This window comes from Hibiscus syriacus, unplaced genomic scaffold, assembly GCF_006381635.1.
Source record: "Hibiscus syriacus cultivar Baekdansim isolate YM2019G1 unplaced genomic scaffold, ASM638163v2 tig00000738_pilon, whole genome shotgun sequence".
In the NCBI taxonomy this organism is placed as follows: Eukaryota; Viridiplantae; Streptophyta; class Magnoliopsida; order Malvales; family Malvaceae; genus Hibiscus; species Hibiscus syriacus.
The window spans coordinates 1,650,845-1,701,760 of record NW_024061816.1 but is presented as its reverse complement, the minus strand read 5'-3'; the positions used below and the strand labels follow the sequence as shown (position 1 = coordinate 1,701,760).

Genomic DNA, 50,916 nt, shown 5'->3' with positions numbered 1-50,916 from the left:
ACCAGTTTCGTTTGCTGAAAACCAGTGGGGAAGGGAATATGAAAGAGAAAAGAGAGAGAAACGATAAAAGAAGGGATTGAAGAGAGGTTGTAATGAGTGTCATGTGAGTGAGTGAAGGATAGGAAAAGGTGCGCAGATTAGAAGACAAGGAAATGCTAAAAATACACAAGCAGATGAAAGTGGAAATGAGAACGACAAACTGAGAGGCCAATATATAACTGTTCCCTGGGTCCCATGGATGTGGATTAATGACATGTTTTTTTAAATTTTATTTAGTTTTTATAGAAATACCGAAAATAAATAAATACTTCCAATGATTATTTCAAAATTCAATTTTTAATTTTTAGAAATAATTTTAAACATATTTTTTTAAATTATCTTTGATTGGTTATAGATATGTGCACTTTTTTCGATATGTTCTAAGATCATTAAACATATTAGGGATTATTTAAACTCATTTTTAATATATTATAATATCTAAACTTTTAGTTTTTTAAAAATATATCTAACAATTTAATTTTTTATTTCATTTTAGTACCCACCGTTAAAAAATTAACGCGTTTAATATCTAAAATATCAGTTTTTGTATATTTTAGTACATAAACATTCAATTTTTTTTTTAATTTAACATTAAATTTTGAACAAAAAACTAATTAAACAAAAAAATTGTTTAATGGTGTATACTAAAAAAAAAAAAAAATTTTAAGTTGGTTTTGAAAATATTTAACGTTCATTCTTACATTCTTATTTTTAATATTTAACGTTCATTCTTACATTCTTATTTTTTTTCAATTTTTACTTTTATTAATTTGATGGATCAATCAAGAAAAATAAATGATCTAAAAATTAAAGGGGAAAGCGCCTTGAAATGATAAAAGTTGAATATTAGCTCAATTTGATGAGGATATCTATATATAATATTGAGTGGTAAATTCAATTTAAATAAATAATATTATGAAATTATTTCAAATAAATAAATTTAAATTATATTTGAGTCGTGTTTTCTTCACGCGCTCCCTCAATAAATACGACATTAATGATACGAAAGAAATTCCTTTTTTTTTCTTTTCTAATTTCTAATTTTTAGTTTATTGAAGAACGAAACAAAGATGAGAACGGAGAGGACAAAAGCTACCGTGCGTGCGACCGATGACAGGTCACGTGAGGACAAACGGAGTCCGTCAATCTCTTTCCCTGAGATGATGTCTCTGAAATGACAATTTGCCCTATTCTAGACTTCGAAACCACGGGAATGCCACACGTACTTGGGATAGATACCGTTTCGTTCTGTAGCTTTTGTCGTTTTCGAGATTCATGATCGCGTTGGCCACTAGGGTAGACGCCCATCCCCATTTACTTGAATTATATGTAAATCTCGAGAAAGTGCAATCAAATTGAGTTCATGTTTATTAAAAGGGACAAAATAACATTCAGTCCCCTGAAACTGAAGTTATTATAATTTCATCCTTAGTTTCTTTATCCAGCTAATTACTGAATTTGAAATTCGACATTCTGGTATATGACTTTGATAATATCATATTATTAAAATTGAAATTTATATATAATGATTAATATAGGCAATATATTAGAAATTAAATTAAAAACATTTTAAATTTAAGGATTAAAGATTACTTTATTTCTTTACAAATTAATTTATCACCATTGACCCTAAACATCATCCTAGTCACTGCTCACTTATAGTGAGAGATTTAAATTATTTTTAAAGTCATCATATATAAAATAAATATAAATAAAATTTTAGGATAGACATCTCAATAAAATATAATTATTAAAAATTTGAATTTTAGGTTATATAATTTTTCATCCTAAGCAACATTTACATTGAATGAAATGTATGGGAATTTAAATATCATCACATGTTTCAATTATGTTTTTCAAGAAAATTAAGGTAATATCCCTTATAATTGAAGGTTGGTATCCAAAAATCATTCGAATGTGACCTTTTTTCAGTTATTCATAAAGAACGATATACATTTTCTAAATATGATTGAGCTATATTTTTTATTTTTAAAATAAAATTAAATTTTTAAATAACATTTACTCTATTAATTAATTTTATATTCATACTTACTGGGTGAATATTTAAAATCAAATTATATTTATATTTTTAAAAATCGAGATAATATAATTTTATAAGATACTAGTTTTGGGCATTATCTTACTTTAACTTTTTTTTCCATACATAATCACTCTCAATCCAATTATTTACTCTGATTTAAATACAAACTCTTAAGTTATCTTTTAAAAAAAATAATAATTTATAAATGATATTATATAAACGCAAAATAACTAATAAAGACTTTAAGGTCATATTTGCTTATGTAGTAAACTCAATTTATTATTTTTGTCCCTATCTTATTTTCGTATCAATTTAGCCCCTCGAAATTATTTAAATGCATCATTATATACATCACCCCTAACTTAAAACCCTAAATTAAGATTTATGATTTAGAGTTTATGTTTTAGAGGTTATGAGGTTAGGATTTAGGATTTACAATTTAAGGTTTTAGTTACGGTATGGTATAAACGATGCAATTGAACAACTTTGAAGACTAGATTGATATGAAAAACGATATGAGTGAAAATGACAAATCAAGTATACAACAATGAGAAAGATGAACCTTAACCTTCTTAAAACACATACAATATTTTTTTTAAATATCATCAAGTTTGCAAATAATATTAACATCAAATTCGTATATGTATCTTTTTTTAATAGTATTGAATAATCACAAGATAATATCTGTTTAGAATTTTTTACATTAACAACATATACATCTTACAGTTATAATTATTCAAATTCAAACCTTTTAAAAAATAATAGTCGCTTTTAATATTAAAATCACTCGATAGATTTTATATTTAAATTTTTAAAATTAAAATCGAAATATTTATTAAGACATAATTTTTTAACAAACAAGATATCATTTTAGTTTCATAAGGAGAGAAGAGGCACATCAGTCACCCAGAATAGAATTTCCATGATTTCCACGTTTGGAAAAACCGGAACCGTCCATCTTGTGATGATCAACAAATACATATTATTTTATGAGAAAAGAAACAAAGCCGTGAGGAAGAGTCAGGGAATACGTGTCCTTATCCACCGTTCATTTAAGGTATAATGCCAAAAATAACTCATAATGTTCATCAAACAGTTATTTTATCTTACATTCTACTTTTTAAGCATTTGACCCTTTAAATTTATTAGTTAACACACTATTAATGATCTAAGTAGGAGTCTTTTTAACTTAAAATAAAATATTGAGGGTTAAATTGTCTCAGAAAAAAAATAAGAGACAAAATAATTATTTTATCAAATAGTAAGGACTTTTTAAACCTAAAATAAAAATTAAGGATCAAAATATTCTAAAAAAAAAATAAATTATGATTACACCTTCATTTAATATACATCTTTCAGAGAAGAAAAAAAGTTGCCCTCGTCCTTTTGCATGAACAAAGTACGTACGTTTGACAACTTATGAGCAGGCTACCTCTCTTTTACAGCTTGCCACCATACCCAAACTTTATAATTCGGGATAAGTATCTTCGAAATAAATAATTTACATTTGATATTTTGATAGCTAAAATTTAAAAATGTATAAATATTTATTAAATTATTATAAAAACAATTACTGTAATATTATAATTGTAGAGATTTGACGGATATACAGAACATTTTGTAATAATTGAATAAAATTTAATGAATGCTCTATATTAACTCATGTCATAAAATTAAATTTCAAATAAATTAAATAAAACAAATGAACCTCCTATTGGAAGGAAAATGGGCGACTCCTTTCATTGTTAGGTGCAAATCATAAATGAATGGCCACAATGGCAGGTATTAAATGGGATGTTTTGAATTTAATCCAAGAAGTTGACGTTAGATTTACTCATAAATTTGGTGTGTGTTTAGTTTAAATCAAATTGAGTTTTGAATTATATTTCTTTGAAATAACAATTTAATCTAGGATATCATTATTTTACTAAATATTTTCTTTAATAACTTTGATTAATAAATATAGAAAATTTTATCATGATTGTCAGTTCTAACGAATAATCGATATACGTCAAGAGGGGGTGAATTGATATTTTTTAAAATTTCGTGAAAGCAATAGAAAAAACAGAAAAATATATACAGCAGTTTAGAGTGATTCGACTTTATCAACCAAAGTCTATATTCAAAACCTTAGCATTCACAATAAGGATTTCTCGAATCCACTAAATTTACTTACCTTTAAGGACAAATTATAACCTTGAATACACATATAGGCTTATACGTAAAACCTTGAATCCACTAAATTTTGATGTTTGTAGATCGATTCAATATGGTTCTTGTTGATCTTGGGATGATTTAATCTTTAATTTTTACATTCTCTATTAATTCTAGCCGTTTGGAGTTGTTGGAGATCATTATAGCTGTTAAAAAACAATATTTAATGCATAATGGATCAATCTTTTGGTGAAAGGGATTAATCATTTTTCAAATAATTCTAACATTGCAAGAAAGGGATCAATCCTTTAGGTGAATGGATTGATCCTTTTTCCTCGAGGGATCGATCAAAAACTTTTTGTAATCCAAAGGAGCGATCATTTTTCAAGGGGATCAATCATTTGGTCAAAGGGACTGATCCATTTTCTTAGGAGATCAATCCTTTGAACCAAAAAACCTTGAAAACTCCGCTTTAAAGGGTGAAAACGAACGAGTATGTTTTTGAAAGGTTTGAATAAGTTGGAAAACATTTAAAACATATTTTCAAGTTATTTTTACTTTGAATTATTTTTTGAGAAATTTTAACAAATTCAATTAAGTCCAAAATAATTTTACAATTTATTTGTTATATTAAAATGTTAATTCAACAATGATCAAGGATAAACACAAGATAGGGCGGGTGAATTTTTTATTCTCTGACTTTCACCTAAAAATTAGAGGTTTTTACCTAAATCGGATTCGTCTTGGGTAGTCGTGGTTTTTCACCCATCCTAAAATTAGAGAAGAAAACTCGTCTTGACCTAAACAAATTTTTACTCTTTTCTACGAACTACCACCTGCAACCAACAATGATTTTGAGAATTAAAGAATGATATAACAAAAATGAAAGATGAATCGAAGGGAAACAAACAACAGACATACTCAAACAAAGAAAATTTTAAAACAATTTCTAGGGGTGAAACAAATGATAACAACACAAAATTTTAAATTGAACGAAAACAAGTAGGGACAGAACAAGTAACATCCTCAATACCGGTTAGGACCAAATTGTAAAATTTCAAAATTTGGTGATTAAAGTAGAATAGTTGAATAGTTCAATGATTTATTTGGAAATATTTCCTGAAAGTTTTTAGTAATTATTAAAGGAATTAAAGGACAAAAATGGTTATTTGACAAGGAAGATATTTTTCCCCTTGATAAAATGAATTATGTGGAGTTGGGGGAGTTATCTACAAACTTTCTTCTTATTCTTGCTTCCTTTTCTCTTCATCGTGAACCCCCAAAGGCAAAGGTGAGTTTCTTTGTTAGTTAATTATTTTTTGATTTATGGTTGAGTTTTGATCATTAGATGATAATTAAGCTTAAGGAAAGCTTAATTGTTCTAAAACAACAAGATGAAAGGTATAGGAGAGATTAAAGATTTTGAGTTCTTATGAAATCTTCGAATAGAGTTCATAATAGGAATTGAAAGTTAAATTTGACTTGTCATCAACTTAATTAAGAGATTTATAAAGTTAGAAAGGATTTATAACAAAGTTGAAAGTTTAGTATCTTAATTTTTAAGAATCATGAGATATGGAAGATAAAGATGGTTTATATGGATATAAGTTGGTTTATGTAAAGGTATTTGAGTTTAATGGCATGATAGGAGCTTAAAATGGAAGATTTGGATGAGTATTGGTGAATTTTCGGGTTTTAAAAGTAAATTATGGGTTTTAACAGATTATGCAGGGGGTACCTATACTACCCTAGAAAAATAAAAATTGAGCTTTTCTGGTCTAAGATATTAATGATCGAATCATGATATTTGGAATACTAATTTGGATATTATATGTATGATTGTATAGATATCAAGCATAAGCAAATTCAAGAAAGACTGCAAAGTTAGGATCAACACAAAGAGATAAATAGAAGTGAATTTGGAATAAAATGTCAAGGTGAGTGCAAATTTAATTTGTACTTATATTATCGAATAAATATTGGCTTGCGATGAGCCAGTGACAGAGTTACTATGGAAGAAGTGACTCCTAAATGTTATTTAATTTATAACACATGCATAAGTTACATGTGTTTACATGATTTATATGTACGAATGAGTATATGTTAACATGTCATTGTGTATGTTATATGATTTGTATAGATATGTTAACCCCCTACGGGATAGTGATTAAATTGTAAAACTTCAGAATTTGGTGACTAAAGCAGAATAATTGAATAGTATTGTAATTGGTATAGGTTAAATTGCAAGGAAGAAGAAATAGAAGGATAAAATGGTCATTTGTATGGGAAATAATTAAAGAATATATATATATATTAGTTCCACGTGGAAGAGAAGAAAGAAAAACAAGGTTCCAGAGTTCCTTATTCTCTTCTTTTCTCTCAAACGTGAAGACTCATAGCAAATGTGAGATTTTTCATAAGCTGATTGTTAGTTAAAATTTAAGTTAGGGTTTGATCATTAAATGATACTAAGCTTAAGGAAAGATTAGATTATCTTAAAATAATAAGATGAGGGGTACATGAAGAATTAAAGAAAGGAAGTAGAAAGGAATCTTGATTAGAGTTCATAATAAGAATTAGAAGTGGGATTTGACTTGTCATTAAGCTAATTAAGGAATAGGAAGTGTTAGAATCAGATTTAAACATGTGGGAATTTGAGTGAGATTTTTAAATTCTATGTGGAAGAATGAATTTTGAAGTTTAAGAGATATTGAATGTGTTTAATTAGTTTAAATAGGTGTATGAGAGTTAAGGATATAAAAGAGGGGAAATATAAAGTTGAGAAGATTATGAAGAGATTTGCGTGCTAAAATAACATTTTTGGGCTATGTGCATCGATGCACATTCAATGTGTATCGATGCATCAAGGGTAAAACCCAGAAATTATTCAATGTGCATCGATGCACCTGAAGTGTATCGATGCAATCCTTTCAAATAAAAACATTGAATGTCACTAGTGTATCGATGCACAAGTGGTGCATCGATGCACCCCCTAAATACAAACATCGAATGGGATTTATGCACCGATGCATAGATAGTGCATCGATGCACCCGTCAAGGGATGCATCGATACATGGTGTAGTGCATCGATGCATACCTTCATTAAAAGATAAAAATCTTTCTTTTTAGCCTAAGGAGTGATAGTTTCGAATATATCATTAATAACTGATAGTATCAATGTATTACTATGTAGAGTTAGAACGTAATCTCGTTCCGGACCAATTGAAGGATTAGAATCGAGTCAAAGCAAGGCTAAGGTGAGTACATATTATAGTATGATACAATGGAATAATACTTGTGATAAGTCTAATTCCTATGTTGATTTTCATATCACAATAGTTATGAACATGCATACATGATAATTTATGATACATGCTAAAGTATATGTTCATATGATTTGATAATGATATATGTGAATAGATTCAAATCATATGACATGGGAAGTGATATGAGTTATGTGATCACAAAGAGAAATGACATGAATACATGAACACATGAAACATGAATAATGCACATGGTATACGATATGAGAGCTATAGGTATAGTTGGCATGCCAAGAGTCGAGGGTTCTACGTCTTTCGGGACATATATGTATCCTTTGGAACATTTACAGGGTCTTTTGAGACAGATTTGATCCACTGGAATATATATATGGTTCTTAAGGAGTGGTCATTCGGGACAAATATAGTACATAGGTCCTTCGGGACAAAATTTCATAGCCCTTAGTGGGATCCCATACGAGCTGTGGTGATAGCAATAGTGCACAACCTCAATGTACTCGAATACCTTGAGTTCTCAAAAATGTACATGGCCTATAAAAGGTTATTAAAGGTAATTGCATTGTTATAGTTATATGCTATATATTATTGTTTACATTGAATTGCATATGACATGATTGAATAATAGATTGCATGTTTATATTCATACGTAATGCATTTTTATTATATTTATATGTCTCACTAAGTCTATAACTTAGCGTGTAAGCGATTTACACGTAGGTACCAAGGATCAGGAAGAGCGGAAATAGGGTGGCAAGAACAATAACACTGCTAGAAGATCGGATTAGAAGTAACTGTTAAGTAGTATTTGTCGTGTAATATGTTGGCATTAAGTAAAGTCAGTTATGAATGCTCTGATCGATTTTGGTGTTTTGGTCATTTTATGTAAATAAACTGCTTTGGTGTAAATGAAAGTTTTAAATGTTTCTTAATTTTGTCAAGAGTCAAAGTTGAAAAGTTAATGTGACACCTCAGACTCGTATTCAGGTCGGATACGGGTTGGGGGTGTTACAAATGTTAGTGTGATAAGTCATATGAAACAATACAAATGATCTATATGATGGTAAAAGAATATGAAATAAGTTATGTGATAAAGGTATAATGAATGAAAGGAACAAGTGAATATAAGTTGACCCAGTATAATTTATACTATATAGTATAAGTGAGTACACGAGAAAGGTTATGAAATTCTATGAGAACAATATTTAAGTTAAGAGACATAGACATAAGTGATTATATGAATATGTAAGATAATTATATGGAAAAATATGTGAATGAGATATGATATATGTGTAAATGGAAATTTTATACTGATGAAAGTTTAAATTTTTATGAGTTTTATACATGTTTTCCGAAGTTACTGTAGCAGTATATCGGTACCCTGTATCAGGGTATCGATACCCCTATAGCATTCTGAAAATTTTAACATTCAGTATTGTTCACGGTACTGTTATTACTATTCACGGTATTGTTCATTATTTTCATACCGTATAGTACTATTTATAAAACGTATATTTTGTTAAATTTGTTATAAGAACATCATTCAACATAAAATGTGTAATAATATGAATATGATAAAGTGAATTCATGAGAACAATAGGAACTAAGTAAACATGTGTAAGGTTATATAAATAATAGAAATATGAATGAGACAAGTACATAGTAGCTTGATCAATTAAGAGAATTAGTGTTGTAGACACTCATTTTTTCGTTTGGATTTTTTATATAGTATAATATTTAATTTTTTTCTTTTGAAAGTGTTTTTTAAATATATATATATATATATATATATATATAGTTTTTAAGAATATTTTTAAAAATATTAATAATATTTTTGAAAATATTTTGAAAATATATATAATATATAGTTTAAAAAACATTTTGAAAACATATATATTATATATTTTTGGAAATATATATATAGTTTTTGAAAATATTTTTAAAATATATATAATATATGGTTTTTAAAAATATTTTGAAAAATATATATAATATATAGTTTTAAAACATTTTGAAAACTATATATATGATTTTGAAACATTTTTAGAATATATATATATATATATATATAATTTTAAAATATTATTTGAAAACATATATTATATGATTTTAAAATATTTTTTTAAACATATATATAGTATAATATTTAAAAATGTTCTTTTTTTTATTTTTATTTTATTTTTATTTTATTATTCATTTATTGTTATTTTTATTTATTTTTATTCATTTCTTTTTCTTTTTGTTTCAGGGTCCACTATCCGAGTCCAATAGCAGTCCAACAGTTGGGGCCTGAACTAGCCCAGCAAAGTTAGAGTTTTCATATTCAGTTAACACAGGCGTCGCAAAACCAGGAGTTAAACGGTCAACAGTGCCAACGACCGCTGAAATCCCCGGACTGACCCATCCCGGGATGACCGACCACAATGGCCACGAGCGCCCTTATTTTGGAACCAACAGGCCACCGGGGGGTATAAATAGCCACCAAGCCACTTCCAAAGGAGGCAGAGGGTCGAACACAGAGAAACAATACCAAATAGTACACTATCGATAGAGAACCTCAACAATTATCAACAGAACGCAGTAAAACAAGAACATCGATCATCATCGAGCCACAAACAAAATACACATCACGATCGAGTAAAAGATCAAAGCACAAAAACCAAGCAGTGAGGACAGAGCCGAACACCACAAGCGCAAACCACAAGCACGACAACAGAACCAATCAACAACCGCAACAGAAAAATGCCAAGCAATCAAAGACGGACTAAAAGGTAAAAAACCCGAACATATTCCTGTAGATCTAAGCCGATTTGGTGATGGGTTGAAGAATCAGGTTGTGGTTCGGGGTTCACGTGGTCGAGAGGGTCCTTTTAGGCTATTTGGATTTTTTTTTCGGCGGCCAGAGCGGCGGTCAACGACGGAGGTGGCGACCGGCTTCCTACCGGCGGATGTCTCTCTAGAGAGAGGCGAGAGAGAGATATCTGTAGAGAGAGAGTGCAAGTGGTGAAAATGAAGAAGGTTGGGGCCATTTTGACCTTCACAATGCGTATATAGGGGAACGAAACTACTCCGTTTTAAGCCCCATACCCGTGTTTTCCATCTATAAAGGGAGTAAACACATTTTGGTCCCTCGGGTTTGTAAGGTTTTGATTTTAAACTGTTAATTCAGTTTTTAGTTCTGTTGTTCTTTTAAATTCGTCCCTTATTTCATTTTTTTGTTAATTTCGTCCCTTCCGTTCTTCTATGTTATTTATTATTATTATTATTATTTCACTGTTTTAATTTGTTTTTTTTATTGTATTCTATTACCCTTTTTAATTTTTTATTATTTATTATTTGTTTTTTACTAACCTTTTTATTATTCTTATTCTTATTATTTTATTTAATTATTATTTAATTATTTTCTATTTCCTTTGTTTTAACTTTTGTTTATATTTCCCATTTATTTTTTTTTTTTTTTTTTTTTTTTTTGTTTTTTACTAACCTTTTTATTATTATTCTTATTCTTATTATTTATTTAATTATTTTATATTTCCTTTGTTTTAACTTTTGTTTATATTTTCCATTTCTTTTTATTATATCAATGTGTATATATATTTTTCCTTTTCTTCGTATTTATTGTTATTTTACCATCTAACATTTTTTGACATTTTCAATGGTAATTTCAACTGATCAAAGGTAAGCAATTCGAATCGGATTTTAAATTTTATTTTTAATTTTTAATTTTCGCATTCAAAGACAACCGACAAATTAATTTGTACCAAAAGGGTGGTTCAAGGGTGCTAATCCTTCTTTGACCGTAATCGACTCCCGAACCCGACACGTTTCTGGTACAACGCAGATCAGGTAAGATGGTGTCCGACCCACCTAAATTCGTTTTAAAGTGGCCGGTGGTGACTCTAATCACATTATTTCAAGTTGAAGCCCAATTTCGGGCCTACCCGAAAACGGTTCCGACAAGTGCATTAGAGTTATACGATTTATGGAGAATTGAAGAAAACTAGATAAGATTAAAATATAGAATGAACTGAGAATAATATAACACTTAGGGAACTTGAATATAAAATGATGATATGTACATATAAAATATGATATATGTTTATAAATATGACATAGGTTATGTGTTATATGAACATATGAGAACAAGAGATAAAATAAGTGACTTTGTGATAGAAGCTATATGATCCCGAATGATGTAAATATGAATAATTTAAGTAATATGTAACTATGAGTATTGGAGTATAATTTAAGCTATATGACTATGTGATTATATGAAAAGGAATATAGGTATATGTGAATTATATGGAAATGAACTTCGTGACTGGATGTGATCTTATGAAAATTTATAATGAATTATGTGAAAGAACTATGAGATTATGTGTATATGTGATTATGAGAAGAAGAAAATGAACAGATGAATGCATGACTTTGAGAAGTCATAATAATAAGATATAAGCTATGCAAAAGTGATCTACGTGACTATAAGTATATGTGATCCAAGTTTTGTGATATAAGCTACGTGATATGTGAAAGTGAACTATGTGTTATGTGAAATGATTAGTATAAAGATAATGCACATGTTATGTGTCATGAGATCTAGAGGCATAGTTGGCATGCCAAGAGTCGAGGGTCTACGCGGTCCTACGGGACAATTCTACGTGGTCCTTCGGAACATATATGTAATTCCATGGAACATGTATGTGGTACTTCGGTACACTTATTTGGTCCACTGTATTATGTATATGGTTCTTAAGGAGTGATCCTTTGGGACATATGTGATATGTGGTCCTTCGGGACATAGTGGTCCTTCGGGACAAATATTCAGTGCCCCTAATGGGAATTTATACGAGTTGTGGTGACAGTATTTGTGCACAATCTCAATGTACTCACATACATTAAGTTCTCAACAGTGTACATGGGCTAATCAAGCAATAATATAAATATATTATATATGATATGTGTATGTTTGACATGTTATGAGGAATGGATTACAAGGATTATATGATGCTATGCATGATAGAATATAAGTTGTTTTGTGTGTATTGTTTAATTAAGAATGACTAAAAGATATAAATGATAATGGAATGAGGTAAAGATGGAAAGGATGAGTTATGTATATGAATATATTGAATTATATGAAATGATATATGGTTTTGCACGATATGATAGTATTAATTGTACATGCATTGTTATATGTAAGAGTTTAAATTATATGTTTTATATGTCTCACTAAGTCAACGACTTAGCGTGTGAATGTTTCACACGTAGGTTTTGCTGAGCTTATGGAACGATGAAGAGCAAGACAAGTCAGTTTCTCCTTACTGAAGGTCAGATCAGAAGAAAAATGAATAGTATGTACTTTATAATATTGATTGTATTGATTGTAATTTATATAAGTATAGTTGTGTGTGTTAATAAAAGTTTTAAAAGTTTTCACTATTTTGTACAATAACTGTTTTGAAATGTCAATGTGACACATCGGATTCGTATTCGGGTCGAGTACGGGTTGGGGGTGTTACAAACAAAGTCAGGATTAAATATTGGGAGTGACAAGGTATTTAATTTCAAAATAATAAGGTTTTTTTATATATTTAACCTACAAATTTAGAGGAAGTCTAATTGTTCATAAATTTAAACTGATAAGTACCTAAAATGCTATTAAACCAAAAATTTTAGGAGAGAAAAGAGTCTTTCCCACTCCCCATATAAATCCGTCCGGAGAAAGAGGATGAGAGACTTAATCAGCATAGAAGGCTATTGAATTATATGGGAGAAGCAAATTCTAAAATCCTAAATTAATATATATAAAGTCATATATGTAATTATCATAAGGTATATAGGTGTGAATATATCCTACATTAAATCTTATAAAATCGAATTAAATCGAAATTCGTCGATTTTTATTTTTTTATCATCTATCATCACAGGTTGTTTTGAATCGCCATTGATGTTGTTGGTTGCTTAACAATATTTGTCAAAATTTACGTAATTAAAATTAGGTAGGCTTTCTATTTCTTTTTTGTCAATACTCCATTTTTCTTATTTAACTCAAAATAATTTGTTCTCCCAAATTTCTCTATCTAGGTCGATCTCCATAGATTATTTCTCACATGTCCTTATCTCATAATTTAACAATGCTCTTTTTTTTTTTTGAAATTATAATTTTATTTTTATTTACATGTTTAAGATTTAACATTGATAATCAGAAACATTATCATGTTATATTACTATATTATGATGCTAATTGATAGTAGGTCATGACATTTAATATATGATTTTCACTTAAACATGAATTCAAATATGTTATGAAAATGTACATTTAATATTACCGGCTGCAATAATATTAAATAATAAATCAAATAAATTATGTTATGTTATTGTGGCATGTGCTTGCAATTAAACCCTGGTTTAAGTCACTGTTTGACTTACTTTATAATTCAATTAAACAATTCATAATTGATCTGAATATTTGTGTTAATTTATTTAATTATTTTTTTAGCGAAACAGTGGATGGCTCTGACACTTTGCTCCATGTTTTATTTTATCCACTGGTTCAGCTTTTTGGTACAAAGAATGAAAGATGACATGTATGTTAGAGCATGAAAAGCTGTTTTCTTTGTGAAATTTCTATGAGCTTTCTTAGATGAAGCTTTGCTGTTTTTTTGGTTCTAATATATTCATATGGGAGTGGTTCAAGTAATGCTCTGTGTGCATTCGATTGTGCTGATCACATGGTTACTTTGGGTTTTGCTTGATATAATTGTATTTTAAGTTTTTTTTTTAAATTGAATATTTATTAATTAAAGTTTTTGTCCTTTTAATTTAAGAAAAAATATTTAGTAAATTTCTATTATTTTATTGTAAAATAAATCAATTCATTTAAATAAGGATAGAGTTAAAGATTAAAGATAAAAAAATATGATAGGTCACACACCAATTTTTTATTTTATAAGAAGCAATCATATATGATAAATATTGATATTTTACAAATTTATTTTATTATAAAATATTTTAAGAATACCATTTTAAATAATATGATAAGTTTTGATATTTTATAAATTTATTTAATTATAAAATATTTTAAAAATATCATTTAAAAATATAACACAAGACATACACATCTTTTAGGATGGACTTATCGATCTTACAACGTACGAGATTCATGATAAAATACACTTTCGTTTTCATTAAATTTGTGTAAAATTCATTTCTCTATATATTATATGTAAACATATGTTAACTATTTTTATTTAATTTTAATTTAAGTTATATATAATTTTGAGATATTTTTTTCTTTTTTCTATGACACCCATAAAATAATAGCACGACAATAACGATTTAATGATTTATAAATATTAAATTAAATTGAAATTTAATATTAAGTTGTACAAAATTAAAAACTTATACATTTTATCATACATTGTACTAAAATTCCTGTATATTTTGACCGATATTTTTTGGTGTTAAAATATTATTGTAAAAAGAAGAGAGAATGTGCTACACCTACAATGGAAACATCATTAAGTGGCGAGTCACGAATATTTTAGGTGAATTATATACCGAGTAAACTATGTATTAGTTATTTATTTATTTTTATAATTATATTTTAATTAATTAATATTTTTTAAAAAAATTATACATAATATTACGTTTTGATCATCTGTTCTTAAAAATTAACGATAATATTAATATGTAACTATAATATACTATTACATCATCATTAAGAAAAGAATAAAAAAACTACCAAGACATAAGTTCTATATTTTACATTGAAAATGGAATAAAAATATAATATTAATTATATATTTTTTAAAAGAATAGTTTAAAAATAAATAAGTAATTTAACACGTAGTTTATCTTTATATATAATTGAATGTATTGCCCCATTGTCCTTGAAATTATGATAAAACAAAATGCTTTGCACCAAATAATAACCATAACAAAATATTTAAGAAAATACAAAAACATAAATTATTGGAAAAATGAGTCATGAAGCAAGGAAAAAACAAAACAGCAAGCATCTCTGGCCTACTGTCATTGTCCATGAGCTTCACTGTCAAAGGGAAGCAGACTTGGGATTAAAAAAAAGGGTAAAGTATAGTAATGGTCACTGAATATTTATGAAGCTTGCATTTAGGTCACCAACTTTTAAAACCTGCAATACAGTCCCCCAACATTTATTCCGTTTGCAATATGGTCCCCCAACTTAAACTACTGTTAAAAAATTAAGGTAAATTATATAAACGGTCATTGAACTTTTCAGGCACTTGAATTTTGGTCTCCCAACTTTTAAAACTTGCAAATAGTCCTCAATTTTATTATAAACCCCAATTTCCAAAGTAATTCAATTTCATTCTAAACCATTGATTCTACTAAATCATAAATGATCACTGTATAAGAAAATTCAGGTGAATCATAAATGATCGCACTGTAAAGCACTGAAGGGTTAGGTACTCAAATCTGATAAAAAAATAGCATGCAAGAACATAGTAGTACTTAAATCATAATGCTCCAAATGAGTGTTCCGAATTTCATATAGTCAAAAGTTGAAGAAATGAGCATACTTTATGGGAAGTTGAAATACCGAATAGAGTGCTTACATTTTGCTATTCGGGATGTTTAATCAATACATATTGTTATTCAAAATTGATATAAACAGTTAAATAAACCTCAAATTTATATTGAAATAAATATTGTCAAATAGTAAATTCATGTTCAAAATTTCAAAACATCTTAATTTTATTCTAAACCCTAAATTCTAAAATAATTCAATTACATTCTAAACCTTAAATTGAAGTATTTTAGAATTTGGGGTTTAAAATTTAATTGAATTATTTTAGAATTTAGAGTTTAGAATGAAATTGAATTACTTTGGAAATTGGGGTTTAGAATGAAATTGATGGTTGTTTTGCAAGTTTTAAAAGTTGGGAGACCTAAATTCAAGTGTCTGAAAAGTTCAATGACCGTTTATATTATTTACCCTAATTTTCTAATAGCAGTTTAAGTTGGGGGACCATATTGCAAACGGAATAAATGTTGGGAGACTATATTGCAAGTTTTAAAAGTTGAGGGACCTAAATGCAAGCTTCAGAAATGTTTAGTGACCATTACTATACTTTACCCTAAAAAAATATTATTTAGTTATTATAATTAGGCAGTAGTTTGGCTGATTTAGCCAATAAAGATAACGAATTTTTTATTTAGTTTATTGAGACAAATCAAAATTTATTTTAGGATATATGATATTTTATAGTATTATTGAAACTCATTATATCGAGGTGAAGAGTTCGAATAAATATAATTTTTTTATTAAAATCTATCACATTGAGGTTAAAATTAAAATAAAAATATTTTTTATTGAAACTCTTCACCTCAACGTGACAAATTCTTCTCACTGAAGAAAAAATTATAGATCCCAAAATAAATATTTACTTGCTGATGAGATAAATAAAAAACCCAATAGTTACACAATTGGTTCTTGGAAGCATTGGTGTTGGGTCAAAAACTAGGAACTATTATTGGATTTTTGTGGATTAGCTTCTTTCTCCTAGGCATGTATGGATAAAGACAATGGAGATGCGAGGAAAATGAAATAAAGTACTATTAAAATTAAGGGTAAATTCACTTTAGTATTGAAACTACCACTTATGTTCTGTTTTAGTTATCTGACTACTTTTTATTTCAAAATTATACTTGAATATTATGTTTTAGTTTTATTTTTATCACCCGTCGTTAAAAAATCAACATATATGTTAACGTGACATATTTTTTAAAAAAATCAATGATGATGTTGTATTATCTTATGATGACATATCAATATCATTATTAATTTTTTTAACGGTAGATGACAAAAATGAAACTAAAACGTAATAAATATGGTGATTTTGAGTTAAAAAATAATAGTGACCAAAACAGAAAAAGTAATAGTTGAGATACTAAATATGTAATTTAACCTAAAAATAAATTGATTTTTAAACACTCTTACTTGTCCAAGTTGCCATCATTCAACTCTTCTGATCTCTTTGTTTTTCTTTGTGAATGGACCAAATTTCACCACATCATTCTTCCTTTCCCCCCTCCCTTTCGCTCCAGATATCTCTTGGCTTCTTTTACATCTATTTTTTGGGTTTGAATTTCATGATTAATATTTATATTTCATATAAATTATATATTTTATATATTTTATTTTACTTATAAAAAATTATGTGACATGATTAATATTTAATTTTTTTTATATATTTTTTCAACAAATTCTAATTCTAATCTTAATCTTACGTAGAGGAGAGGGAATGAAGAACTCTAAGAGAAAGAAAAAGTACTCCTAGTAAATCTAAAATCCATGACCTAAAAGAATACACAGAAATAAAGATCAGCAGCTCGATCAACTGAATAAATATATTTACTCATTTTTCATATAACATAATAATACTACTTAAAGTGTATATAATATATCAATCATATCATTACGTCAATCTAATTCCCTCTTACCACTTAGGTCACTTGATGTGTTCATCATACTTATCGTTTTTTAAATAGTATGGTGTGATTATAAGGTAATATATATTCAGAATTTTATTAACCAATTAACAACGTACAAACCTCGCAGATTTATTAGAGGAGAACAACAATCTCTTTTATCATTAAACGATGCTATTGATAAGAAAACAGTTTCTTCATCATTTTTCCATCTAGCTATCTGGCCAATTGGCAATCCTATGTCTTGTGATACCAAATTATTCTATAACATGAGATAACTGAATTTGTTGTTGGGTAGACCAGTTTGTTGACAAGTTGTTAGACCGTTTTAACAACCCATTTGCCCACTGGATTAAACAAACTTGAATGAGATTGTCAATTTGTTGATTGATTCTCTTGGGAAGTTTTTAGCTTAGCCTACATTTGTTAAAACCTTTTCCTCTTTCCATCTTCTGTAAATTGTTTCTGTTTTTGACGGTTTTCCTTATGTTGAACTAAGAACATGCATGCTTAGCATTTGTGTTGAATCTGAAGATATTGGTCTCCGTTCAATACTCTCAAACCTCTTGTGTTCACGTTACTGGCCATTCTCAAATGATTCCTATTGCAGAACATTCAAAAAAGTATAATTTTAGACAATTTAAACTAAATTTGGAACGCAAATTATGACGTAGGCTCTCCCACTTTGGGGAGACCTTAGGCCAGCACCCCTCCTAAATGCAATGGAGGTCACTAACCTAGGCCATGGACCTTGTTGGTCGCCCATTGACCCCGTCTAGGTAAGTATGTTGCAATGTAACTATGCGTCTTTTATTTATTAGTCCCAGCTTGTGGTTATACCTCTTTCTTACTTGATGAGATTAGTGCTTCATCATGATTCTCCATTTCCCTGGTGAATGGTGAGGCTGAATGAAGCTGCTAAGCTGATCTACAAAGAATATATGAAACTCTTAAACATATTAGAATCTGTTTCCTTGCGTCTTTATCTCGTTGATAAAAAATGGTTGTATATCGACATGGACTCTCTTTTGAATGATCATATGAACTAAGTTAGATATCAGACATCGACTCTATTTGGAATGATCAGATTAGAATTTCATTGCCAAAAGATGCCACGGAAGTAAGCTATTTTTTATCTTTAATGGATTTTTATTAGGTTTAGTTTAAGAAACCATTTGCTAACATAGAGAATCTTGTTTGGTTTGACATCAACAGTTGATTGGTAAAACATCATTAGTAATCTAAACAAAATTGTGGATGGATGTGTGGCTCAAATTGCAGCAAAGTTACAAGAACAATTTATTAAATCTTTATATTTGCTTAATTGGTTCTTAATCTTATCTTGCTTACTAATCCTCCCATGATTGTGCTATGAGTCAGTACTAAGCTATTCAGAGCTTAATGCCTGATGACATGAACAAAAGGGACTATATTGATGTTATTGAACTTCTGATATAAACTGAACAGAAACGTTATTTTTTTCTTCTCTTTTTTACTTTCTGTTCAGAATGTGGTAAATCCAAAGAACAACAATGAATGCTTTAATAGCAAGCAGCCATGCTTCTTGGTTTGCTTGAAAAGAGATTAATCATCCCTTTCAGGGAAATTAATGTGGTCAATTTTCTCTGTTTTTTATCTCATTTTCTTAAAGATTGTTTAGACATTCCTCTTGGAAATCAACTACTCATTTATCCAGTAATGCCGGTCTTTGATGGATTTCCTCTACTCTAATCTGCAGATACTCTTGATTTCGAAAAAATATTTTATAGGTGGAATGCACCAAACCGAGTAATTTGACAATTTTTGTTGGGTTCAGGGTTCAGCATGACAATGCAACATGACCCATGAATGGAGTAATCAAATATCACCCCTGAGGTAGTTTTCGTTTCGCTCTCTTCAGTCTTCTGCAACATGCTTGAATAACAAAGTAATACAAATGAACAATTTGGATAACATAGACTTTATTCTGTCCGAAACATATACATTTTACTCTGATTTTGTTCCTAGGAAATGCATACGCAAGCCGCCACTGCCACATATTATGACATAGGCCCTCCCACTTTGGGGAGACCTTAGGCGAGCACCCCAATTAAGTGCAATAAAGGTCACTAACCTAGACCATAGACCATAGACCTTATTGATCATGACCCCATTCAGGTAAATATGTTGCAATATGACTAGGTGTCTCTCATTTATTAGCTCGAGCTTATGGTTTTTACTCGATATGAGATTAGTGCTTCATCATGATTCTCCACTTCTCCAGTGACACTATATATGAAACTCCTAAATAAATTTACAAAGAATATATGAAAGTCCTAAACATATTAGAATATTTTTCCTTTCTTCTTTAGTTCATTGATAAAAAATGATTGTAAATTGACATGGACTCTCTTGCAATGACGATTGCTGTCATATGAACTAAGTTAGATATCAGACATCAATTCTCTTTTGAATGATCATATTAGACTTTCATTGTCAAAGATGCCACTAAAGTAAACTATTTTTTCATCTTCTTTATTGGATTTTTATTTGTGTAGATGAAATACGTCATGCGTAAATTGAATTGCAGTAAAATTGGAGTCAATGGAACTCTATTCCAGTTTCTAGGACAGTTATATGATCAGAAACCATGTCACATAAACTTTCGAGATGTATTATTTGTAGATAATTCAAATCTCTAAACCTTATTCCAATCATGTATGTGATCAAAAATCATGTCACAGAAGCTTATGAGATGTAACGTTTGCAAAAAAAAATCAAAACCCTAAACTCTATTTCAGTTTCGAGAACAGGTGTAAGATCAGAACTCATGGCGCGTAAACTATTAATATGATATTTGTAAATAATTCAAATCTTAAATCCTATTTCAGACAGGTATTTGAGCATAGACAATTGTAGATAATTCTAACCTTAATCCTATTAAAACGAGATAAACTAAAAAATTTAACTAAAATATTGGAAGGAGCCGATCAAACGCAGACCCTCAGTACCACAAATTATGTCGTAGGCTCTTCCACTTTGGGGAGACCTTAGACAAGCACCCCTCCTAAGTGCAATGGAGGTCACTAACCTAGGCCATGGACATTGCTGATCGTCCATTGACCCCGTCCAGTAAGTATGTTGTATCGAAGCTAGTTGCCTTTTATTTATTAAGCCCCGCTTGTGCTCCCTTCTCTTGCTTGATCATAAATAGTTCTGTATATGAATTTTTCCTGCTGATCGGTGAGACTGAATGAAGCCACACGAATTCACAAAGAATATATATAAAACTCTAAATAGATTAGAATCTCTTTCCTTGTTTCTTTTCAGGCAATGGACTGGAAAAGCCGATTTGACATAACGAAAGCATCGAGGTAAAAGAATCCAAAATATACAGGAATTTTACCGGAGAAACTATTGGAATATCAACAAAAGCAATTATTGTATGATCCAAATGCTAGAAATTCACTTCCTGAGAAGTTATCGTTTGACAAGTGCAGCAGCAGTAGTATGTATATATTTGAGATGGATTTTGGCACTGGCCTTGAAAATTTGTTTCATGCGAGCATGAGTATCATTATTGAAGTAGTATTGATTTCTGGCAATTCCCCAGAAAAGTTGTTTCTCGACAACACAAAGGACAGATAAATTTCGATATTGAAACAACTGAGGTGGAAAAGAACCTGAGAGCTTGTTATCTGATAGAATAATAATTCCATGATTTCTTTCAACTGCTAACCACTGTGAGAAATCTCCTTTGAGATCATTCTCACTCAAGTCCCAGGAAATAAGATTGATTGAAGATCCAGCTTGGAATCTCTCCTCTAACAATGCAAGATCTCAATGATAACGAAGATAACTTACACTTCGGTTCGATTGTGAGATTGTTGTTCCAATGCTAATCTGTTTCCTTCAAGGTGCAACTTCTTCAACTCCTTGAGGCCAAATAGCAATTTTGGTATCTCACCAGACAGCATATCGACGATGGGATTTCGCCCACTCGAACAATTCATGCTCAAGTCTAATGTTGTTATATTCACCAAGTTCCCAATGTCAACTGGAATCTCCATGGAAATTTCTTTGTTCTGCGGGATTAAAACTCCAAGCTTTGTTAGCTGCAATATTGAAGCTCAACGGCTTCAAACTTGTAAGACCAACAACATCATTAGGTAATCCCCCATCAATCATATTACCACTGATATCAAGATGCACCAGTTCACTCAAATTTCCCAGTCCAATCCCTGAAAGTTCACCTTGTATGGAATTGTAGGAAATGTCCAGCGACATCAAGATCTTAATCCGAAAATCAATGTCAAAACAGTTGGTCTTTGTTGGTGTGGGAAAAACACTGGATAGATTCAGACCAATCACTTTTTGTGAAGATGAACTGGAACTACATTCCACCAGAGCCCACTGACAACGTTTTGAACTGGAATTCCATGTCTCTAAGCCACCAAGAAACAAATCTGTGGGAGTTGTGTCTCTCATTGAGCTGCGAACTAGTATATCCTTGAACTCCACGAGAGCTTCTCGTTGATCATGAAGGCATTGGAAAGGAACAAATGAAGCTGAGACTTTGAACAAAAACTACAAGTATGATTTAGAAAGAATGCTTAAATTTTCCATCTTTTTAGCTTTTTGATGTTTTCTTCACCTAAATCTGCTTCTGATTGATTTCTGGTTCAGACATGGTAGTCAAAGGATGAGTCTTTGTTTAATGCAAAATATTGATGGGAAAGTGAATAGAAAATGCATATTTCCAGTAGGAAGGAATAATTTATAGTCATAGAGTGATGATGATTCCTTAAAAAGTATCAGAAATTCCATTTCAAGATTTCGGAAACGTTGGTTCATGAGCTGCTAGACTCATCCATGAAAAGGGTGGGAAGATTGTTTCTATAAGTGAGGTAACATGAGCCATAAAGAACAGAAAATAATCCATATTCTCGGTCTACTCAACCATGTAAAAGAAAACAAGGGTATTAATGGATTCCATGGCGGGGATTCTTTAGACCCCGAGTTGATTCTGGTTGAAGACTGCTACATACTCATCCCGACCGGCACTTGGCAGAATCATCAACAGGTTTCACCCTTTGTTTTACAGTTTCGTTGCTGAAAATAAGTTTGATGTTTGAAACCAAATGGGTCATTTTGATCATAATGATAGGAAAACGAACATGAGATTTATGCTAATCAGAGCTGCTAATCAGCCTATTAACCCAAAAGTCAGTTGCAAAGCAGAATGATAGACCAGTAGTAAAGTAACAATTGAAACTAAACTTAGACAGGGGCCGCGCGAACGCAGGCCACCGCTACCACAAATTATGACGTAGGCTCTCCCACTATAGGGAGACCTTAGGCAAGCGCCCCTCCCAAGTGCAATGAAAGTCACTAGCCTAGGCCATGGACCTTGTTGATCAACCATTGACCCCGTCCAGGTAAGTATGTTGCAATGTAGCTAGGTGCGTCTTATTTATAAGGCCGAGCTTGTGGTTCTTCCTCTTTCTTGTTAGATATGGGATTAGTGTTTCATCATAAGGAGGCTGAATGAAACTCCTAGACAGGTTTACAGAGAATATATGAAACTCCTAAATAAATCAGAATCTGTTTCCTTGCTTCTTTATCTCATTGATCAAAAATGGATGTAAATCAGACATGGACTTGGTGAGGGTTTTATATGTGAGACACAATCACCAACCTGAAAATCCCAGGAGTTATCCGTGAGAGTTTCAAGAAGCTTTTATTGTTTCTCTGCTCAGATAAGATTAAGCCCTTTTCAACATTTTTTCTTCAAAGATTATATGTTGAAAAGCTTAATATTTTGTGTTGTAAGTTGAGAAAGAAATGGAGGAGAAGATGAAGTTCACTGCAAAAGATGTCGCCGAAGTAGGCTGCTTTTCATCTTCATCATTGCACTGAGGAACCAGTTGAAAGTGCAGTTCTATCGGAAGGAAAACTGTTGTAACATTTACAATGTTTATTAGTCATATATGCATATATATGGTTTAAGAGACTATTATATGCTAGTGTATATGATTCAGTCAATACAAGATTCTAAGGAACTGATGGCAGGTTCAATAAACAAGTGTTCAGGCACAGATCTTACACAAATCCATTTAAACTAACCAAAGAAAACGTCCCTGGTGAACAGAGAGGCTGTAAATGAAGATTACAAATAACAGATTAAGCTCCAAAGAGATTATATTTCTTATTCCTTCTTTCTTTTATCCCACTGATTAAAATTGGATTAAAATTGCAGATGTGGACTCTCTTTCGAATGGTTATAAACCAAGTAGAATGTCAGAGTTTGCAAAAGCTTTCCTCAATTTGTGCTTGGGGGGGGGGGGGGAAGTGTGCCCATCTTTTAACATCTATGCTGGAAAGTTAATATCTCCATGGCTACCAAGAAAGGATCCATTGCATTCCAGTTCATCCATGTTGTTTCCAATACAATCTTGCTTTTGCAGTGAGGCAATTCTATGACCATAGCAACAATCAAGCATAGCTTGGCTTGAACATGGATGGTTAAGACTCCGAGCAATTTTCCATCTTTAAACATCATCCATATAGTTTCAATTCTCTCTTTGTTTTTGCAGTGAACCAATTCATTGTCTTGGCAACAACTAAGCACGGTTAGGCTTGAACAATGATGGTTAGATAATGTTTGAGACTTTGGGCGACTTTCTTCGGCGTTAAGCACTTATTCAAATTGCTTCAATCCCCTCTTTCTTTTTGCAGTGAGTTAGTTCAATGTCCATGGAAACAGCCAAGCATCGCGTGGTTGAACTTGGATGGGTTGAGAATGTTGAGACTTTGAGTCGATCATCACCATAGACAAATATGATTCTATAGACAAGTGATGACCCTGGCGTTGATGTATCATTGACATAAACATAAAAGGAAATTTATGATCAGAAACCATATCACATTTGTAAATAATTCAGACCTAAACCATGTTTCAGCCAGATATATGAGCAGAAACCATTGTACAAAATTCCAACAATAATCCTATTATTAACTAGACAACCTAAACAGTTTAACTAAAAAATTGGGAGGGGGCCGCGCGAACGCAGGCCCCCACTGCCACAAATTATGATGTAGGCTCTCCCACTTTGGGGAGACCTTAGGCGAGCACCCCTCCTAAGTGCAATGGAGGTCACTAACCTAGGCCATGGACCTCATTGATCGCCCATTGACCCCATCCAGGTAAGTATGATGCAACAAAGTTAGTTGCCTCTTATTTATCAAGCCCCGCTCGTGCTCCCTTCTCTTTCTTGATTAATGTGGGATTAATGCTTTATCATAAATAGTCCTGCATATGAACTTATCCCTGTTGAGACTGACTGAAGCCGCGGCGGATTTACAAAGAATATGCAAAACTCTAAATAGATTATAATCTCCTTCCTTGTTTCTTTATCTAACTGATTGAAAATGGCTTTAAATCATACATGGACTCGGTTTCGAATGGTCATGAACAAGGAGTCTTCAAAAGCTTTCCTCGTGGCTGCCAAGAACGGATCTATGCTAAAATGTTAGTATCTTCCATGGATGCCAAGAATGGATCCATTTCATACATATTGTTTTCAATATTCTCTTGCTTTTTCAGTGACCCAATCCAACTTGCAGGGAAACAACCAAGCATAACTTGGCTTCAACATGGATGATTAGAAAATTTTCAGAATTTGGGCAATTTGTTTTTGCTATAAACGTTCATCCAAATTACTTGCTTTTGCAGTGAGACAGTTCATTGGCCATGGCAATAACTTGGATGATTTGAGAATGTTGATAAGGCATAATCACCAATCTAAATTTCCCAGGAATTATCTGTAGAGTTTCAAGAAGCTTTTTTTCTTTCTCAGCTCAGATAAGATTAATCCCTTTTCAACATTGAAGATTTCATAAAGCGTTTAAGGGAATTTGATGTTTCGAGCATCCCTGTAAGATTATACAAGCTTTGAGGAATTTCACCCTCGAGGTTGTTGCAATTTGTTGGAGAGGGCTAGGATTCGGAGACTGCTAGACGCACAGATCAATGAATATTGATCCATAAATGGAATTGTTCCCAAGATCAAGTACTTGACCAATGGAATTGTCCTAAGATCAAGTACTTGAAGAGAGGACAATTGAGAGAAGAAATCTGGGAATTCACCACTGATATTGTTGTCATGAAGATAAAGGTGTTCAAGAATTCACAAATTGCTATTTGCAATGGACGGAAAGCATCGAGGTGAAGAATCAAAATCCGCAGGAACTTTACCGGAGAAATTATTGGAAGAAATATCAACAAAAGTAATTAAGATTTTGATACAAATGCTGGAAATTCACTGCCTGAGAAGCTATTGTTTGACAAGTGCAGCAGCAACAAGCTGTACATGTTTGAGATGGATTTTGGCACCGGCCCTGAAAAATTGTTTCCTGGGAGCATGAGTATCATTATTGAACTAGTATTGATTTCTGGCAATTCCCCAGAAAAGTTGTTTCTCGACAACGCAAAGGATCGATGGATTTCGATATTGAAACAACTGAGGTGGCAAAGAACCTGAGAGCTCGTTATCTGATAAAATAATAGTTCCAAGATTTCGGAAAGTACGATGTGTGTCTATAAATAATGACGTGACTTTTGAGATGTATTATTTGTAGATTTTTTTGTACTTTGAAATAAATTTGGCAAAGGATAAATAATTATGAATTCAGAGCATCATATGATTCAACAAACAGCTGCCATAACTTTCTGAGGTTCTCAAATTGTATTAATTTCCTTCTCTTTCCCCCTCCCAACCTTTACATTCACATCTGAGAAGATTTTATAGTAGAAAGAACAAACCCCACCAATAGTGAATACCAAAAGTACCTCAACAGCTTCAGATTTTGAGCATTCTCTGTTCATCTCAGACCGTCACAATGTACACTCCAGAATTAGCAGACCGTCCGCCCGTAACAGATCGATGCAATGTAGAGATTTTTTGCCCATTTTTCCTGCAACAAGCAATCACCGGGGTATTAAAAAATATAAACTCCTCGAATCAAGAGGTCGAACTTCTATAATAAAGAGAATAGACAGAGCTGCACTTGGTGGTTAGCACTCATTGCTAATGCTAGAAAAAACTAACCAGCATGGCCACAGGTTTTAAAAAAAGATCAAGGGGACAAAAATCAGCTTATACACACCTTAACATGGGTGCTAGGAAAGGTCGATGTGCGAAGAGTTTCCTGGGTTTCATCCATCGTTTTTCGTTTTGGAACACTTGGTATGAAGGCAGCTTGGTCTACGGTTGCAGCCATTGATGTTATCCGGTAACCACTCTCCCAACGCCGATGTATTCCTTCGCTTGGATACAGAAAGTCGAGTTCCACAACCTGGATCATTGACAAACATAAAATGAAGTTATAAACAGCTAGCTACTCTTGTAAACGGAGAGCAATAGAAAAACAGAAAAACGTAAGTGAAGAGCAAATGGAAGGAATACCTGATCAGAGAATCCAGCATTTTTCGACATAACCACACCCCACCGATTCCCGGAAGTTGTCATCGATGTTACATGAAAGCCTTCTTTCCACTTCTTATTTATCCATTTGAAGGGAAAAGATTCACTTACTTTGTACGACTGTTGAGTGTAAGGAGTTCCTATAAAGACATTTTGACAACGGCTCCGTAATTAGGTGATCAGTATAATTTATATTCTGTAGATAGAAACTGAGGAATGAAGGTCGCAAACTTGACGCTCTGCTAAAGGTTTAATTAAAGAAAACAAGCCTTAATTCAACACTTTCTTTTCTCCACACAAGTTCTTAACGATGCAAATCTGTAGACGGGCATGCAAACCTATCATATCTGTCCTTGAATGACTACGATTAATCTCATGATGCTATAGATGTACATGCCTGCAGCATCTTGGCAACAGGTCCAGGGATATGCACCTAATTTGCAAGTGTCTTGAACCTCCAAGTTAATTGTAATATTATAATATATGAATTTAATCATGCAAACTATGTTCTCAGAAAACTCGATGGCATAGGTATATATATATATTAGGAAATTACCAACCTTTCGACATAACAACCAAGGAACTCCCATTATTTGCTCCAGCTATTGAAGTAATATAGTAGTTCTTTTCCCACTGCTCCATAATCCAATCCTGATGAAATTCAAATTGATATTAAAGTCAGTCGAAACACATGTAAACCGACAGGTAAAACGAGAGGAATTATTGTTTTGGAATGATAACCTTGTGCAGAAAGACTGTTGACAATTCATAAACCTGGGAAGAGAAACCTGTTCCCGCATCCATGATCAGGGCCCAGAGATTGGCTGCTGAAGCCACACAACTAATAAACAATCCATCTTCGTTTCCCTTCTCCACGTGCTGACGCAACCTCGAATCTGCTACATTGTAGTGATATCTACAAGATTGATAAACAGTTTCAGAATGAAGATGAACAAACTTTATGTAAACAAATTTCAAACCTTGTGGCTGAACATCTCTTGTTTTTCACACAAATAAGCATGCACCATAAAAACATAAAAAGAGGCAATCCAGTTTGAATGGACCACATTCAACTTTTAACAACCAGTCACTATGAGTAAAAGTATCTTTTATCATTCACTTTTAACTTTTGCAAACAATGAAAGTATTCTCCAAATATGCTACGACGTTATTGCGAAGATGAAAACATTAAAAAATGCTGAGATTAACTCAATACCCGAATAACTTACAGCAAATGCAAACCGTGCATACCACTAAATATAACCACAAACATGGAGAGGGGATATTGTAGAAATGAATATTACATTTAACAAGAAAACGCAACTTTACCTCTGCTTCATAGGACGTCGTGCATTGTAAACAGAAATCCACTGAGTAGCAGGACTACCGAGTCGTACTTTTTTCTTAGGTTGCTCATCCTCTTCCAAGTTAATAACTAGCCTTCCCCGCTTTTGCCCAACCTATTTATACAAAAGGAAACAGAATAAGATTGTTTATTTGATCATCTATACAATCCAATTTAATTGAAGGAAAAAAACAAACAAACAAACATCTACCTTAAGGGCTCCATCAATTCTAATGGGTCTCAGTGCTATGCATGGTTCAATTAGGCTTTCAAAGAAGGATATGAGCTTGGCATAACTGGGCTCCTCATCGAACTTTAAATTTATAACAGCTTCAAGAAACTGCTTAAATGGGGCTGGACAAAAGCAACACATCAACTCCGGAGATGTGCCCATCTTTTTCTTGCAAACCATAAAACTCTTGTTATCCCCCTACGTGGTTCCAGAAAAAGAAGAATAATTCAGGAAGGAAATAAAATCAGATTATGTACATCATTAATTAAAATGACAATAAGAACCTGATAACCCTGCCACGGTAACCGCCCTTTTATCAGAAATATCAATGTGTATGCCAAGGACTCAAGGTCATCCCTTCGACTTCCGGTCCGTCCTAAATGAGCATGCACACTAGCATACCTAACTGTTCCCCTGATAGAACAAATATTCAAAGATGTTAACACAAAGCATAAGCGGTAATTAGTGACATTTAAAAACCAAGTTTACACACCTGAATACATCAGGCCTCTGATCATAATCAACATGTTTATCAGAGTGTGAATCTTTCCAACTAGAGGCTGATTCAAGAACATGTGAGTCAAGCAGCAATCAGTACCGAATCATTAATAGCATTTATTACATTCAGTAAGACACGACAAAATAAAATCTCACTGAGATCTGACATCAAAGAGAATATACAACTATACACTAGTAGTGAAATATAATGTGCTCAAGGTTGACAGGTAAGAAAGAATATACAGTTAACAGGGAAGAGAGGACTGAGGCAAAGATACCTAAACCAAGATCAATAAGATATAGCTTCTTCTCATCGGCTGATCCAGGCTGACCCAGTAAAAAGTTCTCAGGCTTCACATCTCCGTGCACAAACCTTTCTTCAAGCAGACAATAGACAGTTACAACCAGTTGCAACTATGCAAAACTGAAGGGCAAATTTAATGAACTACAGAAAGTTACAAGATGACCTACCCCTTTAAATGAAGCTTTTCGAGAATAGATATTGCCTCCATTGCGATGCAGGCAACCATATTTGGCGACATCCTGTCACAATACATGTTGCAAAGCTGTAAGACTATGGTAGATACATGTACTCATGTAGACATGTATGGGTAAGTACAACAAAGAGAAAAGAGGAAGATTCTGTTTCTTACGATTGTCCTAGAGAATTCCAAACGTCCCAGAGACTTTGACCAAGCATATCCATTACCTGAAATATTCATTAAATTTCTTTACAATATATTAACTAAATTGGGAGTCAAGATACTAACGAGCTAGAAACAAAAAATCACCAGAATATAGAAGTCTCCCTGGCGACCCTTGTAGTGCACCCCAGGAATCCCATAGCATCCATTTAGGGAACTTTTTTGTGGAGATCAAAAGTTAAAGGAAAAAAGTCAGAATTTATGAACTGCAATAAAATATGTAAATTCCAAAGCTTGACACAATTTTTTGACAAAAATGTCATACCTGTACACTTGCCACTCATACGGTGGACCATAATTGCAACCTTTACTGTTTCGGTGCTCTAACTTCAAGGCTACCTGTGATGAAAAAATCTCGTAACATTAAACCCCAAATGGGTTAACCTGGAAAGTTCTTAAACAGAGGCGTGAATTCTAAGACATACCTCAATTGCATCTGGTCCAATTCCATCACTACCGCCGCTTACCCGTCGGCCAACATAAACTTGGCCAAAACCACCCTTACCCAGTTTCCTTTCTATCTTATATGTAGGAGAATTTCCCACTTGTACCTGCAACAAGAAACATAACGTATTTAGCAAAGAGCTTCATTAAGTTGAATGACTAACCAACTAGGAATTTAGTTGTTAAGAAACTAAGGACTAAACGACAAGTGACCAAACATAGACAGAAAACCCTACAACTTGATGCAGTTAAACATTCCTCACTTTCATGCAAACTCGACACAGAAATGGTTATCCAGATAGTTTCAAGCAAATTTGAAATGCCGAAATAAATATATCACTAAATCTGAAATCATAAAACCAATATAGTATTCAACTCGTAACGGGGGGAAAATTGTATTCAGCCAACTTTCTCACTAAAAGTTATGCAATTTAATATGGAAGACTTAAAACTAAACTATATACATTCAACAAAAGGGGAAAGGTTTAGTTAGTAATATGAAGCACCATCTCAGGAACCGGGGTTGTGCTGGGTTCTTCTTCAACTCCCACTACTTTGTCACCACTCCCACCCTCCATTGCAATATCTTTATCCGCCACTACCTCTGCTCGGTTGAATACAGGTTCAGCAGCAGCCAAAGGTGCAGTCTCAGGAAGAACCTGATAATGCTCAGGGTCTAAACCAGCCAACCTAGCACCGCGGCCTCTACCAGCAGCTCTTAACCTTGCAGGTACCGCCGGTGAGGGTCCTTTGTCTACACCTACAGCATTACCCCTTCGTCTTCCACCGACTCTCCTCCTGGTTCTGTTTTGAGCAGGCAGTTCCCAATTCTCCTCTTGATCAATAAGTTGAGGAGGCGGCTCAGGATCACCAAGGCGTTTCGATCTCCGGGCTCCACTTCGCAATTCTGGCATCCTCACTCCATGCAATTCACATTGCCTAACTTCCCTGCCCACCACTCCAGATCTGTAACCGAAAATGTTCGAACTTCATAAATATAGAACTAATGAACACATGTAATAAGAAAATCGTCACCCGTTTGGAAAGCTCTTTAATCGACAACCAAGTATCTGAATTTTTTTTAACACAACCTAACGCAAACAACCAAGATTTAGCATTAAAAACACTATCATTGAGATTATTATCGAAATGTGGAAACAAGAAATTCTTACTATAATCATCATCCACTAAATTTCTCATAGTGGATATTAAGTAGAATATTTAGCAAATAGCCTTCAAAAGAGATTCTGTTTTTATCAAGTACCACACAGCTACAAAGCAAATGTAGCTGCATACATATAAAAATCTATGCAAATGCATCACATATTTGTTAAAAAAAATAAAAAATCAAACTTCATAGATCGCCGCTATCAGTCATTTCTTTATCGAACTAAATAAACACCAATAATTTACAATATAAAAAGGGTAAAGTATAGTAATGGTCACTGAACATTTCAGAAGCTTGCATTTAGGTCCCCAACATTTAAAACTTGCAATACAGTCCCCCAACATTTATTCCGTTTGCAATATGGTCCCCCAACTTAAACCACAGTTAGAAAATTAGGATAAATTATATAAATGGTCATTGAACTTTTCAGTCACTTGAATTTAGGTCCCCAACTTTTAAAACTTGCAAAACAATCATCAATTTCATTCTAAACCCCAATTTCCAAAGTAATTCAATTTTATTCTAAACCCTAAATTCCAAAATACTTAATTTAAATTCAATTATGTCAAAGTTATTATTATTTAATTTCATCTTATTTCATGTGATACGTATTTTTTATATAAATATAATAGTATAATTCTTATCTGTTGAAGAAATTTTTAAATAAAAAAAGTAGTTAGGATATAAAAGAGGTTGAAAATAATTCGAATTTTAAATTTATAAAATGTTATTTTGACGTATAAATAAAAGTGTAAACTACTCGGTTGACAACTTAACTATCTAGCCCTTTTTACTTTTGTCATCGATCTTTTAAATTTATCAATCATACCACATAATTATTTAACTGTTTCAACTAAGCCACTAGTCGTTACCAATTGATAAAATGATGATGTGGCAGTTAAAAGGAATTGACATTATTATACATTCAGTCTTTATTATTTATATAATCAATTTGGTCCTAAATTAAATAAAATTTAATAAATTAATCATTTAATTAGGATCTGACATGTGTTAGCACATGATCATGACACGTGTCATTGGTGACACGTGTTACCACCTAATTATTTATATATGCTATCAATTTGGTCCTAAATTAAATAAAATTTAATAAATTAATCATTTAATCAGGATCTGACATGTGTTAACACATGATCATGATATGTGTTATTGGTGACACATGACACCTCCTAATTAGAAGAAAATTAAGTTACAAAGAAGTAAAATTTGGGTCTTGGGCAAACTCAAACCTGAGTCACGCAAATGAAAGATATAGGGTGGAGCCACTAAGCTAACACCATCGTTTGTGTTAAGAGATATACAATAATACATATACTAATAGTATGACCAATGCCAGAAAAAAAAGAATATAATGTAAAATGGAAATAATGAGATTTGAACTTCGGCAAAAAATTTGAAAGCAATAAATGATGGGAAAATATTATATTTTTTACAATAAAAAATATTATATTTGATAAATTGTTTGATAGATTTAATATTTTTTAAATATTAGTTGATACAATATTTTAAAAGAATAAATTTAAGATTTATATATTTTTAAACTAAATTTAATAATTATATTTTTCATATTTATAATTCATGATTATATATATAATCTTAAGTTGAGTATTTCTAATATAATTAATAATTTTAATTTCTTATTAAAAATAAAATATTCAAAAAATATAAATGATTCATACATTAATATATGAATATATTTTTTATTTATACATCTAAATATAAATATACATTTATATATATATATTTTTATTCGTTGTGTCTGTGCCTTGAACTCTTTCTTCAAGCCTATATTACCTTAAATTGAAGTATTTTAGAATTTAGGGTTTAGAATAAAATTGAATTACTTTGGAAATTGGGGTTTAGAATGAAATTGATGACTGTTTTGTAAGTTTTAAAAGTTGGGGGACCGAAATTCAAGTGACTGAAAAGTTCAATGACCGTTTATATAATTTATCCTAATTTTCTAACTGTGGTTTAAGTTGGGGGACCATATTACAAACGGAATAAATGTTGGGGGACTGTATTGCAAGTTTTAAATGTTGGGGACCTAAATGCAAGTTTCAGAAATGTTCAGTGACCATTACTATACTTTACCCTAAATATAAATGCCTTTTAAAAATCATTTTTAAAATGAAAAAAATACTTTCATTTTAAAGTAAGTTTCTAATTTCTGATATTTTTTCTTCAAAAAAAATCTGTAATTTTTAGTAAATATTAATACATCTATTTTCTATCTTACTTGCTTGAATTAAGCATTTAAAATGTATGCATGACAAAGGTAACAATATGGAAAATATTTGAGAGTGCGTGCTTTTATGGATTCAAATAATTAACTATTTCTACCTAGATAGTTTCTGGAAATTGTAGGTAACTAAAAAATTTTCGTTTTTCTTTTCTCGGTTCTCTGAACCTGAAACACCATTTTCGTTTGAGGATAATATGATTTTGGTAATAAAATCTGATAATCCGTACATAGATTTATGATGATCGATGGAGGAGACGGTGGATACACATAAAATGAAAGATAACGTAAGCGACGAAGGTAGCAGAAACAAGTACAAGGCAAAATTTTTGAGGAAGATGAAACAACAAAAAAGTAAATTAAAAATTTACCCTTAAACTACGACGTGGTTCGAATCAGCGCACCATTATTGTTCGTTTTCTGTTTTTTCTAACGTAAGAATTAATGTTTCATTTTTATTGCTGTAATAACATAAAAGATAATACTATAATGTGTATATGCGCGCCACATTAACTTTCTTGTGGATCATATGCACCAACTTTTGATCTGTCCAGTTATCAAAACTTCTTGTCAATGTCTTCTTGGCAGAGAATATCTTTGGTTAATACTATGTGCATCGTGTGCGAGACAACGAATGTTGATGTGAGTTAAGTGTCGCATGTTGTTGAAAAAGACACAAAGATTTAGGGGTGTTTGGTTCAAAGATTGTGAGATTATCATGAGATGAGAATTCCACATTCTCATGAGATGAGAATTCCACATTCTCATGTTTGGTTGGTCGGGAATCTCATTCCCGGTAATGTTTTATTACTAATAATATATTTTTTGGATATATTAACGGTAATGTCATTACCTCCCTTCCCTTAGGTATTGTAACATTACCAGCTTTTTGGACTAAAATGTCCTTAAAATTTTATTTTTTTCAAAAATATCATTCTTATGTCATTGAATAATAAAAATTCTACGAAGGTTAAATTACAAATTTATCCTTAAATTATTTTAGATTTACAAAAAAAAATCTATAATTAAAATTTTATATGAATTTCAGGGGTTAAAAAAAATTTACCCATTCATTAAACCTTTTTTATATTTTTAATTTTGTAAAAAAAATTATATAAATATTATGAATTTAATTTTTTTCTTATTTTTTAGTTACCAACTCATACTTCTATTAATGAATTAACAAAAATCAATGGAAGAAAAACGAATAATTTTTTTTTTGGAAAGAAAACTCTTCTTTCTTCTATGAATGTGTTGAAAACCACCTGTTTGATATAAATTTATGTTTTTATTGAAAAATTGTAGTGTGAATATGATTTTATGTGCTTTAAATTTTATTAAACGATGTATTTGAGATGACTATATTGTGCATTTCATGAAAGCCTTCACTTATCAGTCGTCTGTTGTGATTCCAACTTTTGACAGTTATTTGTTTATATTTCCATGTCTGCTAAAGTAATGTTTTTGATTGGACTGGCAATTCATGTTGTGCTGTGTTCATGTATTTTACCATGTCATACTGGTTTTTACATGTTAATAATTCATATCATATTATCATATGAATTTTGAGACATTGGTATATTTGTGTCCTTGATCATTATTTTTTTTCTCCGTTTCGGTTTATGTTTTAGTTATTTTTCGGTGTTTGTGTTCAATATTGCTAGATCAACTTTAATCCAGGCAACCATCTCCCTCTTCCTCTTTCTTATGTTTGTGTTAGTTCGGCAGGCTTGTTGGTTGTTAATGGGTACTTTATTTGTCTTTGGTGTAATTCTTTTCTTAGGTGTTCAAGAACCATGGAGCTTCAGCCGGGGCTTCAATGAGTCACTCTCACAGTCAGATAATAGCTCTTCCAATTGTTCCATCCAATGTTTCTGTTCGGCTTGACAGTATGGAGGAGTATTTTTACCAGACAGGGAAATGTAGTCTCTGTGAGGTCCAATCAAAGGACCTCTTGATTAATGAAACCAGCCATTTCATTTCAATCACACCATTTGCTGCTTTATTTCCTTTCGAGATGTGGATAATTCCTGGATATCATACTTCTCATTTTGATGAACTAGACAAAGAAAAGGTAAATTCTAATGCTTCATGTTCATGGTTGTATTCTTTTATGATTTTACCTATGTCTCTTTCTATATCTTTCACATTTTCACTTAGCTTGTTTGATTTGGTAATTGGTACTTTCGGTGGAGATAACAGTCCCAGAAAATTTATGTTTTCACTCATTCGGGATAGATATATATCCATGAGAAAAGAAGGAATTAAACGTCAAATGATTGTTCGACATGGTCTTAGTATGTATACAATTTATTGAATTAATGTTGAGAAATTTATTTGGAGCTTAATACGAGTATTATTTCCCGTATTTAGTGAAACCGAGATGTTCTATTTAGTGGCTTTGCTTTGTTCTGTTAGCAATAATGATGCCAGTTTGGCCTTTAAAGTAGCCTGCAAAGGATATGAGGAATCTTTAAGGAGACATAGCAATGTCGTGTGAGCACAAAATGCCATGACCACTGTTTAACTAATACTTGTAGTCTTGTGTGTGATGGTACAAAACAAGTGATGCTAAATATGAATGAGAGTAAATGAATTCAGTTTTTATGTATTTGCTTCTCTCTTGACTTTCATGTCAGCTAAAATGCATGTCGTATTGTTGCGAAAATGTTGAAGGTCAAGAGCAGGTTTTAGTTGTAGATGGAGTGATGGAAAGAATTAAAGAAAGAAGTTTATGCTTTTTAGTGCAATAAAATGGTAGCTGTATGTTTATCCATAAATGGTAGTTTTCTCACATGGTTCCATTTGATTCTCGTTATGCAGGCAGTTGATCTTGGTCACTTGCTGAAACTCATCCTTAAAAAGATGTCGGCGCAGTTGAATAACCCTCCATTCAATTTCATGATTCATAATTCACCGGTCCACGTTGCCGACTCCAAGTTACCATACAGCCACTGGTTTTTGCAGATAATACCTCAGTTAACCGGTATAGGCGGTTTCGAGCTTGGATCTGGATGTTACATAAATCCAGTTTTCCCTGATGATGCTGCCAAAATTTTGAGGGAACTTGATGTTCCTGTACAAGGTTAAAAGCTAATTTACACCATACTAGTAGTGTAAAATCATATTGCAATAAGGAGAGGGGGGGAAAACTCAATTTACATGAAGAAATCTCATGTAAATCCATTTGAGCCCTTAGTTGCTTTTTACTTTTCTGGTTTACTTATCTAATTGTATTGGTTTATGTGATTTATTTACCATGTTATGTATTTTCTTGGAAAAAAGAGAGAAGAAAGTAGTGTTCAAATATAGAAGGGATCCAATGCAGCTAGGCCATACTTGCTTTTTTACTCACTTGATGGGGCCTAAAGTTTGATGACCATCTGAAGTGAGGCTTAAACTAGGTATTAAATCAAAGGGTTACAATTTAGTACATAAACTATTATTTTTGTCCCGTTTTGGTACCTAAATTTTATTTTTTAAAATCATGCTTGACGTTTAGTTTAGATTTCATTTTGGTACACCTGTTGAAAATTTAATGATGTTGATATGTCACCATAAGGTAATGTCACGTCATCATTGATTTTTTTTTAAATATCATGTCAACAGTTATGTTAAGTTTTTAATGAAGAGTACCAAAATAAAATTTACACTAAATGTGAGGTATGATTTTAAAAGAAACAAAATTTGTGCACCAAAATATATCAAAAATAATAATTTTGTTACTAAATGTATAGTTTACCCTAAATCAAATCAACACTCCCAAGCCCACAAAATAATTTTTTTTAAAAAAATTAAAATCATCTAAAATTTGAACCTATATTTTACGATTAAATTCATTTCAATTAAAGCTAAAACAATATTTTTTATATATAAACATGGGATAATCATAATTTAGTATTTATTCACAAATAACTCTTAATCTTTTGATATTGAACGTTCACACCCATAGTATTTATGATGTTCGAACTCAGGGTTGTGGCTAGATATAATGGGGCCCTGTACAAATTCTTATAATGATGCCCCTATTTTCTATAATCAATGCTTATGAAGTTTCAAGTAGAGTAAATAAGAAGAGAAAAAGTAGTGGGGAAATGGGAGCACACTGTTTAGGTTACTAGTGAATTGTAGTAACTGCCAGATAAAGGAGCGCATTGTCTGCAATCACACGAAACCCAAAGCAGATCGTTACCCATATCCAATTCTGTATTATATTAATGAGTGGTATTAATACAACTGCATCACACCAAATATATTAAAAAGGGTGATGTTTTCATGTTCCCCGAAGGCCAAAGGTCTGGTTCATTACAGCAGTGTTTTGGGGCCTCTATTTTGGGGGGGTCTGCGTCGTCGCGTAGTTTGCGTCGGGTCAGTTACGGCCCTGTTCGAACCTAAATCCCCAAAGAATAAAAACAATTCTTTTATCACTGAAGTCACTTAATTCGTACAGCTCAAACATGATTAAAATTAAAATTAATATGCAATCCTTTCTGATTTAAAATTTTGAACATAATACTAGGAGTGAGCGTTCGAACGAGTCGAGACAAAAAATTTCGAGTTATACGAATTGACGAGTCTTATTTTACAACTCGAAGTTGACTTGGAATTTTATTGAGTCAAGCTTATAAAATTCGAGTCAAGTCAAATTTTGGAGTTTTTGTTTAAATTTAATTGTAATTATTTATAATATTAAAATATTATTTATTCTAATTTAAATTATTTTATAATCATATACAATAAATATATATTTTTCATATGTGATATACATATATTATATAAAGTCGAATGACTCGATTCAAACTTGAAAATCAATCAACTACTTACTAAAAATCTTGAATTATTTGAGTTGTATTTTACAACATGATTTGATTGTGATTTTTTTTAATCGAGTCTTATTTATAAAATTACAATTCAAAATAAATTTGAATTAATTTTTTTCAAATTAAAAAATCAATTTTTCTAAACAAGTCGAATTTTGCTTCCTACCTTCTGCCAAAAGAAAATATAGTGTGTACACTCTTTCTCTAAACCTACTTCATTAAAGACAGCTCTCTCTAAAGGCTCCTTGTTTTTGGCGGCTACCCTTTTCTTCAAGGCCCACGCCATTTATATCTACTTGCATTTCTAGGGTTTTTCTTTCTTCCTCCTCCTCCATTTGCTCGGGTCATACTTTATCTCACTAAATCTACACCCCCTGCTCCGTGACAATGGCCACAGTTGAAAGTATCCTCGCTAACTTCACATATTTGGGTGTTGCTTTGTTTTTCTTTTGTGGATTTGTTGATATTTCCTTTTGTTATCATTCTTTGTGATTTATTTTTAGTTAGATTAACTTAGGAATATTTATTTTTTTGGGAATAATGTTTAGTGGATATTTGATTTTTATGGAAAATTTTGAATTTCATGCTTTGAAGGTATTTTTATTTGGATCATTGCTGTTGAAAATTTATGCTATTTTTAGGTGTGGGTTTTAGTAGAGTTTACTGAAAGGTTCCTTTTTAAAAATGTCTCTGCTTAATTTCAATCTTCTTTTTCCATTATTTTCCCCATATTTTATAGGTTTGTAGGGTGGTTTTTTGAGCTTACGTATTTAATTGTGTTGGCTATGGATCTTTGTTTGTTTTCTATTTGTATATATAGATAGATTTACCTTATGGTTTTGATAGCTTGAAGTTGTAGTTTTGTTAGTTGCTTTAAGTGCTATGCTTTGAATATAGTTAAACGTTTGTAGAACAGAATTTTCGAATTTCTGGTATCGTTTTAATTCTTCACTTCTACACTCGCAGAAGTTGTAGATTCACTAGAGAGTTTTTCTCTGAATTCGCAAGCTAAGACCAAGAAAGTTCCCGTGCCTGTCAAGAAGGTAGTATTTGGATTTTGGACTATGAGATGCTCATTTATTGTTAACCTATTAATTGACTTTGAGGTTCTGTATTCTTGCAATTTTTTGGGATGATGTAATTAATTGACAAGTTTAATGTTATTGACAGGATTTTGACAGTGATAATAACTCTTACATGTACCCGCAGACTTACGGTTATGTGCCATACGGGACGTACTCCATGCCCAGTTCACCTCTTCCTCCTATGGGACATGATGGTCAGCTACATGCATTGCAGGAATACTATTATCCAAGTGCTTATTATCAGGCACCTCTGCAAACTAGTCAAGCCAAATCTTCTCAAAGGGACATATCAACTTCAGGTGTATCTGATCAAGCTTCCTTATCCAATAAAACAAAAACAGGAAATTTGAGCACTATAGCAAGCGGTGGGGTTTTGAGTGGCAATAATGGATCAGAGTCACTAAAATCAACTTCTAAGGGCTCCTCTCTAAATCCCAATGTTTCCTATAATAGAGTCGGCCATCAGGATTCAACATTTAGCTATGATGGGGTCCAGCCTACTCCTTGGTTAGATATGACAATATCTTCTAATGGGCAATTGAAATATACGGTAAATAGTTGATTCTCTTCATAATTAAAAGAAAACCTTTCATCTGGTAGGAATGGAAATTTTCATCCTTTCCTCATACCATAGATTGATCCTTGCTTTATAGATACCTGGATTCTAACCCATACACGCACTAACACGGATTCAAAGTTAGCATAAATAGAATTATAGACATACTAAGTTATGTAGATGTAAGATTTGTGTGTTTCATTGTTGGTTGACCTGATTGTTCTAATGATCTGAATGCAGAATTTCGACAATGGACGACCATCATCAGGTGCAGCCCAAGCATTTGGTTACCTGAACCACATGTACCCTAACAACATGGCCTACTGTCACTACGGAGATACCATTAGAGGGGGTTCTGGTTTTGGATCATATGGCTACTATACCTGGAAGAGGGGACAAGGGTGCTATAATGTGGGTAACAACAACAAATATAAGGGTCATGGTTATGGAAAAGAGAATATGGATGGTTTAAATGAGCTGAACAAAGGACCTAGAGTAAAAGGGTGTACGACCAAGGATGGTACAAAACTAGCTGTTGAAGACCAGAACATTCCACTGACTGACAGCAACAAGGAGAACAGTGTTTCTCTTGTGCCAGATATGGAGCAGTATAATAAGGAAGATTTTCCTGAGAGTTATTCAAATGCCAAGTTTTTTGTCATTAAATCATACAGTGAGGATGATGTCCACAAAAGCGTCAAATACAATGTGTGGGCCAGTACATCTAACGGCAACAAGAAACTTGATGCAGCATTCCGTGAGGCCAAGGAGAAGTCTGATGCCTGCCCTGTTTTTCTATTGTTCTCAGTGAGTATAATAAATGTTACCATATGCCGGTTAAGACTTCTGGTTTACTGAGTATATATGGTTTGCCTGATTTTTACTTACCTGAACCCCTTTTCAGGTTAATACCAGTGGACAATTTGTTGGAGTAGCAGAGATGGTTGGCCAAGTTGATTTTAACAAGTCTGTAGAATATTGGCAACAAGACAAGTGGACTGGTTGCTTCCCTGTGAAGTGGCACATCATTAAGGATGTGCCAAACATTGCACTGAGGCACATAACACTTGAGAACAACGAGAACAAGCCTGTCACTAATAGTAGGGACACCCAGGAGGTATTCTCCCTCCGTGTGTTTGATGTGTTATTTCTGCGTTTTTGGTATATCCATCATTCTCATTACAAAATGGTTTGAGCTTCTGTAGGTTTATTTCGAGCAGGGGCTTCAAATTCTCAAAATCTTTAAGGATCATTCCAGTAAGACATGCATTCTTGATGATTTTGAATTTTATGAGGCTCGTCAAAAGACAATCCTAGAGAAAAAGGCTAAGCATCAGCTGTTGCAAAAAAAAGTATGCCTGACACTGAATTAAATCTTGTGCCTGGATTTTGTTTTCTTCCTCCACTTATTTAACATATTTTCATGCCTTTTTTTCATATGGAATCTTATAGATATCTTGCATAAACTGTTTAAAATATTAACTGCTTTTATTCTTCCATAACAGATTTTGAGGGGGGTACCTAATGATTCCCATGTGTTTGACAAGGAAAATGTGACGATAGAAAAGAACACTTTGGAAAAACCTGTAGGGGAAGCCTTTATAAAAGAGCCAACTGTTGTATCAACAGAGGTGGTAAAGGATAATGGAGATGTGAAACCTATAGAGGAGAATGGATCAGTTACAGCAACCAATGGTTGCCCCAAATCAGCTTCTGTTGCAAGTGCGTGCTAATTGACTTCAGCGATTAGGAAGCAGTGTTGTACTTTTTGTTGGTTATTGACAAGCTAGCTGCTTCAAATCGGACATTTTGAGTCTCTGTCTTCGACTGATCTGCAACTTATTCCCAAGGAGGTAGGATTGAGAGATGCCTTTCAGCATTTCCTTGTAGGCAAAATAGCAATTAGCAACATGGTGAAACTGAATGCGACTGCTGAATAGCATGAAGTTTGCCTTTTCGTTTTTTCTTTCATTTCTCATCTGTTTTCTTTTTGTTTTTCATAGTGAGAGAGAATTGCAATTAATCGTGTTTGCATTTGATGACGGTGTGGGTTTTTGTTAACATTTCTAGTATAGGGAAGTGAAAGACTAGTATTTGAGACTTGTACTGTTGTTCACAATCTATAATTTATGGGGTGTAATAAATTTATTGTGCGAGAAATAAGCGAGCAATGTGTAATTCACTATGTTACTACAGTATTTATCCATTAGAAACTAGAAAATATGCTTCAGCTAAATTGCTAATGCCTCATTTACTTTAACTTTTTTTATCTACTGTTCTTTTGGCATTAATCATTTAGACAAATCTCATTGTCACCATTGATGCTGCCTCTATAGTCGGGTGAACTTGAGTCTGCAGTGAAGATTTGAGTTCTAGGAGGTAAGTCGCAGCAAGAGGAAATTTGGATTAGCTTTTACCTGCATAAGCTCATCAGTGGCTAGGTTAAAACAATTAGCAAGGTTTGTACTATACTTTTTTACTAGTAACTCATGATTTGAGCATTGGTAATTGTTGTTTCTGCTTTTACCTTTAAATACTTTGTAGATGTTTGAGATTTTGGAGGAATTGGTAGAGGAAGGTTCTGAAAATATCAATATTCAAGACGATAAGCAACCGAGTACTGGTTCTGTGATTATTAATTCTCATCTCGAATAGTTAGAGTACCTCCACGGAGACGATTGAAAGCCTGTTTTCAGGGTTCTTCAAAACAAATTTTAAAGTTAAGTAGGCTATCTATGTCACAGATTATGGTGTTAAGTGATCTAGAATTAAAACAGAAAAGATCAATAATCACTATAAATGCATTGTTAACAGTTCTAGAAAGCTACTTGATATTATTATGTATGAATTAGTTGAAACTTGGGGATTAAAATTTATCTTTATTTCAAATGTCTTCTTTCAGATTGAATTGAGCAATACAGCTGATACTCTAGAGATGAGTTATGTTGTTTTCCTTTATTCACTGAGCACGACAACAGCAGCCATTGTCGAGGACAATGAACTTCAACTAACCAGACTTGGCCATAAGGACAAATTGCTACCGAAAAGGGACATCAAAAAGACCTGTTTCCCGACATTCTTCTGAACACTTTTCCTAAAGTGAATCTAAGTTGGAACAATATAGAAGCTTTCATCCTCAACTTCAGTCCAAAACAAAGAAATGAGGGCTACAATTATAATCAGAAAGAGTCCAAAAAACATTTTATAAGCCGTCATCTTACGTACTTTCTCGTTTTGGAACTCTAGAGTTTCTTTCTTGTTCACAGAAACGGCAACCATTAACACCTTGGACATCAAGCTCGGCAGCAATGTCACCCGTTGATGACGCAGATTCACCATCAGTATAAGAACGGGTTTTTCCTTTGACATCATTGTTTGTACCATGCCAATAACTATTATTGTTTGTCATCCGACTGTATTGTTTCCCGGAGTAATCTGAGTTCAAATCGTTAGGATCTTGAAGAGAGCGGATGAGCCTCCTTGGAGTCGTAAAGAGGTTGTTTATGCTAATCCGAGAACGAGACTTCTGAAGCACAAAAAGTTGCAATACGAATGCAGTTTTTAAATAAACAAATAATAGGGCAAAAGTTAAATAAACAATGCAGAGTATTTTACCTGAGGACAGGGAGTGGCACTTCTTGGTAACCCATTTCCAGGACTTCCATTCAAGAATCCTGAAAATTCCTCGGTGAACTCGGTTCCATGCTTGCTACGAAGGTCGGAAGGTGAATCACAAAGGGAACCTCTGAGCAACCACAGAGAACAAACCATCCTTAAGTGATACATCTACACCTCCATTTTCATATCTCCAATGCTTCCGATTCACACTCCTTTGATCATGTTCCAAGTTGCAAGAAACTTGGGTCATCGAAATCGGCAACTCAAGAAAAGAATCGTATTCCATAAAGGAATCAAGTGTCAGTGATTCAAGTGAAGCGGTTGCTGCAGATTCATCGCTAGTTGCACCTATGTTCCTCCTACGGTTGTGGTCTCTCCTACCGAAATTCGATCCGGTAACCGAACCACAACTGTTCTCAAATTTCGACCCTTCCTCTTGTGCTATTTTCTTTGCAGTTTGAGAAGCTTCATAAGCAGCCCCTTTAACATAAACCATCTGATCAGATTGACACTTCTCCATCTCTTCTATAATCAACTCTACCTCGGAGTATATGCTTCTCGGATCCAACCACTTCATCAAGAAATTTATCATCTTTATCGCCGAAAACCGTTTCTGAGAATTACCTTCTGCAAGTCCAGCAACCAACATTCTCAACCCGGATTTTATCAACAATCTAGAATATGCTTCGACAATCAATGCATTATGCTTAGCGAAAGCCATAACTAGCCCCATATGTGCATTTGTCTGAATAGACCTCTCCTCCAAGGCACAAGCTACATTGTGACAGACATTGTTGACCATCTCATTGGAAGCAAACCGCCAGTTATCAGACTCTACAAGCGCCTTCAAGCAGAGGGCAGCGCTGGAACTCAAACTCTCTTGGGAACCCAAAAGAGATTCCAAAAGAGGCTTACAAAGCGAGTGGATGATATGCCTCTTATTATCTTCAGGAGTGGTCAGATCAATCCCATATCTTGCAATTGCAGGAAGCACCTTTGAACAGGCTTGTTGCAGAGGAAAAGAGCCTGCACTCGAAGCTAATGTTTTGATAATGGTGGACACTATACTATCAATCTGAGGAACAATCTTCACACCATGAACACGAGCAAGAACTTCGTAGAGCGAAATGGTGTATTCGCCGGACACGAACCCGGTTTCTTTGGTCTCCGAAACTTGAGCAAGGAAGACCGGTATCGCCTTCAAATCCAAGTCTCTCACATTTGATTTCAGTGCTTTCATTGCTGATTTTCGACTATCAGCATCTTTATCAAGATTCGCCAACTCTCGCCGCAAAATCGGGCTAAGATTTCTACCCATCTTTTACCTGTAAACAAAGAACAATAACAGCCATTTATGTCACACCCCATTTTTTTTGGGGTTAATAATGATATTTCCTTAATGAAATTTGAGGACAATTTAGCACTTTATGTAAAAATATTACACTAAACTATAACTCAAGAAAAATTTAGGGACTTGACCTTGAATTTACCCATTATTCTTTGATTAGTAAAAAAAATAGTGGCAAAAGAAAGTAATTAAAACGTGTGGTGTGGTTATAAGGATATGAACCCACGTCTTCTAGATGTTAAGCTATCCATTCAGACTAGGCTACAATTAATGATTTATTGCAGAAATATCTCATATATTTAAATATATCATGCCAACTTTCTAGTCTCCCTCTCCACCTAAAAAATCAAGCAACCCCTCTTCGTGAAACACTAAGCCAAACTTTTTACCTTTGATCCAACATTGTGTTCATCGGTGACCTGCGAGCGAAGCCTGATTGCTACCTCGTTGAGAAACATCGCCGTTTGCAATGAAGAACAATTCAAAGTCGCTTCGAAAACCAAAACTTTCGTCGCTGAAAATCGTCGATTCCGACGAGTGCAACACCGCCTGCATTATCGAACTCAACATGTAATTCCGGTCAAGATCCAACCGGTGGATCGTTCCATAGTCGTTGTTTTGTCCATTCGATGCCGGATAAGCATTTTTTATTTTTGCTCATTCATTTTAATTGAGTTTAGCTTGATTGTGGTTTGATTTTTGAGTTGATTTGGGACTATTTTGGTATACCCGATGGTCTATTAATTAATGAATTTTTAAACTTACTTCCAATAAAAAAATATCTTTCACAAACTAAATTTTTAACTTTATTTTAATCATATAAAGATATACAACATGCATACATTATCACACAAACATCATATTTATAATTTATCAAGAAATATACGAGAGTTAAAAGATATCACCTTACTGAAATAACACAAATAAAATTTTTTCGATTTAACTATCCACCGTCTTCTTTTGGCATGATGAAGTTATCAATTTTAGATACAAAAAAAGCTTTTTGGTTTAACTATCTATCATCTTCTCTTGACATGATGAAGTTATCAATTTTAGACATAAAGAAAGTTCTTTCGTCTAACTATCCACCATCTTCTCTCGACATGATAAAGTTGTCAATTTTAGATATTACAGAGTGTTTTAATTTTCGAACTCATCTTAATTATAATATTAAACAGAAATCAAATTTAAAATTATTTGACCGTACTTGACCCAAAACGACTTTATCTTTCGACTAGTTTTCAAATTCTGAAGATTTTTTCTAGACCATCACAAGATAATTTCAACGCATTTAAAACATGAAAAACTAAATTCACAACTTACACATATAAATGACACTAAAATTTTCTTAACAAATAATTTTTGAATGGCTTTGGCCCAATCGGAAACTAAATCCAAAATTCCACAGATCAAAACAGAAAAAGAGCCCACATTCACACCAGTTGTAGAAGAAAAGGAAAGGTTGTTTTCAGTTCACCACTTGAAATAGATTTGGAAATGGAGCCAAGGAGGAATTTGAATCACCGTTTTTCCATTTTGGTGATTACCCCAATGGCCGAAACGAATCCATCAATTTTTTTTAATTCAATTTAATATCCAACAAAAAAAAGGGATTTTTTTAGTCCCCGGTGTGTGTATATTCTTAAGTCCACCCTCTTAAGGCTCCATGGGTTTTTGGCGGCTCTCCTTCCTCCACGCCTTCTTTTCTCTTTCTTTAACTTTCCAACACTAGGGTTTTCCCCCCTCTTTTCTTCTTTTAACTTTCTCTCTCTACCTCCTTTTGGTTTCTCTCTGTAAATCCCCACCCTTGATCTCTATGGTCATGGCCACTCCTGATCGTATCCTTGCTAACTTTACTCCTCTGGGTATGCTATGGGGTTTTTTTTTTGTAGATTTAGTGTTCCTTTATTGGTTTTTTGAAAGAACTTATCTTTTGTTCTCAAGGATTTTCTGCTTGTTCTGAAGTTTTCAACTTGTTTATATAAGTTTTTTGGAATAATTTTAAAGGGCTTTCCTTTTTTTTAATAACTTTATTCAAAAAGTTTATACTTTTTTCTGTTGATTTGTGTTAAATTTCTGCTTTTATAGATTTTGGGGTGATTGTTTTTGAAGTTTATGAATTTGAATGTTTTTTTTATATTTGGATCTTTTCTGTTGAAATGTTTTTGTGATGTTCTAGCAGGGCCTACTGTTTTTAATATTCTATAGATCTGTGGATACGATGTTGTTTGAATCTTATGATTTTGAATCTGTTTTCTTGTTTGGATCTTTGATTTTTGGTGTTCATAGGCATACATAAATATGATATTGATTGCTTGAATTTGTGTTTTAATTTGTTGCTTTAAGTGATATGCTTTGGATATGTTTTGGATATGTTTGAGCTTTTTGTACAGTTCAATTGTTAAGTTCTCTGTTCTGTTTTCATCCTTTACTTCATACAATTACAGAAGTTGCAGATTCTCTGGAGAATTTGTCTCTGGATTCACAAGCCAAGACTACAAAAGTCCCTGAGCCTCTCAAGAAGGTAGTAAATATATTTCGAGTTTCGTATATTTTGATCTTATCTTTATAAAATATTGGCTTGTTTTTAGTTAGATAGTCGGTTATTGGTGTTGGTGGATTATGTTGATTTGCTTTGGGATCTATACTGGTTGCATGTTAAGATGAGCATGTATGTATTTGATATGCTTAATTTCTACCGACAGGATTTCTACAGTGATAATGGCTCTTACGTGTACCCGCAAACTTACGGTTACATGTCATATGCTCCTTATTCTATTCTCAGTTCACCTCTTCCTGCTATGGGACATGAGGGTCAGCTACATGCTTTGCAGGAGTACTATTATCCAAGTCCGTACTACCAACCCTTTCAGCCTACGAGTCAAGCCAATGCTTCTCAGGTTGATGTTTTGAGTTTCAGTCTAGCTGATCAAGCTTCCTTACCGGTTGAAGCAAACAAAGGAAATTCAAGCACTATAAGAAGTGGTGGTTCGGGGTCATTAAAATCAACTTTCAAGAGTTCCTCTGTAAATCCGAATGCATTCTATAAAGGAGGAGGCTTGCCAACAGGTAATCTATCTCAAGGTTATCAGGACCCGAGATTTAGCTATGATGGGATCCAGTCGCCAATTCCTTGGTTAGATATGTCCATGTCTCCTAATGGGCAATCCGAACATGCCGCAAATAGTGGGTTCTCTTCTTATACAAACAACCTGTCATCTGACCGGAATCAGAACCTTCATGCCTTACCTCATGTCACGGTATGTTTCAAACTGTTTAGTTACTTGCAAGCAAGGACACAGTCGCAAAAGTAGATTGATAGGTAGACTGGTGGATAGATATAAGATTACTTTATTGCTTATCTCATCGTTGATTGACCTAATTGTTATATTGATCTGACTGCAGAATGTGCACAATGCAAGACCCGCATCAGGTATAGGCCAAGCATTTGGATACATGAATCACATGTACCCTAACAATATGACCTATGGTTACGGAAACCCCATTCGAGTTGGTTCTGATTTTGGATCATTCGGTTGTGATGGCCAGAAGAAAGGACTAGGGTGGTATAATGATGGTAACAACAACAAATCTAGGTTCCGTGGTTATGGAAAAGAGAATATCGATGGTTTCAACGAGCTAAACAAAGGACCCAGAGTAAAAGGGTACACAAATAAGGATGGTTCTGGAACTGCAACATTAGGTGTCAAAGATCAGAACCTTCCACAGGCTAAGAGTAACGATGAAAACATTGTTTCTCACGTCCCCGATAAGGAACAGTACAATAAAGAAGATTTTCCCGAGACCTATTCAGATGCCAAGTTTTTCGTCATCAAATCCTATAGCGAGGATGATGTCCACAAAAGCATCAAATACAATGTGTGGGCCAGCACATCTAATGGCAACAAGAGACTCGATGCTGCATTCTGTGAGGCCAAGGAGAAGTCTGATGTCTGTCCTGTATTTCTACTGTTTTCAGTGAGTATGATCACATTACAATCTGCTGTCTTGATTTGCCGAGTAAATGATTTGCTTGATTCTTACCAAGTCTGCATCATTCTTTCCAGGTTAATACCAGTGGTCAATTTGTTGGATTAGCAGAAATGGCAGGCCCGGTTGACTTTAACAAGACTGTAGAATACTGGCAACAAGACAAGTGGACTGGTTGCTTCCCTGTGAAGTGGCACATTGTTAAGGATGTTCCGAACACTTCGTTGAGGCACATAATCCTTAAGAACAATGAGAACAAGCCTGTCACTAATAGTAGAGACACCCAAGAGGTACCCTTCTCTCTCTCTCTGTGTATGTATGTATATGCGATTGTGTTATATTTCTTCATCGTAAATCAGTTGGTGGCTGTTGTAGGTTAATTTTGTGCAAGGGATTCAAATCCTCAAAATCTTAAAGGAACATTCCAGCAAGACATGCATTCTCGACGATTTTGCATTCTACGAGAACCGTCAAAAGATCATTCAAGAGAAAAAGGCCAAGCATCGTCTTTTACAGAAACAGGTACATCTGACACTCGCCAATGATGTTTTCCGTACCTTATGCTGTATAGAATTTGATCAATGGCTTGCATATACAGGTCTCGAATGAGGAGTCTAATGATGATGCTGTACCCGATAACAAAGGAACTGCAGCAGTAGCAAAGGAGACTTCGGAAAGGTCAACAGTTGCATAGACGGCGAACGGGGATGTGCAAGCCGTAGAAGAGAAAGGATCAGTCGCTGCAACCGAAGCCAGGAAACCGGTTTGCGTGGCAAGTGCTTGCTGAATCTGGGAACAAGGGTTGTAGTTATGGTTTGGGACTGGTCTTTCTAACTTATTCCTTAGAATGTAGGAATAGGTAAAATGCATCTTACAGTATGAAAACCATTATGGGCAGAATGTAATTTGCTCATTAGCCTTCTGTCTTTCCTTTTTGGTCATTTTCTTGTTTTTTCTCCCTTCGTTTTTCTTGATGAGAAAGCTGAAATGCCGATTTTACCTTATGTTTGCTGGAACACATGGGTTTGTCTTTTGCTCTTTTTCTAGCCAACTTTGTCTTTTTCAAGTTAGAAGTTTACTCACCGTTGATTGTGAAAGAAATGATAAGATTAAGCTAATATAAATTGCATTCTAATTAACATATTAAACACATTACTTGCATTAAATTTTAGCGCATTATTAACATCGGCCATATATTTATAGGAATCAGGACGTTGCTGAGAATGCAAACTAATAATAATACAGCGTCAGTACATACAAGAAGAGAAATATGGTCCATGATATCAATATGAATGTCATAAAGAACAACATCAGTTCTTTCGTGAACATTTGATGTCTTATAAACAATGTTGCCAAATATAACACTTGTCTCAATTGATGTTGGCCTTTATTTGCT

General features: G+C 32.9%; 4 protein-coding genes, 1 long non-coding RNA gene, 4 other non-coding genes and 2 pseudogenes across 12 annotated transcripts; 4 read left to right on the top strand and 7 right to left on the bottom strand.

Annotated features, from left to right (window-relative positions):
* The first annotated feature begins 18,430 nt into the window (after positions 1-18,430).
* LOC120213553 lies at positions 18,431-42,708 on the top strand. Its single transcript, XR_005524799.1, has 5 exons — positions 18,431-18,442; positions 32,112-32,116; positions 34,164-34,168; positions 38,177-38,186; positions 42,576-42,708. It is a non-coding gene; the product is annotated as an uncharacterized LOC120213553 (long non-coding RNA).
* LOC120214026 lies at positions 18,642-18,775 on the bottom strand (annotated as a pseudogene).
* On the bottom strand, positions 19,992-20,153 carry LOC120214041. Its single transcript, XR_005524829.1, has one exon. It is a non-coding gene; the product is annotated as a U1 spliceosomal RNA (small nuclear RNA).
* On the bottom strand, positions 20,947-21,107 carry LOC120214017. The gene has a single exon (XR_005524822.1). It is a non-coding gene; the product is annotated as a U1 spliceosomal RNA (small nuclear RNA).
* Positions 23,252-23,413, bottom strand: LOC120214062. The gene has a single exon (XR_005524833.1). It is a non-coding gene; the product is annotated as a U1 spliceosomal RNA (small nuclear RNA).
* LOC120214011 lies at positions 25,020-25,181 on the bottom strand. The gene has a single exon (XR_005524821.1). It is a non-coding gene; the product is annotated as a U1 spliceosomal RNA (small nuclear RNA).
* LOC120213543 (casein kinase 1-like protein HD16) lies at positions 26,775-31,639 on the bottom strand. The gene is made up of 16 exons (XM_039211657.1): positions 31,182-31,639; positions 30,657-30,782; positions 30,497-30,570; positions 30,319-30,388; positions 30,181-30,236; positions 29,999-30,070; positions 29,806-29,900; positions 29,523-29,589; positions 29,314-29,443; positions 29,009-29,227; positions 28,782-28,912; positions 28,194-28,368; positions 28,013-28,103; positions 27,435-27,592; positions 27,136-27,324; positions 26,775-26,943 (listed from the first exon to the last, which is right to left on the bottom strand). The coding sequence occupies exons 1-16, from the start codon at positions 31,587-31,589 to the stop codon at positions 26,884-26,886; spliced, it is 2,121 nt and encodes a 706-aa protein (XP_039067588.1). The 5' UTR covers positions 31,590-31,639; the 3' UTR covers positions 26,775-26,883.
* Positions 35,873-37,387, top strand: LOC120213536 (ADP-glucose phosphorylase-like). The gene is made up of 2 exons (XM_039211650.1): positions 35,873-36,177; positions 36,927-37,387. Exons 1-2 carry the CDS (start codon positions 35,923-35,925, stop codon positions 37,191-37,193), a joined length of 522 nt encoding a protein of 173 aa, XP_039067581.1. The 5' UTR covers positions 35,873-35,922; the 3' UTR covers positions 37,194-37,387.
* LOC120213445 (YTH domain-containing protein ECT3-like) lies at positions 39,157-42,708 on the top strand. Of its 2 annotated transcripts, none has more exons than XM_039211600.1 (7): positions 39,157-39,326; positions 39,890-39,966; positions 40,133-40,558; positions 40,805-41,371; positions 41,469-41,681; positions 41,770-41,916; positions 42,070-42,708. In XM_039211600.1, the coding sequence occupies exons 1-7, from the start codon at positions 39,311-39,313 to the stop codon at positions 42,295-42,297; spliced, it is 1,674 nt and encodes a 557-aa protein (XP_039067531.1). In that variant the 5' UTR covers positions 39,157-39,310; the 3' UTR covers positions 42,298-42,708. The 2 variants fall into 2 exon arrangements, with proteins under 2 accessions (XP_039067531.1, XP_039067529.1); XM_039211598.1 differs by having other exon boundaries at positions 40,094-40,558.
* Positions 42,709-43,781: 1,073 nt separating this feature from the next.
* LOC120214000 lies at positions 43,782-45,503 on the bottom strand (annotated as a pseudogene).
* Positions 45,504-47,125: 1,622 nt separating this feature from the next.
* On the top strand, positions 47,126-50,502 carry LOC120213469 (YTH domain-containing protein ECT2-like). Of its 3 annotated transcripts, XM_039211605.1 has the most exons (8): positions 47,126-47,395; positions 47,978-48,054; positions 48,236-48,515; positions 48,600-48,790; positions 48,936-49,508; positions 49,598-49,810; positions 49,896-50,042; positions 50,119-50,502. In XM_039211605.1, exons 1-8 carry the CDS (start codon positions 47,347-47,349, stop codon positions 50,212-50,214), a joined length of 1,626 nt encoding a protein of 541 aa, XP_039067536.1. In that variant the 5' UTR covers positions 47,126-47,346; the 3' UTR covers positions 50,215-50,502. The 3 variants fall into 3 exon arrangements, with proteins under 3 accessions (XP_039067536.1, XP_039067533.1, XP_039067532.1); XM_039211602.1 differs by having other exon boundaries at positions 47,130-47,368; positions 48,236-48,790; XM_039211601.1 differs by having other exon boundaries at positions 47,130-47,395; positions 48,236-48,790.
* Positions 50,503-50,916: the final 414 nt, after the last annotated feature.

Excerpts from the sequence above, each read along its gene's own strand:
- LOC120213543 (XM_039211657.1), bottom strand. The coding sequence starts at position 31,589 with ATGCCAGAATTGCGAAGTGGAGCCCGGAGATCGAAACGCCTTGGTGAT. Across the intron at positions 30,237-30,318 it reads AGGGAGACTTCTATATTCTG|GTAATGGATATGCTTGGTCA; the intron begins GTGATTTTTTGT and ends TGAATATTTCAG. Across the intron at positions 29,444-29,522 it reads CAGAGGCCTGATGTATTCAG|GGGAACAGTTAGGTATGCTA; the intron begins GTGTGTAAACTT and ends TTGTTCTATCAG.
- LOC120213536 (XM_039211650.1), top strand. The coding sequence starts at position 35,923 with ATGAGTCACTCTCACAGTCAGATAATAGCTCTTCCAATTGTTCCATCC. Across the intron at positions 36,178-36,926 it reads ATGAACTAGACAAAGAAAAG|GCAGTTGATCTTGGTCACTT; the intron begins GTAAATTCTAAT and ends CTCGTTATGCAG.
- LOC120213445 (XM_039211598.1), top strand. Across the intron at positions 39,967-40,093 it reads TTCCCGTGCCTGTCAAGAAG|GATTTTGACAGTGATAATAA; the intron begins GTAGTATTTGGA and ends TGTTATTGACAG. Across the intron at positions 41,917-42,069 it reads ATCAGCTGTTGCAAAAAAAA|ATTTTGAGGGGGGTACCTAA; the intron begins GTATGCCTGACA and ends CTTCCATAACAG.
- LOC120213469 (XM_039211601.1), top strand. The coding sequence starts at position 47,347 with ATGGTCATGGCCACTCCTGATCGTATCCTTGCTAACTTTACTCCTCTG. Across the intron at positions 49,509-49,597 it reads CTGTATTTCTACTGTTTTCA|GTTAATACCAGTGGTCAATT; the intron begins GTGAGTATGATC and ends CATTCTTTCCAG. Across the intron at positions 50,043-50,118 it reads ATCGTCTTTTACAGAAACAG|GTCTCGAATGAGGAGTCTAA; the intron begins GTACATCTGACA and ends TTGCATATACAG.